Here is a 72089-nt window from a genome sequence, read left to right as displayed (position 1 = left end):
TATATAATATTATATTATATATAATATATCAATTATATGAATATGGAGCTGGCTGTCCAGATCCACCGTCCAAACCCTGGACGTCTGGATAGTGTAGATTTCAATCATCCGTCATAAGCATCCCACTGTTCAATGGTGGGGACGGTGTGGGTCATCACAAAAATCAAGGCGGGTCCACACGTATGGCCCACATTGGCTTCGGATCAAACTGATACTTGTGTTTTCCTTCAATCAAGCCCGTCCAAACGGACTGCCATGTGGGCCCACTCGGTGGACAACATGGATGAAATACTTACTTCATGGCGGGCCATACACACATACACACCATCCAACAAGAGAGAGAGAGAGAGAGATAATCCATACATCAAGTGGGTCCCATAACAAGTGAGCCCTCAAATTGAATTTAATGGTGGATCACCCACCTTAGATCTCTTCTTTTGAGCTCCTATGGCTTCCTTTGCTCCTTGGCTTCGATCCTAACAGAAGATGATGGAGAATGAAGGGTTGAGATGGGAGATGAGAGGATTAGGAAGTGGGCCACACACAAAACTCTCTTAGGGAGGTTGGGAGAGCTTGGACGTGGGATTTTTTTGGGTTGCTTGGGAGATGGGTTTGAGAAATGAGAGAGAGTGGTTTGTAAGGAGAGAGAGGGATGGGTGATGGAGTGATGGATGGGAAAGAGGGATGGGTTGTGTAAGAGATTGTTGACTTTTGGGGTTATTGTGTAAGAAAGGTATGGGTTGTGATGGGTTGAGTGATAGGTTGAGAGATGTGTTGAGTGATGGGTGTACTTGACTTGTACTTAACCCTTGATGGGATTGATGTAACATTTGGGTAGAGATTCTCTTGGGTTTTGCAACACACGGCGTTTTTCTTGAATTGAACGGGGGCCCACATCTCTTGGCCTGGGTATCGCCTCGGCACGAGAGATGCGACATCAGAACCACGACGACGGCGTGGTCACTAGGGTATAAGTCTCGGGTTAAGTCGACTCAGATTAATAGGGTGCAACTCAGGGTTGCTCCTAAATGTCGATTATAAGTCGTGGGTCACCGGAATTCGATAGGGAGGATCACGGGGATCTTTGCAATGGTACGGACTAAAATACGGGTCTTACAAGAAATATCACTTATAGTTTTCACTTTCATAGAATCGCAAATATTAGAATAAACTAATTCTGAAACATTTATTTTTATGGGAGAATTTTTATGAAATAAAACTCTATGTTGTTTTCCAATCAAGTAATGAATGCAACTATTTAAAGGTGAACATTTTATGTCGGAAATGATTTACTTCTTGGTAAGGATTTGTAGGCCCTTCTTACTCATGTTACATAGCTACTAGTGCCATATATCAATAGAGGAATCATTATCTGTAGTGTTCACCTCCACCCTACACATTTGTGCTTGCGTCTTGTATAAAGTGCAACACCTCCTATCTCTTACTACCACAAGAGACCCTTTTATAAGCTTCCATTATCCATCATCAAAATAATTGTTATAGCCTTCTTTGTCCAATCTTACTACAGAAAAAGGCAAAGATTGTATACATGTCTCACATCCTTGAGAACCAACATGCAACCAATGTTGGTCTTAACATGAATATCACCCATTCTCATGAGTTTTGAAGAGCCACTATTACCCATCCTCACAACACCAAAGTCCCACGGACTTGTAAGATGTGAAAAAGTCCTTGCAAGGAGTAGCTTGATATGAAGCACTGGTATCAATGACCTAATCTGTATCTTGACAAGTGAAATTGAGACATGCCTATTCACAGCCCAAGAAAATAATAATATCACCGTTTGAGACAACTAAAGTTATGTCATTCTTTTCTTACTCTTTCTTCCATTTTTCTTTCTTCTCCTCTTTAGGTTTTTGACACTCATTTTAATAGTGGCCTAATTTGCCGTAATTATAACAATTAACATTCTTGACTTGGATTTTCCTCTTGACTTCTCACGATAGTGAGGCTTTCTGCTTTTGCTTCTTCTAATTTTCTATGACAAGTGCTTTTGATTGAGTGGAACCTAAGGATTTTCTTCTTATTTCCTCACTCGACAAGCTTTTCATTACTTGATTCATGGTAACAACTCTATTTAGAGAGGAGTTACTTAGAGATACCACTAAGGTCTCCCAATTATTGAGCAAATAACTGAGAAGTAACAAACCTTCAACTCGTGATCTAGCATAATATTCATATAAGATAGATGATTCAAAATACTTTGAATTTCATTTAAATACTCCGTAATTAAGCTTCATTCTTTATGCCTCAAATTCACAAGCTTCCTAATTAAGAGAGTCATGTTGTTTGCAGTCTTTCTCTCATTTAACCCTTTCAATTTCTTTCAAAGTGATTGTGTCAAATTTTCCATAGACACATGATGAAAGACACTATCATCCAACTATTGTTGAATAAACCCAACATCTGTCTTGATCTAGTTTCTTGCACTCATCATTGCTTATATCTTTTGGTTTTCCCCCAACACTTTTAACAAGTGCATACAAGTCCTTGTAATATAATAAATCTTCCATCTTGACTTTCTAAATCATCTAATTATTTCCAATCAAACTAACCATTATTCGACTTGCACTTGCCTCCATGATTCACACACGAAATAATTAGAACCAACCCAGATCTCTAATACCACTTGTTGGGATATCACACACCTTTCCATTCTATGTACAAATCAATGGGATAAATAGTATAAAAGATTTAAAGGATGATAATCACTTCCAACACAACTAAGCAAATCATCAAACATGTAGAGTTCAAGAGAAGCAAAAAAATTTTACATGAAACACCCTCCGATGTGAAGGATAAAACCACGATACCTAATCCAGCACAAATATATTATAATAAAAATAATGAAAGTATAATCATTGAGAGATCAACCTCTCTTTGATATCTAAATACATCACCCAAAGGTGGATTACAAGCAACAATGAAAGAAATGAATTTCTCACTAACTAGGGATTGTAGAAAACCCCAACACGACTTTTAGAGAAGACAATAGAAGAAACCAACATTGTGGATGGACCTTCATGAATTCAGATGCAAAGATTTCAGTGGTAGAAGGCTCTTGATTTTTTTTCTTCTACTACAAAACCCCATTTTTTCTTCTTTTAGTTTGCTTGGCCAAAAGACCAAAATACCCTCCCACATGTGGCAAAAGAAATTACTTAAGGCCGGAAGCTGATTGCGTACTGAGTAACTTAGTACCATTAGCGTATTGAGTAAACTCTGTGGGGTCCACCGTTATTTATTTATTTTATCCACTCCGTTCATACATGTTAACAGATAATTTTGGAGCTTGAGCCAAAAATGGAAGCATATCCAAATCTTAAGGGGACCACACCACACAGGAAACAACGTGATTGAACTTCTACCATTGAAAAATTCTTTTTGGCTATAGAAGTTTTGGATCAAGATGATGTTTGTGTTTCTCTTCATCCATGTCTTTGTGATCTTATGAATAGGTTGGATGACATATAAACATTACTGTTGCCTTAGGAAGGTTTCAATGGTGGAAATCATTATTCCACACTGTTTATTGTGGAATGGTCCACTTGAGCTTTGGATTTACTTCAATTTTGGGATCAACTGCTAAAATTAACAGGAAAAATGGATGGACGGTGTGGATAAACCAGATACATTCGTACTGAGTAACTCAGTACGCAATCCGATTTCCTTAAGGCCACGCATGTGGGTCCCACTTCCACATGAAGAGGGACCCCAACACTTTTTCTTTTTTTTTTTTTTGTAAAAAGAAAATCATAGATAGTCACCATTATAATATCTTTTGCCATATAAGAATATTTATGCATGTCTTTGTGTAGGATATTTATGCACGCCTTTGTGTAGGGTGCCAAGTGAAAGCTATAAGAGCAGGATTGGATCAGTAACATAAGACTTGTAAAAGTAGGTAGAATGAAGCATTTTTTAGCGGATCTGATGTCAATCCCGTTGAATTTTGCAAATCCATCCTGCAATTTCCAGCTCCTTCAGGTCCCAACATGTCTTCGATTTTTATTCTAAATCGACGTGAGGCAGAATCTTTTTGAAAATCAAAGTCACCAAAGAAAACACTAGGTGGAAACAGCTAGTGGCTTCTTTAGAATAAAAATTTCACCTACCAGAGCTACTCAAATCCTTTCTCCTTAAGATATTCAACATAAAGAAAGTATTCAGCTGTCTTTGACCGCTTTCACTTCAAAAGAGTCCTATGTTTCTTCTATTTCTGAATATTTCCTTTTGTCCCTAATCTTAGTGGGGCCCATGCCAGAATATGGAGAAAGAGACACCTTCTGGAGAAAAATGATCCAGTGGTCTAAGAGAAAAATGCATGCTTGAAAGAAAAATAAAATACAATAGAGAAATGATCCAGTGCTCTCAGAGCAGTTATACTGCTCCTACCCAACAGTGATAAGCCCTGTGAACTCCAGAGAGATAAAGAGGTCATTCACATAAGACCTAACTCCAACTACTTATGAGTCTAAAAAACTGTGATTGCTCTATTAATCAAGAGCTGAAACTGTGTGCAAAATTGACTCTACTGACTCTAAAACAGAAATAGTTTTGCCCATTAAAATGAACATCACATAGGAGTGTTTTGTGATTCATAATTATGATGACTAGTAGATATGATGAAGCACGATCATATAAATATTGCATCAATATGTATCCAAAATTGATGATTACATTGCCAAGAATATGTTTGCTTTGAACAAAACATTACAATTCATTTATACGCTACCACACAAAAAGAAGCAGAGAAATTTACATGAAAAATACAACTTCTATAGATCCTCAGACATGCCTAATGTTGTTGTATAGTGCAGCAAATCTTCTTTCAATTGAATTTGTGCTGTAGTAGTCATTCATTCAGCCTCAAGAATGACCTTGGCATGATCAGGAACACCAGCCAATTCCAATTCCAAAGAAGCAACAACTTCCCTGTTCCTCGCTTGTTCTGTCCTTTCGAGATCAGCAATCCAGGCATTCCTTTCAAGCTCTTCTTTAACTTGGTGAATGTTCAACTCCTCTTCTTCTCTTTGAACCTTGAGCAGCATAATATCTTTCTCCTTAAGGGTAATTTGGTTGTCAATGATCGTCTTATTTTTGTCGGAAGCTTTCAACCTTTTGTGAAGAGAATGGTTAGCAGCGTCACAATTAGAAAGGATGTCATCTGTTCGAGAAAGCTTTTAATTAAGCAACATGTGTACCTCTCGGGGCCGAGGGCGGGCCGCTTCTATCGGACCGGTTTGTAAGTCGAGTCGATGTTGAGGTGATGAGTGATGACTAAAGGGTTGATGCCCGGCATGTCTTCATGAGACCATGGAAAGACATCGGCATATTGCCGCAGTAGTGCTATCATCTTGTCCTTCAATGGCGGTGTCAAGGACGAGCCAATTCGAACAGTTTTTGAGATATCAAACTTGTCCAGTGGCACCTGGATAAGGTCTTCTACTGGCTGGCCTCGTTCGAAAGATTCGTCACGAGGGTATAGAGACTCGATCATTGCTACCTCTGATGGACCTTTCAGAGCTGTCTCATAGCATCGTTGAGCGTCGTGCTGATCCCCTTTGACGATTCCAACTCCTGACTCAGTCGAGAATTTCATGGAGAGATGGTACGTTAAAACTATAGCTTGGAGAAGGCATAGCAAGGGTCGGCCAATGATAGTGTTGTAGACTGAAAGTTGGTCGACTATGAGAAAGTCAATCATGACTGTTGCCTAGTTGAGTGCGTCCCCGGTAGTGAGGGGAAGTTAAATAGTTCCCTCGAAGAGGATATTTCTGCCCGAGAAACTGATCTAGGGAGTTCGTACTGGTTGTAACATGGACCATTCGATACTCATCTTGTCGATGCCTGGGTGAAGTACATCGGCAGATGACCCTGTGTCAACGAGGACCCTAAAAACTTTGCAGTTTGCGATAGTGACGGTGACGACCAAGGCATCGTCGTGTGGATGCTAGATGCCTCGGGCATCCTCTTCCATGAACATTACGCTGTATCTTTCCAGTTTCCTCTCCTTTGGGGTCGATCTAGGATCATGACCTCGGACTCGGGCTGACAAATGCTCCTCGCATGGATTTTTCAAGCATTGTTTGAGTCGCCTCCACCTTTGTGACCTCCAACGATGGTTCGGATTTCCTCCATTGGTCGGTTATCATTTGGGCGTTCTATCAACCCCTTGATGCACGTGCTCACCAAGATGACCTTCTCGGATGAGCCTTTCAATTTCCTGCTTCAGGTTGTAGTAGTCACTCGTATTGTGTTTATTTTGAACAAGAAACAAATGCATTTGATTTGGGAAATTATCTTATTTAAATATAATAGAGAGAGTGTATAAAGAACAATCATCGTATTATTAATATTGAGTTCATCTACATCCTCAAGTGTCTCTTGATTCTGAGATATATTATCTAAAATACAAAATTTGACAAGTTTTGAATATTTAATCTGAATTCCAAATCCGGTAGCATTTCGACTTGTAATTTGATCATACACTCTATTTCATCTTTGCTCACAGCTTTCTTCTGATTTCTATCTTTTGATCTTTTCTTTCTTTATTTTTTTATGCCTCAACAAATGCCCCCTTGATCCTTTCTTTATTCAAAGAATCAGGATCAATCACTCATCCTTTAGTTCCTGCAATCGTTTGTGCACACTCGCGTAAAGGGCGCTCGAGCACCATACTCAAGCCCTATCCTCTATAAATACTGGTAGCCTTTACTCATTTCCCACTTTCCATTTTTTCTAGCGAAGCTCTGCCCCTTCGCTGCTCCTTGCGCAATCGACTTCATTTGTGCAATCCTGTGCAACAGACCCTCTGTTCGCGCAAGGCACCAAGGCGTTGCACTACTCCGCACAACTAACTTCATTTGTGCGACCCCACGTAAAGGACTTCTTGCATAATTTTCAAACTTAGATTTTTTCAGACATTTATTTCAGAACTTCAACCTTTCACCATGGCCCGTACTAAGAGGACTTTCCGTCTTATTGAGCCTTCCACAGCACAACCCTGTCACCAGGATTTGCCAAATCCTTCATCTACCTATGCCACTAAATCATCACCATCTCCTGACCAACCATCCAAAAGTGCTTCAAGACTACCAACAAGCATCATGCTTATATAAAGGAGCCTGTACTCCCCACTTTCAATTTTGCAGACCGGATCGCCACACTGCCTTCTCCCATCCATAGGGCTATATCTCTGGGTGAGATTGAATGGCCGCCAAGACATGGCCAATATTTCAACTGGTATGAATGGCTGAAGACAACGACTCATTTGCCGACAATGAGTCAGAAACTGCTAATGAGAGAAGACACTCCTCCACCATCCAGATCAAAGGAGACTTGCTGCAACAAGGCTAAGGAGTTTCAGGAGATGATCAAAGAGCATAATAAAAGGAGACTTCAGAACTCCTGGGAAGGAATCCAAGTCATTGAGGGTATTATGAAATTTAATAACCCTCATAGACAGGGTATGAGGATAATCCCTCTAAGCCTTCACCGCCATTAGTCCATCCTGAATTGTGAGCCTTCAGACTAAATGGACAGGGAAAAATTAGCCTACACAGAATCCTGGTCATCAAGGGAACCAAGAATCCTGGAAGGGGTCTTGCTAGCGAAGAAGCCCAAACAGCAAATTGGCGACGTTCATCTGATGATCTTCCTTACTTCCTCTCATGGTCCTTACGCCCTATTTCTGACCCATTTCTATGAAACACTCCAACAACATTTCAGGGATCGAAAATTGCTTTGGGACAGTGAAAAGTTCAGAACCAGAGGCCTCTTAACATCTCGTGATTACTACTCTAACTGGGCGACAACAATTTTGGCCAAACATTTCAAAGCATTAATCAAGATTGACCTATATAATGCAATAGAGGTCACTTCTCAGCATTTCTACAGGGAGACCTCCGTCTTGAAAGGCTTCCTTAATTATTGGTGTCCCACAACCAACTTCCATCTTCCAGTAGGTGAGATGAGCATTAGCCTCTGGGATCTTCATCTAATTGCTGGTCTTCCACTGATCGAAAAATTTTACGACAAATTCGTACCCACGAATGCAGAATTGGCGTTCATTTCTTTACCTGGCCGAGTGGCCTTGATTTCGAAAACAACCATAGAACTTTTTAAAGAGATGTCTAAGTTTCTCAACATTCACAAGATCTCACCACTACAATGGCTTGCCCATTTCACTAAGGCCCTTCGGTAATCTTCTTCTTCATAAGCCAATTGTTTTCGTTGCATCTTCATTTCCATACTTCTCACTATATGTTATCTTTCTCTCCCTTTTCTTAGATTCAATGGTTGCCATTCTCAAGAGCTGACAAATCTCCACAAGAAAATAATAGAGCATCCAAAGTATAGCCTCGTTGGAGAACTTGCAGCTTTCCTCATTTATTGGCTGAGCATAGTGGTTCTTCCCAGTTCAAAATGGGCAGATGTTATTCTCCCTACAATTTTTATTGTTGCTAGTGCCATGGCAGAAGGCCACAAACATTCTCTTGCCCCACTAGTCTTATGCTTAATTTATAAGGCTCTCAGAGAAATAACGTCTCATGTAAAGAATCCTGTTGTCGGTACTTCTTCCATTTATACTCCCTAGCACTATATCACGGGCTAGCTAGGTGTCTACTTTCCATGGATTTTTTATGCTCCAGAGAAGGCATACGTTCACCCTTCATGTCTCCCACTACGGTTCTTTCAAAAGAGGGCTATGACTAGAAGATCATACGACTGGGTTGTCAACACCATCTTGGACACTGATAAAATTGATTTTTCTAGTTTTACTTGTATCGCTACACAGAGGATATAGATAAGGTAGACACCGGATCACTTACTTCAGGAGAGCATTTTTCCTTTCAATTCGATCCTGCAGCCTCCCATTAAGAGAGGGAGTTGAGTTTTGGAGGGAACCTTATTATCCAAGCCGGTTCGCTCGCCAGTTTGTTTTTTATCAAGACGTGCCAGAAGACTGCGGATTAGTAACAAGGAGAATGCACAGCTATGGAACTGGCCCATATAACTGGGCGATGATATGGAGGTAGCTACTGGGCAGTCGAGTTAGATCTACTTTCATAATTTCGGGTAGTAATCATATCACTCGCGCTTCGTACAGTCATATGAGGTGGTGGGTGCATCAATCATATCTTGTTAATAAATGCTTACCTATGACTGAGCCAATCTGGATTTCGCCGCTAAAGCTTAAAGGTCACAGACTTGAAGAAGGAATAGGCTTTATGCCAGAGACAAGCCATGCCCCCTTTCTCGATCACCTCTGCAGGAAGATATCTGTGGATGACCCTGTTGAAGCATAAAAAGATAGACTCCTACTGTGCGCAAAAGCATTGTGCACTACAACAGGTCGGTTGTGCAGTGGAATCCGCACAAAGGTGGTCACACAGTGGAATCCACACAAAGGTGGTCATACAATGGAATCCGTACAAAGGAGACCACACACTCGGGTGCGCACAGAGATGTCCGTCAAAGGGGTCCGCAAAGAGGGGATTGGTGCACAATGAACACGTGGCATGTTCGCACATGTGAAAGAGTTATAAATACCCCATGACCCCTATAAAGGGGTCATTAGTACCATATTCAAGAGGAGAGGAAGGAGAGAAGCAAACCTTGAATGAAAAGAGGTAGAGGTCGCATCTGGTGTGTGAAGCAAGTGTTGTACGATGCACAACACTGTCTGTGCACAATGAATTCCAATGCACAATAGCTTCAGTGCGCAATGGGCTCAGTGCATAATGGGCTCCAACGCACAGTGCTGCCAGCGCACAGTGATGTTTCTTCAATAAAGTGATATATGCATGGTTTCTCCAACAATCAAAGATTAATAAAAAGCTTTAGATTTGATCAAAGGAGTGAACAAGACATATGTCACATTTTCTTTGTATTATGGCTCTAGAAATATTCTATTTTGGAATCAAAGGAGAGAAAGGATGTAAAAGAATTCAGAATGAATAAATATTGTGTTATCTTCTTCATATTCTTTTGTTGATTATTAAGTGAATGGAATCTTCCAAATCAAATGCATTTGTTTCTTGTCGAAATAAAATGGCGACTCTGCCAGGGACTATTGTATTCACTTAATATTAACTTAAGAATTGTGCAGAGGACAATCACTACTATTTGGCATCTTTAAGGCGCCAAAATGGCGACTCTCACTAGGAACATCCTACCTTTCATCTCCAAAATAAAATATAACTTAATTTAAGTATTGACTTGTGATGTGAGAGGATTCAGGAGGAGAAATTACAACTAATCAATGGCAATCATTCAGAAGAATACAGTCTTCTACTTCACTGTGACAGGATTCGTCATCGAATATGCCGATAAGCAAGCCGAATGTCGCAAAAGAAGAGCAATGTCAGTCAAGCATACAAAACCATGAGCAGTTGTTGCAGTCATAACCATTTTGCGGTAGTGCAGGAAGAAAGAGATGACTAGATCGTTGTTACTCGCAATAGAACAAGGACCCAAAACATCACTGCCACATGAACAAGTGCACCACTAGGAAGACCTAGGGGACCGATAACATGAAATATAGTCAAGAAACATCCCGAACATGCTCCACCAGCAATCTACCCTCAGCAATCTACCCTAGGCAAGTTGTCATTCCTTCAGCGATACACGATTTTCCTGCCCTACCTATTAAGGACTCCCGGTGCATAAAAGAACAGAAGGGCAAGGCTTTACTGACGAGTTCGCCAGGATCCACGTCACCAATCTCCATATCCCCCCAATCAACTGGCCACCCCAAAAATACACAGAGATCAGACGAGTCTCCTCTTTCAGCAACCCCTATAACATCAATACATTCTCATTCGACCTCCACTACCGCCTCTTCAGGGAATGTAGAGGCTACTATTTATATGGCTGGGACAAATCGAGGGTCTTCCCCAACTACAGAGGATTGTATAGCTAAAATGGTAGAGGCACAGAAAGCACTAATGGAAGAATGTAGAAACTTTTGGGAGGCCTTAGGGACTCTTGCGCATAACAAGAATGAACAAGAATAGCACCCCGAAGGGTCACAGCCGCCGAGGACTGGGTCACACAGATTTGCCCCCACGATGAGAGTAGTGACACAGGAAGAAGTACGACAAGTTGTCGAAGAAGCAGTCAGGTCAGAAAGAGAACGTGAGGGTATAGGAAGATTCAAATATCGAACGTTGTACCCGAGAGAAGTAGAAGATATCTCGTTCCCGAACAATTTCAAGCATCCTGATTTTTAAAAATTCAACGAGGATGGACCACCGGAAGAACATCTGATGCACTGTATTACCAGCATGGGGAATTTCTCCATAGTGCCTCAGTATTGCCTCCGGTTATTCAGGCCTTCTCTGATGAATAAAGCGTTCAGGTGGTATTCTAGCTTAGCACCTAGGTCAATAAGAACATAGGAACAGATACAAGACGCATTCATGTCAAATTTTTTCTCATCAGAACGTGATGTCAGTATCACAACACTAACTTCGGTACGACAGAGAGAGGGAGAGCTAGTGAAAAAATTTATAGACAGATGGAAGACCTTGGGGGCTTCTTATAAATAATTGCTAGAAGAGAAAGAACAGGTGAAAATGTGCCTGAATTCTATTGAAACGAGAGTGGCATTTGGTCTCACCAGTGCTGACATCAGGACCTTCCACGACTTGGCTACAAAAGCGCATGCCCTAGAACTTGTCACGCCCCAAACTCGGAAACCGGGCTCACAAAATTTTCGATCGCCGAATCCGGTGCCGACAGCCTCCGTAGTACCCCATTCTCAGCTCCCAGCGTCCATATGCCAGATTCCGATCCTGGGATCCTACAAGGAGGATTTTCAAATGTACATTTAACTTATAAGAAGCATAACCACAAGTTTACCCAAATCACAAAGGCAACATTATCATCACATATCCACTAATATAAACAGTTGAATACAGTGCTGAAAGGGAAGTACATATGTCAAAAATCAAAGCTCCACAAGCCCGCTGCACGCTCCAAGCTCAATGCTGCTGCAACCTAACGCCACCTGCACGCATCTATCGTGCATAAGCTTATAGAAAGCTTAGTGGGTGATGAAAGTGTGTGCACAAGGTAAATGCCAAGTACGCAATATCAAAGTAATTAGAGTAAGCGGAAGTACTGATAAGTCCATGACTCATACAATATCAGGGTACACAATGCAAGTCAGTTGTGCAAATGAGGAGTTAAAGCTAGCCAAATATTAGATGCCGAGGATACAATGCCATAAATCATACAATATCAAAATAAACGAAAATATACTGACAAGTCTATGAGTGTCATCAGCCGTACCAAGGCTATGCGATGCAAGGCATGAGTACTAATGGCCATATCAATGCAGAAACATGGCAACCCAAAATGCTAAGTACTGCAAATGCAATGTAATATGCGGTGCGAATGAAATGACCAAGCTGGAGTGAAGTCGGGATGATAGTACGTAGTATCGCAGGCTATGGGGTCCATCACAAGGGACTTCTATCCAAACCAGTCCCATACCTAAATTTGGATAGTCAGACTCAATGTGGTAGACTCCTGATCTCAGGTTAGTCACGCGCCCAACCGAAATCCTGGCCATGCGAAGGTACACAACAATTAGTTGCGCACCACCAACCCGAGTGGATAGTGAATGAAACAAATGCATGAGTATGCAACTCCTGCTCAATAAGTCCACATATCAGTACGGTTCCTCTCTGGGAAATCACCGGGGTCTATTACACTCTAAACCATATTGCCGCCCCATCGGGCGCAATAAGGTGAGTGGAAGAGACCTCACTATCCGCCTGCCAATATCGGGCCCGGCTCGTCGATAGCGGACCCATTCCTCGAGCTAGTCAGACTCAGCCTAGCATTGCCCCCTCCTCTCGGGCAGGTAAGGCCACACCACCTTCCAACCGACCACGACACAGTGGGAGACGCGGCCTAACGGTATACGGCCCTCATGTGCTCATACATCCACTCGATCTAGACGTTGGAGCAACCTCTGGAACCAAGAGGGTTTAGGGACTTTCACCCAGGGATATCTATAGCACCCCATGTAGAACAGATTTTCGGTGTCCCATCTGGCCATCCACGAAATACCTGTGGAGGCTACGGCCCTGTAGTCGCTAGGGCGTACAGTAATCACAACACACAATGCAAGATGCATGAGTCATACAATCCAGTCATACATCAATCCTGCGCATACCGTGTACTCATGTGAGACAATCTCCGCCTATCAGGGAGTCTCATAACAAAATGCCAATGACATATGCAATGGTCAACCACATCTCATAACAAACATGCAGATGATGCGTATGGGCATGTATCGTGATGCTATGCTGTTACATACTCATAATCGGCATCATCAACTGGCATCAATAATCAACCTTGACAATGTGGACATTTAACCATCATTGCCTCCAAGGAATGGCCCACATAGAGCCAAATATATAATGGGCCCACGACCTCATACAAAGGTCTAATATACAACACAATGAGCATTACTCAAAGGCCACATATACACAATAGGTGGGCTTTGCTCATGGGCCTCAAATACATGACACGTGGGCCCTGCATATGAGTCTCGAATACATCAAATAGGCCATGCACCATGGGCCTAGTACACATCACAATGGGCCTTGCCCATAGGCCACGAATACATCCCAATGGGCCTTGCCCATAGGCCTTAAATACATCACAATGGGCCTTATCACATATACCTCATATTCACATTAGGCCTTGAACACGGGCAGAATACACATCACAATAGGCCTCAACTATGGGTCACGTATATATTATATAGGTCTCGACAATTGGCCTCAACATTCGAAATCGGCCTTGACAATCGGAATTGACACTCGGAATCGGCCTCATATACATCAAATGGGCCACGACAATCGGAAATTGGTAAATCAGCCACATCAATTGAAATCGGTAATCAGTCAAGACAATCGGGATCGATCGATAATCATAATCGAAAAATCGGTCACGTCAATCAGAATCGGCAATCGGCCACTATAATCGGGATCAATCGATAATCATAATCGGCAAATCGGTCACGTCAATCAGAATCGGCAATCGGGATCGATCGATAATCATAATCGGCAAATCGGTCACGACAATCGGGATACATCGATTATCAGAATCAACAAATCAGTCACGTCAATCGGAATCGGCAATCGGCCATGATAATCGGGATCGATCGATAATCAGAATCGGCAAATCGGTCACGTCAATCAGAATCGGCAATCAGCCACGATAATCGGGATCGATCGATAACCAGAATCGACAAATCGGTCACGACAATTGGGATAGATCGATTATCAGAATCAGCAAATCGGTCACGTCAATTGGAATCGGCAATCGGCCATGATAATCAGGATCGATCGATAATCAGAATCGGTAAATCGATCACATCAATCGGAATCGGCAATCGGCCACGATAATCGGGATCGATCGATAATCAGAATCGGCAAATCGGTCACGTCAACCAGAATCGGCAATCAGTCATGACAATCGAAATCAATCGATAACCAGAATCGGTAAATCGGTCACGTAAACCAGAATCGGCAATCGGAATCGATCGATAATCAGAATCGGTAAATCAGTCATATCAACCAGAATCGGCAATCAGTCATGACAATCGAAATCGATCGTTAATCAGAATCGGTAAATCGGTAAGAATGGGCTTAATAAGGCCTAAGGGAAGGTCACAATGAGGACATCTAACCATCATTGCCCATCAATGTAGACATCTAACCAACATTGCTCCTAAGAAGTGGCCCACATAGGGCCAAACATATAGTGGGCCCATGGTCTCACATAAGGGCCTAATACACATCACAATAGGCCGCATCCATAGGTCAGAAATACATCGTAATGGGCCTTGGTACATGGGCCAAAAATGCATCACATCAGACATTGCCCATAAGCCTCGAATACATCAAACAGGCCTCACCCATGGGCCTTGAATACATCACAACGGGCCTCGCCCATGGGCCTCGAATACACCACAACAGGCCTTGCCTATAGGCCTCGAATACATCAACAGGCCTCGCCCATGGCCTTCAAATACATAATAGGTGGGCTTGATAAAACACATGCCTCTGGTGGGCCAGGAAACTGATGGACGGCAAGGATAAAACAATTATCATACTGATCCAAAACTTCTGTACTCCCAAGAGGGTTTCAAGGGTAGCTGTTCAATTCACCACTATTTTTCTACTATGTGGTCCACCTAATAGCTGGACGGAGTGGATCACAATTGCATCACGGTGCGCCCCACATAGCCTGTCGGATGGACGGCTGATACGAAATACATTCAATCAAGGCAGGCCTCATGGATGGCCACAATTACATCAAGGTGGGCCTCATCACATGGGCCGCACAAAAATCATTTCAACAATTGTAGGTGTGACATGTGTATCACCGCACACTATCATTTTATGGGCACATGGCCCACTAATGATATTCAGTACTGTCCAAACATTGTCTATGTAAATCAGCACCATCTAAATATTGTCCAGCACCATCCAACGCTATCTGGACGGTGTGGATGAAATACATACAACATGGTGCGGTCCACAGCACCGCCCAAAGATGGTCCAGCACATCAGCACCGTCCAAGCATTGTCCACGTAAGTCTGCACTGTCTAAGCATTGTTCAGCATGGTCAGCACCTGTCCATGCATAGTGTAGTGTGGATGAAATATATAGATCACGGTGAGATCTCACACGTGTAGCAAGTGGGGTCCACAGCTGGACTGTGTGGATAAAAACACATATCATAGTGAAGTCCACGGCACCGTCCAGCAACGCCCAGCACTTTCCAGCTGGATGGTGCAGGCAAAGCACGTATATTAAGGTGTACCCCACGTGTGACAGATGAATGGTGCTGGATCAAAGCATATAGCATGGTGGCCCCACTCGTAAGGAAGGTGTGGATGAAATGGATGGACGGTTGGATAACATACGTGCTGCATGTGGGTCCCATAGGCCCTGATGACGTCATGACAGCAGCTATATTGCTGCTGTCAGCGCATACCATCAAATACGTTATAAACAAGGTGGGTTCCACGTAGGGCCCACCATATTTCTAATATATTATATTATATAATTACTATTATTATTATATCATTATTATATTTATTTATTTTTATTTTACATGGACCAGCGTCCAGCTAGTCACCGTCCAGAGATTGGACGGTGATGGTGTAATACACAGAGATGGGTCCCACTCGTCCAAGGTGTTGAACAGCAAGGATTCCACATGGTGGGGCCAGAGATGTATGATTGGCGTGGATACGAAGTGTAAGGTGGGCCCCACCAGCAAATGAATGAACGGTTTGAACAAAATAATGCACCAGGGTGGGGTCTACCGTCCTAGTCAATGAGGGCTGAATGAAGCCATACACCTTGGTGGCTACTGAAAGCTCTGCCCGTCCAGTTAAATGAATGGACGGTGTGGGAATAACATAGGCATCGTGGTGGGGTCCACACATGTGGCCCACCAAATATATAACATATTATATTATAATATATAGATATATATATATATATATATATATATATATATATAAAGGGGGGTCTCTAGAAAACTTGCTGACGTCTCAGCATCAGACGCTGCAGCTGCGTGTGGCGCTCTAGCCAATCCACTCCCAGGCTGGTGGGTCCTACGTGCTGATGCAGCACATCAAGATGGTGGGCCCCACGTTGGATCAAGCTGCTATTTGTGTTTTCCTTTGTTCAGGGCTGCTGGACCATCCAACTAACCACTGGATGGTCTGGATCAAATATTAGGTGGGCCATGGGTCATCACAAGGGAGAGGGATCGAGAGAGAGATAGAGAGAGAGAGATGTGATGGAAGGGAGGGACCCGCCACTATGGGCCCTCCTTATATAATACATACATCAAGATGGGTCTCACATATGTGGGCCCTCAAATCATAAAATCAATAAATAAAAGTACTCACCTTTGATCTCTTCTTCCTTCTTCCGCCAAAGCATGATATGGCTCCATAGGAACAATTTCAACGGTTGAGATGAAACTTGAATGGTAGAGATGAGATGTAGGAAGGTGGGCCACCCTAGCTCTCCTCTCCCATGGAAAATTTTTTGGACGTTGGGTTGCTTGGAGTCTTTTTTTTTTTTTTGGAAAAAGGAGAAAATGAGAGAGATAAAAGAGATGAGAGAGGGATTGTGAGTGATGGGTGATGGGTGAGTGATGTGTACTTGACATGTAAGGGATGGGTAGCTTTGACTTTGGGGTTGCTTAGGGATGGGGTGTGAAGTGATGTGTACTTGACCCTTGATTGATTGATTGATGTGACATTGGGTACAGATTCTCTTGGAATTACAAATGTGCGGCGTTTTCCTCTAATTAAACGCAGGCCCACAACTCCTGGCTTAGGTATCGGGTCGGTGCACGAGTCGCGACATTGGAATCGCGTCGACGACGCGGTCACAATGGTACACGTCTCGAATTAAACCGACTCAGATTTACAGGATACGACTTAGGGTTGTGCATAAACGTCAATCATAGGTCGTGGGTTGCCGAAATTCGTCGGAAAGGATCGCGGGAGTCGATGGAACAGTATGAACTAGGATACAGGTCTTATAGAACTGATGACTCAAAAAATACTAGCGTTCAATTGTGAATTGGTTAGAAGAGGACCCCATAAGTTTATCACAAATGTGGTTGAACACAAAAAGAGAAGCCAGAACCGGAGAGAAGTAAGGGGCAAAGGAACAAAAAGGAAAGAAGAGTCGAATCACCCAAGAGGAAGGTTTTACGACAAAAAACCCCGATCATTGAATTCTCACGAGGTTTTGCATTTAAAAAGGAGGACGTACTCCCTATGATGAATCAGTTACTAAAAGTTAGAACAATTGAACTGCCCCTGTCAAAGCATCTTGAAGAAGCATCTAAAATGAAGGAAAGAGACTTCTGTCACTATCACCGCATATTAGGGCATCCTACAAAAAAATGTTATACACTGAAGTGTATCATACAAAGGATTATAAACAAGGGTGAGATAATAATTGGGAAAGAGAAAGAAAGAGATAGAAGAGCGACAGTAAATGTACTCACCATACGAGAAGACTATCAGGGAAGGACAAGGGTGGATAATCAGAAAATAAGGGGAAAAGTCGCAATGACTACCCTGCGATCAGGGAAGAAGATGATCAACCCACCAAATTCGAAAAGTGAAAAGTCAAAGAAAGAAGCAGTTAAGAATCACACCAACAGCAACAAGAGTGGTGAGAAAGAAAAGGGAAAGGAGACAAGGAAAGTGACTTATGACATTATAAGCCACTTGAAAGGCATTCCAGCTCAGTTGAACGTCTATGATGCTCTGAAATTGTCAGAAAATTCCTGACAAAACCTGATTAAAGCCTTATCTAATGAAGATATAAGGGGAGTGTTGCTGACTGAGATGGAAAATGAGAAATGAGAAGATTGTATGCCAATTATCTCCTTCTCCGATGACGACCTGGTTTGTGATGGGGAACATAATCGGCCATTGATGATAGTAGGTCATATTCATGGTAAGCAAGTAAAGTGAATAATGCTCGATAATGGGTCTACTGTAAACCTATTACCATTAACGATGCTGAATGAATTGGGTTATTGACGCTCAAATCTACACCCTATTGGAATGATGATACAAGGCTTTAATCAAGACAGATAGTGTGCACTTGGTAAGATTACAATAACGTTGGAAATAGGAGAGTTAACTATGAATGTTGTTTGCCACATTATAAATGCAGTGATGACATATAATCTTCTTCTAGGAAGACCATGGATGCATCAATATGGAATCATACCTCTACCTTACACCATCACTTCAAATACTGCAAAAACAAGGTGCAACACAAAGTGCTAGCTGATGCAAGACTGTATACAAAAGCTGAAGCCTTCTTCGCAGATGCCAATTATTATGATGAATTTGACAATAGAGAAGAGAAGAGAAATTGTGAGAATAAGGCCCCGGAAAATATTTGCATGGAAATAGTGAAGGAAAAAGAAATAGAATCGTCTGTAATAGAAAAAGGTGAAAAAGAAGTTTTGTTTTGTGCCAAAGCATCTGTGATAGCCGGGACAACCACCGTTAACATTATTGTCACTAGAACAATTGGAAATTCTGTAGTCTAATTACATGGTGCCACTCCTGTATGCTGAAAGGAGTAAACCATTTCCTCTCATCTCGAAAAGATTTCACGTGAGGCCCAGTACAAAATACCCAGAACTGATTGAATTCTATGCCCCCTCAGAAGTAAAAACAGAAAAAACAGTCGACAGTGATATGAGGCATGAAAAATTAACACCCAAAGAGCTTAAGAGATATAGTCCGGCAAGTAGGAAAATCATGAAGAATATGGGTTTTGATTACGAAGAACCAATTGGCTTAAATTACGAAAAGGGAATTCAGATCCCGATCGGAGTTAATCAGTAAAAGCGAGAAAAGCTTCGAGAACTGGGGGCAAAAGCTTCAATAAATATGATAACAGTCAGCCAGACAGAAGAAATAGACCCTGAAATAATCAGAAAGCTTGAGACAGCTCCGAAGCAGATAGAAGAGGAGGGGCAGCCGACGATTGACAGTTTGCAAGAGATAAATTTGAGAATAGAAGAATCGCAGAATACATTTATAAGTGTCAGTTTCCCAGAAGAAGAAGCCAATCAGTATATTAGTCTTTTAAAAGAGAACAAAGATGTCTTCACTTGGACATATGCAGAAATGCCGGGCTTAAAGCCGTTAAGGGCAATGCATCGGTTGAATATCTTTAAAGATAGAAGGCCGATCAAGCAAACACAAAGGCGGTTCCATCCAGATCTAGTTCCCAGGATAGAAGAAGAAATAAGCAAACTAATAAAGGTCGGATTCATCAGAGAAGTCAAATACCCCAAATGGATATCGAATATAGTCCCAGTAAAGAAGAAAAATGGGCAGAATTGGGTTTACGTTGACTTTAGAGATTTAAATGAAGCATGCCCAAAAGATGATTTTCCATTACCGATCACCGAACTGCTAGTTGATAGTACCACGCAATATGCTGTCATGTCCTTCATGGATGGATACGCTAGTTACAATCAAATAAGAATGGCACCTGAAGACGAGTAGGCAACAACTTTCAGAACTTCCTTGGGAATATATTGTTATAAAGTTATGCCATTTGGTCTCAAGAATGCGGGTGTAACGTACTAAAGGGCAATGCAAAATATATTTCAAGACATGATGCATAAGCATGTTGAGTATTATGTAGACGATCTGGTGGTCAGGTCAAACCATCACGAGGAACATCGCGAGCATTTGGCTTTGGTTTTCCGCTGGGTCAGAAAGAAGCAATTAAAGATGAACCCAGCCATATGTGCATTCAGAGTATCATCAGGGAAATTCCTTGGTTTCGTTGTAAGACACAGGGGAATCGAGATCGATCCAGAAAAATTTAAGGCTATTCGAGATATGTCGCCCCCGGAAACGTTGAAGGAACTGAAAAGCTTGCAAGGTAAACTAGCATATATTCACCGCTTTATCTCAAACCTAGTAGGAAGTGTCAGCCGTTTTCTCATTTGATGAAGAAAGGAACAGAATTCATATGGGACAAGCCCTGCCAGAATGCCTTCAGCTCAATAAAAGAATTGTTAAAATAGCCTCCAGTGTTAACGGCCCCAGTGAAAGGAAGACCTCTTATCTTGTACATATCGACAGCCAAAAATTCATTAGGAGCCTTGTTGGCACAAGTTAACGAAAATAGGAAGGAAGCAGCACTCTATTATCTAAGCCAAACTTTAATAGGTGCAAAATGCAATTATACGCCGATTGAAAAAGTATGTTTGGCATTGATATTCATAGTCTAGAAGCTAAGACATTATTGTCTATCCCATGACATAACATTGATATCTAAAGCAGACCCCATCAAGTTTTTAATGAAAAGACTGATGTTAACAAGAAGACTAGCGAAGTGGATGTTACAATTATCAGAATATGCGATTACATATGAGCCGGCAAAAGCAGTAAAAGGGCAGGCAGTGGCATATTTTCTGGCAGCCCATCCTATAATAGATAGCGAAGCCATTTTTAATGAGTTTCCCAAAGAGCAAGTCATGATGACTGAATCACCAAATTCATGGAAAATGTTTTTCGACGGTGCAACATAAGTGACAGGAGCAGGTGCTAGAATGATATTTCCCCCCCCCCAAGGCAACTTATTGCCTTATTCCTTCACGTTGGGCACTGCATGTTGGGCACTGCATGCACAAATAACGAAGCTGAATATAATGCCCTTATCATTAGAATGGAAATAGTTAGTGAGCTGAAGATAAAGACACTACGGATTTATGGGGATTCCAAGCTGGTCATAAATCAATTGACGATCGAGTTTGAAACAAGAAAACAAGAACTTCTGCCATACTAGTTGGAGCAATTCCTGTATGTTGAAATCAAGCATGTACAATGGTGCGAGAATGCAAAGGCAGATGCTTTAGGTAGTTTAGCAGCAGCACTATCTTGTCCAGATTAAAGCCCCCTACAAGTGACAATTGAAGAAAGAAGATTTTTGCCTTTAGCGGAAATCATTAATGAAGCCATTGAAGCACTCCCTATATCGTGTTTAGAGGTGACAATAGACGATTGGCGTCAGCCTTTTGTTGATTATCTCAAGTACGATATCCTGCCCGAAGATCCAGAGGTGAAGCTGTAGATTAAGCAAAGATCAAAAAGATTCATTATGTGTAATGAGGCATTATATAGAAGATCTTATAATGAAATACTGTTGTGATGCCTGAGCGAAGAGGAAGCAGGTCAAGTGTTGCAAGAGGCACATTCTGGGGAGTGTGGGGCGCATCAGGCTGGGTGAAATTTATTCCACCGAGTGCACCGGATGGGATATTACTGGCCAACAATGTTTAAAGATGTCATAGACTACGTGAAGCAATGCCATGAGTGTCAGATTCATGGGGATATTATACATATATCCCCTGAAGATCTTCATCAGATGGTTACTTCTTAGCCTTTCGCAGCATGGGGACTCGATGTCATTGGCCCCATAAATCCACTGTCGTCTAAAGGAAAATAGTATATATTGGCAGCAACAGACTATTTCTCCAAGTAGACAAAAGCAATCGCACTGCGAAACGTTAAAGAGAAAGATGTCGTCAGTTTCATCCGATACGCAATAATCTATCGTCATGGCATCCCGATGAAAATCATCACTGACAATGGCACTCCTTTCAAGAATAGGGGCATGGAGAAGCTATGTCTCAAGTTTAGTATTCATCATTCTTTTACCCTACTATCCACCAGCCCTTGGGTTAGCAGAGGTGTTCAATAAAATGATTGTCAAAATATTAAAGAAAACAGTGACCAAGAACAAGCGTGATTGGGATGAAAAGTTGCAAGAAGCTTTATGGGCCTGCAGGACCACCCATCGGACGACAACGCAAGCTACCCCGTACTCGTTGGTTTATGGTGTAGAGGCTATCGTGCTGATCAAAATGCAAGTCGCCTCACTTAGAATAGCAGTGCACCAGTCGATTGCAGATGATGAAAATGCAAGAATAAGATCGATAGAATTGGATCTGCTCGATGAAAAAAGATTTGTGGCTCAGCAACGATTGTAGTTATATCAGGCCAGGATTTTCGCTGCCTTTGATAAAAAAGTTAAACACCGATCCTTTAAGAAAGGGGACATGGTTCTGATGTTGAAAAGACCGATAGTGGTTACCTAAAGGACAGGGGGCAAGTTCGATGCTAAATGGGATGGGTAACTAAAGTCTATTCTAATGGGGCATATAGAGTAACAGATCAAGACGGACGAGGCATCAGTATACCGGTCAATGCTTGCTTCGTTAAGAAATATCATCCCTAACAGCGGAAAAGATTTTGATATAGAAGATTATCAGAATAATACTTCTACATCAAAAGGGGGCAATTGTAGATGAAATGGTGAAATAGCCTTTAAAGACGGAGCCGTGTATTCTTCCTTCATGAAAGATGAATAAAAGTCAAATTCTTAAGCATATTAAGAGTAAACATCAACGACTATTGCTGAAGTTGCAACCATCGCTGTCATCATTGGTCACCTATTAAAATTGTTATTATCACCAAGTTGATTGGATATAGAGACAGATATTATCAGAATATTATTGGCAATAGCTAGTAACGGCGATATATCAATTATTGATTCACCATTCATGGCAGTGGAACAACATATATGGCCAAGCACATGCAGATTCTTATGACAGCGATGGTGGCTCATTTAAACAAGCCTATCCAAGCCTTATATGGCCAACTATGCATAAGACCTATATATTATTCGGGACAGCAGTGTAGTGCCAGCAGCCCTGAAAAGCCCATATAGTCACATCACATGCATACCCATGCGTACAGCGGATGGAGTCAGTGACTAAAAGCCTCAAAAGGCCAGAAGTCCTCAATAGCCAGTCATGCATGAGACCAATGCCGTCTGTAAGATCTCTGATAGCGTCATAGACGAGGATGAAAATACCCCCTGTGAATGGGTCCGAACTTACAAACGAAGAAAAATGGGGAATAGAATAAGACCCCCTAGGTCCTTGGCTTGATTTCAGTATTAACTCATGAGGACAGGGTCTCAATAAAAAAACACCCCCTCATTGATGGACTGGTAAACCTGGACTTGATACTTAAGGTAGCCTTGTGTACCCCATGAACTCTAGAGAGTTGCTATGGCCAACCCTACGCGTAAATCTTATTGAGTTCACGGCCCCAATAGCTTCACTGGACCCCTCTGATGGACCGCGGTTTGTGAACTCCCCGGCCGCGATAGATCCACAGAACTCAAAAGAGTTAGACCATTCGTGTAAGACCTGACTCCAACTACTTATGAGTCTAAAAAACTATGATTGCTTTACTACTCAAGAGCTTAAACTGTGTGGAAAACTAACTCTACTAACTTTAAAACAAAATAGTTTCGCTCATTGAAATGAATATCACATAGGAATGCTTTATGACTTATGAATATAAACTGTAGATATAATGAAGCATGAATATGAAAATATTGCATTAACATATATCCCAAAATCAATGATTGTATTGTCAAGAATATGTTTGCTTCAAACAAAAGACCACAACCGATCTACACATCGTACCCCTTCTGTTTCATCTTTCGCTTAAGGAAATGCCATAAGGGTAGATGTTTGGGATGGAAATAGGCCTTCTCCAAGTCACCATAAGTCCAAGGGAAGTATACGTTGAGCCATCCTGAGAAATAATTCCATAGGGTGAAAGAAGATGAGGCTGCAATCGTTGGGCTTGAGCAATGTGACGCAGCATGTCCAAAAGCTTTATATAGTGAACATAACATAGGGGGAGCCAGAGAGTTTTTTTTTCCTGCCTTCCGCCATAGCACCTACTGCTACAAATAAGGTTAGTCGAACAGAGTCTGAGCATTTTGAACTGGGAAGGTTGACCAAGCTTAACCAATAAGCTAAGAAAGCAGCTAGTTCAGTCTCAGCAGTGAATTTGGCTGGACCCTTTATCTTTTTGCGAGTGGCTTCCAATTCGGCGCAATGACTGCCAAGGAACCTAAGAAACCAAAAATGTGAAATGAGGATATATACATGTATAAAGAGATATATCTAAAAGAGAAAAGGAATGTTAAAATGTTTATAGTAGGTATCAGGAGAAATGCACAAGCCATTGAAGGGGCAATATCTTGTGAACATTAGGGAAGTAAGACATCTCGCGGAAAAGTTCAATCGTAGATGCTAAAATTTTAGGCACTCTATTAGGGGCAACATAAGCAAACTCTTCATTTGTAGGAACATACTCATCCAGAAAAGATCCAGAGATAGGCAAACCTGCCATCCTATGTAGATCCCACAGAGTGATGCTCACTTCACCAACCAAGAGATGAAAAGAATTTGTGGTAGAAGACCAGTATTTTAGGAAGCCTTTATAAATCATGGTATCCTCGTGAAAGAATTCTGAAATGGCTTCTATAGCCGAGTGTATTTTCGTTGTGACAAGAACATCTTCATATTTCTTCAGGATTGCTTTAGTCCATGCACTATAATATGGACGATCAGTCCAAAGACCCCATGTCCTAAATTCATCCTTTCCCCACAAGGAGTCGCGGTCACGAAAGCGTTGTTGAACTATCTTGAAGTAATGGGTAGGGTATATGGCATGAGGATTGTAACATGGCATGAGGAAGCGCATGTATGATATCTGCCCAGTCTTCTGGATTAGGCATTTCTCGGTGAGATAGCCCTTGAGGATTTTTGGCTCTTTGATGACCCAGTTTGACACATATAGGAGTCGGTTTTGTGTCATGTAGTCTGACGGCTCACTCTGGATTATTAACAGATGACGCTGGAGATGCAAGGGGATGATGATAGTCTCATCCCTGGAGGGATTTTAGAATTTGATGGCGTCAGCATTAGACTTAATCGTATCCCAAGCATTCTGGAAGCGTCTCTTGTTGTGCTCCCAGATTTCTCTTGGAAGACCTCATCTTTACTCTTTTCTCTTGCTTTCTTCAAAATTGCAAGCTTCGGCAGGGGCCATACGAGTGTCGTCTGACCAGAGATTGGCGGCGAATTTTAGCCAGCCTTCCTAATTTGACTCTTGGCCTTCGGTAGGGGGTCCCTCTATTTCTCTCATCAAGACAGCCATGCGAATGTGGTCAAACAGACGTTAGATACGGTCAACAAAATTAATGATAGAAGGAGCGGGTTCCTTAAAGAAGGAAGAATAGCCATGGGCAGATCTAGCCTTCTTCCAAATGTGAGTCTCAGGCAGCTGAGGGTTTGATGGTCCAGTAGCATTTAGGGAAGGGTGAGATCTTTTGGAGCTAGCCACTGGAGATCTGTGAAATTTACAAATACAGGGAAGTCAGTGAACAAATTAAATGGGGGAAAGAAGTTTGAAATGTGCATAGAATTCTAAGTCCCAAGAGTTGAAAGAGTAAAGTAGGTCATACTGTGCGCATTATAATTGTGCGCAGGGAGAAACAAGTTTTGATTGGGCATAAGTTTTCATTGTGTGCAATTTCATTGTGTGCAAATGCATTGTGTGTGATGTCACTGTGCGCAAGATTGATGTGTGCAGGAAATTGACGAAGTCCTAAAAGTGGCATACCAAGCACAAGTGCTAATTGTGCAAAAATGTTGTGCACAACTTTCTGTTGTACGCAAGAGATTGTTGTGCATAGGAAGGCTTAGCGTGCAAAAAGACTTGGATGAACGAAGGGTACAGCGAAGTGAAGAAACAAGCATTGACTCTGTATTTATAGATTCGCGTGATCCGTATGCACAACTCATTGTGCGCAAAATTGTAAAAAATGCATAATGAAGAAAAGGGAGTAAATAAGTTAGAATATTCATGTCACGCCCCAAACTCTAAAATCGGGCTCACAAAATTTATGATCACTGAATTCGGTGCCAAAAGCCTCTGTAACACCCCATTCTCAGCTCCCAGTGCCTATACGCCAATTTCCGATGCTGAGATCCTACAAGGAGGATTGTCAATATGAATTTGTCTCGTAAGAAGCATAACATGAGTATACCCAAATCACAAGAACAACATCATCACCACATATCTACTAATATAATCATTTGAGTACAATGATGAAAGGGAAAATACATGCATATAATAAAAATCTTCACAAGGCTCGCTTGCACGCTCCTGCTCCTGCTCAGCTACGACTATGTCCTAGTGTCACCAGCACACATCTATCGTGCATAAGCTTATAGAAAGCTTAGAGGGTGGTGCAAGTGTGTGAGCAGTATGTGTGTACTCAGAATGTAATATCAGAGTACACAGAAATACCGGTAAGTCCACGAACCATACAATATCAGAGTAAGCAGAAGTACTGACAAGTCCTGTAAAAATATCATCAACTTAATCCAGGATATGCAACGAAAAGACATAACAAGCCAATGTCATATACTGAGAAAGTAATGTAGGTCAGTCATGCAATGTGGAGACATAATGAGTCAAATATCAGATACCATATGCAATTCTGAAGAACTACGAATACCATCAGCCTCATCTAAGTCATATGAATGCAAACATATAGCAAACCAAAATGTCATATGTCGAGGATGTAATGCAATATGTAATATGTGGTGCGAATGAAATGACCAAGCTGTAATGTAAAGTTGGGATGATAGTACGTGATATCGCAGGCTATGGGGCCTATCACAAATGACTTTTATCCAAACCAGTCCCATACCTAAATTTGGATAGATAGACTCAATGTGGTAAGCTCCTAATCTTAGGTTCGTCACGCGCCCCAACCGAAATCCTAGTCATTACGAAAGTACACATAATAATTAGTTACGCACCACCAGCCCAAGTGGATAGTGAATGAATAAGTTTAATGCTAAGGATATAACTCCTGCCAATCAGTCCACAAATCAGCACTGTACATCTATGGTATCATCACAGGAGTCTAGTACACTCTATATGCAATCGCCGCCCACTGACACGTGACCATGCAAGTGGAAGAGACCTCACCATCTGCCTGGCCAGTAGTCAGTCAATATCTACCCGGCACGTCGATGGCAGACTCAATCATGAGCTGGTCAAACTCAACCTAGCTATGCCCCCTTCTCTCGGGCTGGTAAGGCCACATCCCCTCCCAATCAACCACGACACAGTGGGAGATGCGGCCTACTGGTATTCGGCACTTGGGCGCTCATGCATCCACTCAATCTCGACATTGGGGTGTCTCCTAGCCACGGAGGTTTAGGAACTTTCACCCACGGATATCCAAAGTGCCCAGATGCTCGAACCAAATTTTCGGTGTCCCATCTAGCCATTCACGACATGCCTGTGGAGGCTACAGCCCTGATGTCGCTAGGACATATAATAATCACAACACACAATGTAAGATGCATGAGTCATACAATCCAGTCATGCACAATCAGAATCGGGATCGGCCTTAACATTCTGACTCGGCCTCGACAATTGGAATCGAAATCGGTAATCGGAATCGGCCTCGATAATTGGCCTCAACAATTAGAATCGAAATCGGCCTCGACAATCTAACTCGACCTCAACAATCAGAATCGGCGTCGATAATCTGACTCGGCCTCGACAATCGGCCTCAACAATTGGAATCAGAATCGGCCTCGACAATATGACTCGGCCTCGACAATTGGCCTCAAAAATCGAAATCAGAATCGACAATCGGAATCAGCCTCGACAATCTGACTCAGCCTTGACAATTGATCTCAACAATCGGAATCGGAATCGACAATTGGAATTAGCCTCGATAATCTGACTCGGCCTCGACAATCGGCCTCAATAATCGAAATCGGGATCGGCCTCGGCAATCGAAATCGGCCTCGACAATTGGCCTCAATAATTGGAATTGATAATTGGCATATAAACAAGGCAGAGTCCATAGATGGACAGCCGATCAACCATAATATAAAGATCGGCCCTCGGCCGTGGTTATATCAAGTCCGATAGCATGGAGCCATCCGTCTATGGTGAATGGGGCCCACTGATAGGGTTAACCCACAAGAGAATGATGAGAATGAGACTATCAAGGCCTAAAGGAAGGTCAAAATGTGGACATTCAACCATCATTGCCTATCAATGTGGTCATTTAACCAACATTGCTCCCAAGGAGTGGCCCACATGGAGCCATACGTATAATGGGCCCATGGCCTCACACAAGGGTCTAATCTACATCGCCATAGGTCACATCATATGGGTCTAATATATATCGCAATGGATTGCTCACACGGGCCTAACATACATCAAGTCAGGCCACACCAATGGGCCTCATATACATCAAGTGGGTCACATCAATGGTCCATACCAATGGGCCTCATATACATCAAGTGGACCGTATTAATGGGCCGCACCAATGGGCCATAAATGCATCACATTTAGCCTCATATATGGGCTGCAAATACATCTCAATGGGCCTCATAACTGGAACCTAATTACATTTCATCGGGCATCATCAAATGGGCCACATACACATCAAGGTAGGCCCCATGATCTGGACGGTCTGGGGGACCCAGATGGCTAGACGGTTTGGATACAACATGTACCTCAAGGTAGGCCACACGTCCAAGAGGCGGACGATGGAGATATACATTACATGCATCAATGATAGGCCCCACATGGCACCGTCCAACGATGGATGGTGTAATCATAGAATACATATATCAAGGTGGGCCACATTGCATAAGATGGATGGTGTGGATAACAAATACATCAAGGTGGATCACACGACACCATCTAAACATTGTCTATGTAAATCAGCACTGCCCAAACATTGGACAACATATTCCAACACAATCTGTACTGCGTGGATGAAAGAAATACCTCATGGTGGTGTCCACGATCTAGATGGGACCCACAGAACCTGCTGACTTCAGTACAGTGGGCCCACCGTCCTGAAATTGGATGGACGGCTGGGATAAAACACTTATATCATAGTGGGGTCCATTGTAAGGACGGTGCAGATAAAAACCAAGTATCACGGTGGCATCCACCGTTCAAATAGCTGGATGGTATGGATGTAAGGTAAATCCATCACGGTCGGTCCCGTTGTCCATAGTTGGATGGTATGAAATACAAAACATACATCGTGCATGGGACCACAGAACCTGCTGACCGTACAGCAGGAGGTGGTCCCCACCGTTTGAAAATATTGGACGGTATATATGGAATCAATGCGTCAAGTGGGTCCCACAGATAAATGATGTGGATAAGACCCATACATCATTAATGGATCCACGTCAGCACTGGATGGCGTGGATCAAAATACATCGCAGTGGTCCCACGTCCAAATGCTGGACTAGACAAACGACGTAGATATAGAATATATACATCCATGGTGAGCCCCAGGCAAAACGGATGGAGTAGGTAAAACACTTTCACCACGGTGGATCCCGTGTGGTGGGCCATCACACTATCACACGTGTCACGCGTGTGTACAACACATAGTACAAGGTGAAGTCCTACGTCAGTTTGGATGGTCGGTATAGATAAAACACATATTACGTGGTGGGGCCTACACAGCACTTTCCAAATAGTCCAGCACCGTCCAGACTATCTGGACAGTGTGGATAATACCGTACATCAAGGTGGGTCCCACGTGGGGCCCATCACAATATAATAAAATATTTTATATATATATATATATATATATATATATATATATATATATATATATTTATGGTGCGCCCCACCCAGACCGTCCAGATGGACGGCTGGGGAAAGCACACACCCCACGGTGGCCCACCATTAAAACAGTTCATGTGGGTCCACGTGGTGTGGCCCACACATGATATATATATATATATATATTATTATATATTTTTATATATATATATATATATATATATATATATATATATATGTATATATACATATATCTGTGTGTGTGCTATAGTGTATATGTATTATATATATATATATATATATATATATATATATATATATATATATATATATGTATTTATATATATTATTTTATTTTTTATTTTTCTTCTTTGAGCAGCAATAGATGGACGCTGGACGTAATACATATAATATAATTCATACAGCAATGTGGCCCACCGTCTAAGCCATGGACGATGAGGATCCACACATGTATCATGGTGAGGTCCACCGGAGATTTGAATCTATTCATTGGATGGACGGTGTGGATACACACGTCCATCAAGTGGGTCCCACAGCTGCTATGCAACATTGATAAAATACATATATCACGGTGTGCTGCCCCGGATAGATGGTTGGATATGATGTGGATAAGACACATGCATCATATGTGGGCCCCACGATGGTACAGATATAACACATATCATGGTAGGTCCTTATAGCAGGACGGCACAGATACATCGTGCATCAAGGTGGGGTCCACGGCAGCATGGCCCACCAACTTTGGATCAGGCTGATATTTGTATTTTTCCTTCATCAGATCTATCCCAAAAATGGGCAGCAACATGGTGGGCCTCAAGATCGGATGGTGAGGATAATACATCACGGTGGGCCATGAAATCAAGGAAAAAGTGAGGGAGAGAGAGAGAGATCGTGAGAAGGGGAGGGACCCCACCACTATGGGCCGTCCTTATACAATGCATACATCAAGATGGGTCCCACCATAACTGGGCCCTTAAATCACAAAATTAAAACATAAGATCACCTACCTTTAATCTCTTCTTCCTTCCACCAATGCGATCTAGAGCTCCAAGGGGTGCAATTCAACGGTCGAGATGGACTTTGGATGGTGGGGATGAGAGGTAGGAAGGTGGTAAGGAGTGGCCCACACTTGACTCTCTCATAGGAGGCTTGGACGTTATCTCTCCTTTGGTGCTTGGGATGGAGTGAGAAATGAAAGAGAGGATGGGTTGTTGTAAGGGAGATGGGATGGAGGGTATGGTTTCTTTTGACTTTTGGTAAGAAGGGAATGGTTAGGTATGGGTGTTGTTGACTTAGTGAAGAGAGAGGTATGGGTGAGTGATGGCTTGTGATGGGATGTACTTGACTAATGATTGATGTGATTAATGGGACATGTCGTAGAGATTCTCTCGAAATTTGTAATGCGCGGTATTTTTCTCGAACTGAACGCGGGCCCACATCTCCTGTCCAAAGTATCGCTTCAGCGCGCTAGACGTGGCATTAGAACCGCGGTGATGGCGCGATCGCACTGGTACAAGTTTTGGGTTGAGCCGACCCCGATATGCAGGACTTGGCTTAAGATCACGTGCAATCACTGATAACAGATCGCAGGTCACCAAAATTCGACCGGAAGGACCCCGGAGGTCTACGAAACGATACTGGCTAGGATATGGGTCTTACAATTGAAAGATTGATCCTGCATTTTATCATATTATAGGTAAAAACTCAAAAATATAGGATCAAGGGGGCATCTATTGAAGCATAAAAAGAGATAGACTCCTGTTGTACACAAAAGCATTGTGCACTACAACAGGTCGGTCGTGCAGTGAAATCTGCACAAAGGTGGTCACGCAGTGGAATCCATACAAAGGAGACCGCACACTCAGGTGCGCACAGAGATGTCCGCCAAAGGGGTCCACATAGAGGGGATTGGCGCACAATGAACTTGTGGCATGTTCGCACGTGTGAAAGACCTATAAATACCCCATGACCCCTCTAAAGGGATCATTAGCACCAGTTTTAAGAGAAGAGGAAGGAGAGAAGTAGACCTTGAACAAAAAGAGGTAGAGTTCACATTTGGTGTGCGGAGTAAGTGTTGTGCGGCACACAACACTGTTTGCGCACAATGAATTCCAACGCATAATGAGCTTTAACATGCAATGGGCTCCAGCATACAGTCATACAGTGCTCCAGCGCACATTGCTTCCAGTGCACAATGATGTTTCTTCAATAAAGTAATATATGTATGGTTTCTCCAACAATCAAGGATTAATTAAAAGCTTTAGATTTGATCAAAGGAGTGATCAAGACATATGTCACATTTACTTTGTATTATGACTTTAGAAATATTTTATTTTGGAATCAAAGGAGAGAGGATGTAAAAGAATTTGAAATGAATAAATATTGTTATTATCTTCTTCATCTTCTTTTGTTAATTATTAAGTGAATGGAATCTCCCAAATCAAATGCAATTGTTTCTGTCGAAATAGACTCGATTTGCGAGCGAAAACCCATTAATACCCTAGAAGGATGGATAGCTCATGGGGTTGTTATGGACTTTATGAAAGTCCCACAGGATCGTTATGAAAGAGTAGTTGAAGAGGTAATGGAAATTCCTTCTCCTGCTTAAGGGAATGTTGTTGCATCTCAAGATAATTTGGTTCTTGCTCCGTCTCCTCAACCCGTTCATCCTACTCCATCTTCTCCGATGACGAGGTCTCGAACGCGCTCTCAGGCTTCTCTTCCTCCTCCTTAAGGAGTTGTTGCCTCGGCCTCTCCAATCCCAATCGATAAAGACCCTCGACCAGGAATCAGTAAAATTTCCCCTTCTAAAGGAAAATAGGTCGTAATTGAAGAAGTAGAGGAAGAAAGCTCAGCCTCATTGTCTGGAGATACGGCTTCTATTGAATATGACACTGAGGAAGATGACGAAGAAGCTGATGATGATGATGGTGATGATTTTGAAGAAGGAGAAGTTAATATTGATGATGAAGATGATGTTGATATTGTTATGGAATGTGTTCCTGCTGATAAAGGGCATCCCTCATCGATTCCTCAAAATGTCGAAACTGAAGGTCCTTCTACTGCTGATATTCCTACAAAAATTTCAACCATAGAAGAGGAAGATGAGGAACCTTTGGATTATGGTGAATATGGATATTCACCAGGTAAAATTTTCCTGCAATTTTATCATTTAATCTTCTACTTACTATTACTACTTTATCATTATTGTTATTTTCTTTATTTCAAGTGCTCATGTTATCAATACTAGGATGGATGATACTTCCCCTATAGATCTTCCTCTGGTTGCACCAATAGTCTCACCGAGGGTCTCTTTGACTCCTTTGGTGGCACCAAGGATGGTGGCTCGTGGAATTGTCTTTTCGGTAGAGCCAACCAATTTGCCAATTCCGAAGACCATAGACTCAAGTACTGAGGCCAGAGCGCCTTCTTTTGCTGAGATGATAGGATCTGGTCCTTTCTCTGCCAGGGGGATGCAATCTCCTATTGCTCAAGTCCTGGCGGAAGGTATATTCCTTTCCATATTTATACTCTTATATTGCTTGCCTTGTGATTCTTACTATAACTCTTTCCTTTTTATTATATGATAGGAAATCTGCCTCAAAGCAACACAGCTAGCTCTAGCTCCGTCGCTACTGTATCGGATATATTATCTTTTGAGAAGGTTCCTGCATATAAACTGATGTTGATGAGGAATTCTATGTCGACAGTTGTCGAGATGTTTAAAGATCTCGATCAATGGTCAGATCTAGCGGTTGCTATGAATGTCTTAGACAGTGCTGCGAGAATGGCCAAAGTCAATGTCTCTCATGTGCGTGATGCTCTCTCCAGATTTCATAATTCAATAATTGCTTTGAAGTCAGTCGAGAATATAGTTGTTCCTCTGGAAATTCTGGAGTATGGAAGACAACTAGCATCTTCTAAAGAGAAAGCTTCCCAGATTACCTCTGTCATTTCTCGACATGATCAAGAATAGTTATCTCTTCAAGAGCAATTTAAGGCTTCTACTGATAACAAGAAAACTATTCAGCGTCGAATTGCTCTTCTAAAGCAAGAGATTATCCAGCTGCAGACACAGGATTGGGAGGAGGATCTGAACGTAAAAAATATACAGGAAAAGATGCAATCCAGTCTTCATTCTGCTGATGTCGAGCGATCTGAATTGGCCAAAAATGAAGAAATAATTTCCTCGTTGGAGAGAAAGTTAGTTGGCATTCCAGATCATACTAGAATCATTTCTGAAGCTAAATCGGAACATGTTGCTGCTCAAGTTCATCTCAAGGAAAATTTGCAAAAATACTTAGCAGTACTAGGCATGACAGAAGAGTTGTAAAAACTTTATCCTGTTTTGTTTTGTCATCATATGTGCTTTTTTGAATTGCAAGATATATAAATACAATATGACGTTTTTTAAGACGATTCTCTTTTGAATTTTCTTTATTTTCTTTTTACAGTTTATTCCATACATGTATGTCCATGCAATTATCATGCAATTATCTGATTGATGCATTATGTTTTATTTATATTTTATTGTGATTATCAGTAAGGGATTCCCTATATGATTTTGTTTTGGTTGGTGGAACTAAGTTTCAATTTTAGTCAAATAGTCATACAGTTTAAGCTCTTGAGTAGTGGAGCAACACAATTTATGCTCTTAAGTAATGGAGCAACGCAATTTTTTAGACTCTTGAGTAGTGAAGTCGGGTCTCACGTGATTGGTCTCTGTAACTCTTATGAGTTCATTGAACTTTTCACAACCTGGTGAGTTCACAGACCGTGATCCATTGGAGGGGCCCAGTGAAGCTACCGGGGCCATGAACTTGGTTGGATTTATGCACAGGGTTGGCCGCAATAACTCTCTAGAGTTCACAGAGCTCACAAGGCTACCTTTGGGGTACCAAATCCAAGGCCGTCAGTCCATCAATGAGTAGGTTAAAACCTTTCCTCATGAGTTACTACTGAAATCAAGCTAGGAATCTGGGGGGTCTTATGCATGGTTGGCCTATCTATGGACAATGGCCAAAGAGCGCACACTATAGCCCTCATTTTCTTCATCTGCAAGGTTAGACCTATTCATGAGAGGGCAGTTTCATCCATGCCCCGTGATGCTGTCGAAAAGCTATACAGACGGCATTGGTCTCACGTGTGACTGGCCGTTAAGGACTTTGTGGCCTTTTAAGGCTTTCAGTCACTGGCTCCATCCGTTGCCCGCATAGGTATGCATATGATGGCCTAGACAGGCTTTTTAGGGCCACTAGCTTCTCACTGCTGCCCAAATAATAATGGCAATAGGCCTTATGCGTAGTTGGCCGTATAGGCTTGGCTAGGCTGCCTTAAATAGTAAGTTGCCATCGCTGTAGCTGCCATTGTTGTCATGCTAATAATAAATGTCTTGAATAATACATCACCACTACTGATAATGTCTTTAACGATATTCGTGCTATGCTCATAATAGTATATCGGCTTGGTGATGATACCAATTTCAGCAAGGTTTAGTGAAGCTTGTTTGATGATGACAACGATGGTTACTCTCTCTTTTTTTAATCACTGATATGTAATCTTAATATGCTTGGAATTCCTTCTTTATTCAATTATTTGAAGAAGAATACATGACTTCACTTGTTCTTTTATTTCGAATAAGAAACAAATGCATTTGATTTGGGAAATTATCTTATTTAAACATAATGGAGAGTGTAAAAAGAACAATCATCGTATTATTAATATTGAGTTCATCTACATCCTCGAGTGTCCCTTGATTCTGAGATAGATAATCTAAAATACAGAATTTGACAAGTTTTGAATATTGAATCGAATGCCAAATCCGGCAGCATTTCGACTTGTAATTTGATCATCTCTTTAAGAGGAATATTGTGCGGGTTTGATCATCTGATTTTCCTCTCTTGAGCTCATATCTTTGTGTAAAATGAGAACTGGAGACTGTGAAAACCAAGATCAACAATTCTGGTAGCATGTCTGCTCTTAATCATTACTGGCCGCGCAACAGCACTGTTGCATGGACCCACGCAACTGATATGGTTTATGCGGCCCCGTGCAAACCCTTGCATCCTTCTCTTCTGATACCTTCAGTCTTCTCTGGAGCTCTGACCTTCTTCAAAATCCTAACCACCCCAAATGAGAGGGGGAGTGGGGTATTTATATACCTCCATACATGTGAACCCTTGATCTTTGTGCCATGGGGCTCACCTTGTATCAGATCTAACCATTCATGTAAAACAACACATACACCCCTTTGCATGGCTCGTGCAACTGATATGGTTGTTTATGCGGACCCGCGCAATCATATGATCATACACTCTATTTCATCTTTGCTCACATCTATCTTCTAATTTCTGTCTTTTGATATTTTCTTTCTTTAATTTTTTATGCCTTAACAGTGTCCATGATCGTGATGGAAATGACAATACTTGTTCCTATTTCATCGATCAGGATTACCTCGCAGTTTGTTCGGCCAATTGACGAAGTTCTCACCCTTTATTTCCATCAGGACTTGCTCCTGAGGTTTATTGAGCGGGTATACATCGTGAACTTGTTGTCGGGTCGTTTACCTGACCTGCATTCGTCCTGAGGCCGATCGTCTTTCCGTTTCTTGTTGGCCGAGTTAGTTTCCTTCTTCGATTCTTTTGCCGAGGCATTTCTGTTTTGGGCTGCCTCTCGCAAAATCTTAGATTCTTCGGCATCGGCGTATTTCTGCAACTAGTTCATAAACTCAGCCAACGTAGATGGGGGGTTCTTGTCCAAGGAGAAGAGAAAGGGCTTATCTCTTAGCCCTTACATGATGGCATTTAGGGCCATTTTATCCGAGTGCTTCTAGACCTGTAAGGCTTCAAGATTGAAGCGTTTGATGTATTCCTTGAGGAGTTCCCCTTCTTTCTAAACTATGTTCAGATGTGCCGACGCTTTAAGCTTCTTCTTTCCCCTGATGAAGTTCGTGACGAACACATCACTGAACTCGGCAAACGAACTGATGGACTTTGGCTTTAGTTGTTTGAACCAAATCCTGGCAACGTCGGAGAAGGTAAGTGAAAAAGTTCGGCACATGACTGCGTCCGAGGCATCATGTAATTCCATGTAGATCCGAAAGGATTCTACATACTCAGTTGGGTCGGTCTTTCCGGTGTAGAGCGCGATCTGCGGCAGGCGGAACCTTTCTGGTAATCAAGCTCGCAGTACGTCAGCCACGAATGGGGATTCTGCCTCTTCTTTTTCGAAAGGGTTAACTGAATGATTTTACTTCATATCTGCTATCTGTTTCTGCAGGTTTTGGATCTCAATCTTCCAAGGATCTTCACTCTTCGCGGTTCCCTAGGCCGGGGGTTGCTTGTGTCTCCTTCGATCTATCTCATGGCGAAGGTTGGAAGCAGGCAAGGGGACAGTCTCCGAAACATGATTCGGGGCTGGCTTAACCGGGTCTTAACATTGGCTCGACTGAGGAATTGCTCGTAGGGCAGAAGGTTGTGGGTTAGACTGGCAGATGCCACTCGACCGCCCTTCCCTCCAATTAGGTTCCTGCGCTTGCCAAGACTACATCTACTCCAACATCTGCCTCATGTAATCCAGGTCAGACCTGATGTCTTTTCCCCAGGCATCGCACCGGCCATTTCCCCAGCCCTGTTGAGTACACCTAGTTGAACCGAAGGTTGCTTGGCGGGCTAGAGAGCCCTAGCAAGTCTCCGGTCACGCTAGCTGGTCCACGGGTCGTGGGGCTTGACCGGCCGCTGGTAGAGTTACAATCGGAGTCACCTCAGAAGGGGTTTGAACTTTCTTTTTCCCTCTCACCAAGGCAGGTTCTGTAGTGTTCTAAAACGACTTACATTGTCGCTTCCCACAGACGGCGCCAAACTGTTGATACAATTTCTGGCTCACCCCCTTTACTGCTTGGGTACCTACATAGGAAGAGGACAGAGGAGACCTTGGCTTGCACTGGGGACACTCTGATGTCAACGTCAAGCCTGGATTCTGGGTCTAATTGATAAGAGGTTAGGGTGAGAGTATGTATGTACCTTTCACCTTGAGGCGCTTCCCATTTATAGGGGAGACATGTTCCCGTGGTTTCGGGATCCTTCCCTAATTCATAAGGGATTGGCTGTTATCTGTAACGATCCCGAGATCTTAGATCTCCTAGATTTTGGGATCAAGAATCATCTTCTAAAGATCTCGGAAGGCGAATCTTTGAAGCCGAGCCGAAAGCTTGAGGCTCAGCCTTGGGTCGGATGTAGCGCTTCGTCATATGTCGATTATTCTCATAGCCTTGGCTGATCCAAGTGGCTTGTGTTGGTCGGTATATGCATTGACTGCTTAAGCTCGACCAATAATGGCCGAGCCTCATCGGCTGGGGCACCGCTATTCTTGAATTGACTTAGTTGTTGTTCAAGGATTGCCCTGTGGACAACCTAGACGTTTAGTCGGACCAAGATCGAGTCATGATGTGACTAGCCAACCAATGATCTAGATTGGCATAATGCAGCCACTATGGGGCTCTAAGTGTCCTCAGGGTTGTATCAGTCTCCTCGGAGGCCTCGCCTCTCGGCTCGCTAGACATGTGGGCCTTAGTCAGGCTCAGTGCCTTAGGGACTGGGCCATGTCAATAGAATTGGTCCATTCCATATATAAGCCAACTTATCGACTTGTCACATTTTCCCCCCAACAAGTGTGTATGTACCTTTCACCTTGAGGCGCTTCCCATTTACAAGGGAGATATGATCCCGTGGTTTCAGGATCCTTCCCTAGTTCATAGGGGATTGGCTGTTATCTATAATGATTATGAGATCTTAGATCTCTTAGATTTTTGGGATCGAGAATCATCTTCTGAAGATCTTGTAAAGCAAATCTTTGAAGCCGACCCGAAAGCTTGAGGCTCGGCCCTGGGTCGGATGTAGCGCTTGGTCATACGTCGATTGTTCTCACAGCGCCGGCTTATCCAAGTGGCTTGTGCCAGTCGGTATATGCATCGACTGCTTCAGGCTCGACCAATAATGGCCAAGCCTTGCTCAGTTGGGGCGTCGTTGTTCTTTAATCGACTTAGTTGCTGATCAGGGACTGTCCTATGGCCGACCTAGACGTTCGGTCAGACCAGGATCGAGTCACGATGTGACTAGTCGACCCATGATCTGGGTCGGCATAATGCCACCATTGTGGGGCTCTGAGTGTCCTCAGGGATATATCAGTATCCTTCGATGCCTCGCCTCTTGGCTCACCGAACATGTGGGCCTCATCATGCTCGGTGCCTTAGGGACCGGGCCATGTCAATAGAATTGGTCCATTCCATAAGCCGACTATCGACTTCTCACATTTTTCCTCCAACAAGTCTAATCAATTAATCCATCTATTCATCAATCAATTAATCAACCCATCAATCACTCATGTCTCTCTCTTCCCATTAGTCAAACAAGCACATGCCTCCCATCACTCACCTATACACTTGCCCATGCTAAGCCACTCCCCTCTCCCTTTCCCTCTTCCCATTTTACCCATTTTTTCATAATTCACTCTCTATCAAAAAATGTTCTACCACATAAATCCTTCTTATTTTCCAGAATTTTCCTAGCAAATGAAAGTGAGAAGAAAACAAAGAAAAGAGATTAGAAAGAGAAAAGATTAGAGAAAAATAGAGAGAGATTAGAGAGAAGAGAGGAGGGTGCTTGAGAGAAAGAAGTATTTTAAGAGGGATTAAAAAGGATTAGTGCTCAGGGGAAGGTTGGAGGATTTTAGGGGAAGAGCTTTACCATCTGAGCTGTCTGATCGATGATTCAGCCCAATTTGACCGTCCATCCATCATTGTAATTATAAAGGGGGACAAACTCTCCACTTTCCTTTCTTTCATTTTTCATTGGCTCACAAGGGTGGGACCCACTTTGTGTATGTGATAGTTGTGTGTAGGGCCCCATAGTGACTTGGCGCATCCAATAGCCGATCCTTTTCTTCCTCCTTTCTTCTTCTTTCTCTTCCTTAATTTTATGGACAATTGTGGGGCCCATAAGTGGGCTACACCAGGAGTCAGCATGCCCCGCACACTTTCACACACTACAAAATATCAACTCTAGAACAAAACTAGATTTTAGTTCTGGAACGGCTTAAGCCGTTTCAGATTTAGAACCGTACCACAACAAAAATAAAATAAAATAAAATAATATTCCTACGAAGCCAAACAGTGTACGGCCATTGTCTGATTAAAAACTCCCCTTCCATACCCTATTCTCTCCCTCTATCCTTTTTTCTTCTCATTTGGTTAGAAATCGATATCCTCTCTAATTTTTCTTCTCATTTCTTCCGGCCAAGGTCCGCCAGCCTCCTACCTAGCCCCTTTCAAAACCCCCATCTCCTTCCAAAACCTCAAACTCATCCCTGTCAAAACCCCTATCATCGTCCACACCAAGCCCCTTTGAAAACCCTAAACCCCTATAGATCGAAACCCATCAATTTTTCATATGAAACCTTCTGATCTGGCAATGCTCCCCTCCGACACCATCGATCTTCGTCATCTTCTTTGTTTACCGATCGATCTACAAAGGTAAACCATATGGGCTTATGCAGTGCACAAACGATCTGCCGAGGAGATATTGCGGTGCGTGTTTATAAGATGTTGTGGGTCGGATTCCTACGTGCTGTAATGGAAAACAAGGTGGGAGAGTTGTTGGACCAAGTTACAATTTGAGGTATGAGACGTACAAGTTCTATGAGGACTTGGGCACAACACCGGCTCCTCTATTAACTAACACAACTACCACTGTTAAGTTTTCAGATCTTCTTTTCTTGATTTTTGTCCATCTTTTTGGTTTATCGAAGACGAGACAAAAGGCAAAGATTGTAGGTTTGATCTTATTGCTAGATCAGAACATATTTAAGACTGGACTCACCTAAGGGATGGCTTGTGTGCAAGCTATTTGTTTTGTGTTTTTAAAATGGACCGAGCAATGTTGACATGTTTGATGTTGAACTGAGTTTGTAAAAACATGAACTTTTTAAATTTTTCTAAGGATAGTATGTAATGACCCGAAAAATTTTGTGCCAAGACCCGAGTACTACCTCTATTTTCCTTAGAAGCTATTTGTGGGGTAATTAGCGCTAAACTCGATTGCTTGTGAAATTAACATCAATCACTTTAAATTTGATCTGCAGGACTCAAAACCTGTAGAATAGTTAGTGCTATGTTATTCTGAAATCTGGGATTCAACGCTAAATCTAGTTGCTCTTGGGAATTTTTGGAAGCTTTGGATCGGACCTGGACCGCGTCGAAAGTCCGATAGCGATGATCTTAGACATTTATGGTCACCATGTTGGAGTTGACCATCACCTCAAAAATTAAGTCCAGATGATGTCTTGGGTCGATTTGATTGAGTCCGGAGTGAAGAGTGTGAGAACGGTGAGAAATTAATTATGCTTTTATGAAATCTGAGTCGTGTCGCTTGCGCGATGATTTTAAGCAATCTGACCGTTGGATTCTGACCCAATTTCACCCTCGGATCAAGGAAGATGGCCCAGGCAGGTCATTATGCTTGTGGACCTGATTGAGTTTCGGTGACCGTTGAATTGAGTGTGGTTCGCCAGGGCTAATCTGTAAAGCCGGTCTGTACGAAAACTCAGCCTGACCTAGATCCATGGTCAGTGAGCTTAAGTCCGATCGCACGTGGAAAAAAGACTGCCAGAAGTGCTTCGTTGGATCGAGAGAGGCCTGATTTGGTTATAACCTAAGTATACCTTGGCCCTGGGGCTATTTTCATCAATGTTAGGCCTATATAAAGACCTTAAAACCCTCACTCTCTTTTCCATACGAATTTCCTAACCCTAGCTAAGAAAGAGAGAGGAAAAGAGAGAGAAAGTGAGAGAGAAGTTGGTGAATCATCTTAGATTCTTTCCTGTTACTCTACATCCTTAAACCACCACTTTTGAATCGTTATTCCGGCGATTCTAAGTTCATTCTTGGGTAAGTTAACCTAACCCTAATCTATTTTAGAGCTTAGAATAGTCTATGTGTTGTTGTAGCTCATTTCTATTCTTGTTTTAGGTTATCTTGTCGCCGTTGACGAAGACATATCGTCTGAATCAGTTTGGTGTTCTTTTTCTGGTTTAAGGTGCGGACTTTATTCGTATAGGTTATGGTTTTCAAGGCTTTCAATGTCAGTTAATGGTTTATTCTTGTTATGGATGTAATTTCACATGCCAAATGCTATGTTTATTTTGCGTTCCTGATATGCATGTGTTATATTGAGATTTGTGTATTCTATGTATATGTAGGAAGTACCGTATACGTATAAAATATGAACATGTGTTTGCCATGATTATTTGTCGTGTATTTGTGCTAGATGTATGTGTGTCAACTCCTTGGCAAAAGGAATTGTCCAAATGCGTGTATTTCAACGTGCGTCATGTATGTTGAACTTTGTAGTCTAAGTGTTTGTAAAAATGTCTGAATGATCTAAAGTACAATATATTATCTTATTTGCGGGCGTTGAGAAGCGATTCTCAACTCTCCTATTGATGTGTATAATTTCCTACATGCAAGTTATATTCTTTGTTGTTTAATTTCAAGTATCACTTATGTTGAAATCCTTGCTAAGTTGATATTCTACAAATGCTCACATACTACATGATGTGAATTGTCGTTCCATTACTATTCTAAATTGTTGATATGAATATCTGTCGTAGTGGAATGTGTTTGGGACAAAGAAATAGTCCAGGAAATCAGTAATCGGCCTTGAGTTCGTGGCTGAGGTTGCTTTCGTCACGAAGGACGTGATTTGACGAACCCGAGTCGTATTAGAGTTGTCGGCAGTGGTTTGGCCACACGGAGTGTTTGCGCACTCTATGTCATTCGACCCAACGTGTGCTCGTGCTAGTCGAGTTCGTCAAGTAACCCGATTGTCCGATGTATGTTCACCATGTATAGACACTATTGTTTGAATCTAGGGTACCAAACTTACCGATGAAATTTCATTAAATGTTGTACCTTGATCCGCTAAGACTCATGAGCCAGACATGGTGGTATGGGATACCGTGGTTGAGCTGTCGGCCTACGCTGGGGTGACGAGCCTCCCCGTAGTGACCAATGAGCAACCAAACTCGTGAGCCGATTATGGTGGTATGGGACACTATATTCGTGCTGTCGGCCTACATTGATTGGTGACGAGCCCTTTATAGTGACCTCGAGCATACCTGGATACCGCATTGAGGTGACGAGCCTTATTGTAGTAACGAAGGTATGACAGGCGTGCATTGATTGGTGACGAGCCCTTTGCATCGACCTAAAACTATATGATCGTATGAGATGATCTAAGACTGACGACCCTAGAATGGATCATTGTGTGGAAAGTGATATGAGGAAGGTACCTTAGCTTCCCAATCCGGCTGTATGAAAAGGACTAATAACAACTTGGTAATCATGTTCATACACCGCATTGCATGTGCCTAGAAGAGGTGGAGCACTTGAGGACGGTTGTCATGCGTAACGTAAGATGAAGACGCTGAGGGTGTACAGGCGAGGGCATGCATCATTCTACATACATCCTTACACTAACAAGAGTAATTAGAACATGTTTGATTGTTCTGTTTTATCATTACTGCTTGATTGAATTGATAATATGTTAACCTTTGCTGTATTGTTCCACTGAGTTGATCACTCACTCCCACGTTCTGGGGCGATGCTTAAACACCAACCAGACTCTGTCTTAGATGCAGATGTTGATGCGACCCCTGAGGCAAAGCAGGAGTTCGAGGATGATAAGGCCACATTTTCTTTTATGCAGTTTTCAGGCGGGTTCTTATGAGCCATGTCCTGATACGCGGGAATTCTGGATTTTCTTTTGGGAATAGATAATGTCATTTAATGCTTGTATTTTTGATAGCAACACTTGTAATATAACCTGGTATGTATACGTATTTCGGGGACTTACACATGTACACTTATATTTCTTTAAGTCTTCCGCTTGCGTCTTTCACTTATCCCTGAATTATGTTTGCAGTTTGGCTTAATCTATCCCATGTTTTATGTACTCATATAAACAACATACATCCATCATTAAATATGTTACATAAGTGATGTTTTGAAACTCGAGAGCTGAGTTATGCTCGACCCCTGAATTTCAGGGCGTTACATAGTAACAAGAGTGGATTAGGTGTTACTTGGGTAACACACCTTAGTGGTGTTACCCTTACCATGGAGCCCACTTTGATGATGTGTTGTATATCCACACTGTCCATACATTTTTCCAGACCATTTAAGGATACTTTTTCTTTTTTTTTTTTTAGTTATAAAATGGTATATATCTAGAATTATTAGCTGATGCTTCTTCCATGTGGATTTTTTTGGGTATATTTTTCCTTTAGTTTTTTACTTTTTTAGTTTTATGATAGTTTGTTCTATCAGTTCTTGATCTAGATTAGTTGATTTCATAAACACATTTACATCTGCTAGATTGAGTTCCTCACTTTTGTGACTTTTTTCTTTCACATTCTTGATAACCCATGTTTGATCTGTATGTTGGGACCTCTTTGATTGATATGTATGTAAAATGTGGTTAGATTAATGATGCACACATACTGTTCGATAAAATGCTTATGAGAGATGCTTCCGAGATAAATGGGGTTCTTCTAGAAGTGTTTTCTCTTCGGCCCTTGCCAATGTAGTTCTTTGGGTTGGGCTGCAGCTCTTGTAATTTTTGTGCTTCCTCTTTCTTTATCTTTTTTGTTGTTTGTTGTTCTTTTTCTTTCGGCTTTGCCATTTGTAATAAAGTTGTCATCTTTCAAAAAATAAATAAAATCTGCAATTCCTTCATTGGATTTTGTTGCATCAAACAACTCTCAATTGCCTCATGAAGACATTATGATATTATATTCTAGTATTGTAATGATTCATCCATTTCAATCATTTAATTCTTTCTCAATTTTGACTGTTTTACATATTGTTATAGAAACTAAAAAGGGGAGTGGTGGAGGCCTATCCTTCTTAGATGGCTCTGATCAAAATGAAGAACAAAAACTAGGTGTAGCAGAAAACATTGATGGTGAAGAACATGTTGATGGTGATAATGGACAGCCTGTTGAGGAAAATGTCGAAGTAGACTACTCGAATCTTACTGGGAGACAGAAGAAACTGTTTGAATTGACATTGAAGATGGAAACTCTCTTCCAACCCATAAAATTAGTAGTATCATTATGTGAAGTTAACATGACTCGTGTCATTTCCTTTTACCTTAAAATAGTAGTATCACTATGTGAAGTTTAATATGACTATTTCTCGCCATGGTTCTCTACTTGCAGAATGAGGCAAGAAAGACCAACCAAATTACAATGCTGGCAGATAAAAATGAATAGAAGCTCCTCCTAAGTCAAGAGGTGTTTCCAAATAGAAATGGATTGAAGAGAAGAAAAAGAAAATTCGAAAACTGCTTGATGCAAATGGGTTGGATATGAGTAAGGCATACATGCTTGATACATAGGAGACAGCATGGTCAAAATATAAAAAATGGGATAAGGATCCTGCCCCGTTTGGCTGGGATGGTGAGCTTAAATCGCAGTGCTCTTTTTTTTTCTTTTTTTTGGTACTTGTTTGGTTTTATTAGCCGACTCCAAACAGCTGGGACAAAGCTATGATGACGACAATTTTTTATTGTTGTTGTTGTTGAAAGGTCAAGAAACTTGCCTCCCTTATGTTCACAAATCATCTTTCTTCCTAGCTACAGTGATGTGAGCACGTTACCAGTTTAGGAGCTTGAAATATATTGCTAGGAGATCCATTGAAAAAAGTGTATTGTTAAAAGATGATAATTAGCCATTTGCTAAATATTATCCCATGGCACTTTTCTGAATTTTGTTCTTCCTAGAAATCTTTACATGCCTTTTTTAGCATTAATCTGCAATATCTTCCTGCAAGCTTATGCTATTTTTTTTTTCTTCAATGCATGTGATGTAGGGGAACTGATATGAGCAGTCCACATGGCATACATGTTGGCCTGTTAGACCGTCTTGTCATTATACGGAGAGAAACTTATGGTCCGGCTGACATGATACAGGTTCATGCTCAATTACTTCTCTGTTTCTTTAAAAATGCATAATCTACTCTTTGTAGACTTGAATCATTTGATTTGGAGATAATTCTAGATCTCTGCTTCTTTTTCTTCCAGTATGGGATCGTATACCAGCTTGGCATTGCCAATAAAAGCACCAGCATTGCCGTCTATTTGCTGTCTTGGATCTATGTGGTTGTGGCTGTTGCTATTTATCTGGTAATCATGCATGCTCATGACAAGTACGCTGCGAAGGAGCACATTTACTACCGGGTAGTTAAATTGTTCGTCATCTACCTCAGGACACTGGTGGTCATCATATTGCTGAGATTCACCAGGTGATGATGTGGTTATTTCAAACACACGGCTTTATGACATTTTTTTCAAGCAGAGATGCTCCTTGGTGTTGCTGGCCAAATGGGTACTCAAAACTTCAATATGGCTGATTTTCATTCTCTGGATTGCTTTGATTTTTCTCTATCCTAGGACTGATTTTTTTTTTCCCTTTTTTTTTATCTTTTTTAAGAAAGGAGAACTATCCTAGTTCACTATAGGAATCCTATTTATGCTGTCCTACTTTTGCATGTAACTGTAATAAAATATGATGTTTCTATTGTTGATGGAAAATACTCCACTAATCATAAACTGAACATTCTTTCTGTGGCCATGTCTCCACTGAAAATGTAGGCTGTTGGCACTTGGAACTTTTCTCCAATAGTCACTTACAGAACAACCAGTTCACTGGATCGGTTATCTTCCTGGCTAATCTCCCACTGTCTGAATTGTATGTCTCAAACTCAAGTGTGTTCCTGGCAAGTCTTTAAACATGTTTTATTTTTGTGCTGCACACTGAAGCATTTGCTGATCATTGATTTGCACTGTGCAGCAGGCCTATTTGTGTAATGTCAGCTGTTTCATTTACTTTGGGTTGGTATCTGTAGAGTCTATATAGGGATTTGGGCTGCACAATTAAGCACAGGCCAATTATCAATCAAGTACAGCAGGCAAATCTGTAATGTCATCTGTTGTGGTTGCTTTGAGTGGGCTCCAAGGTGCAATCCAATTAGCATATGCTGCATTTCAGCATCTCTTTATATTGGTTCTCTAATTCGGCTATCTTTTCTATTGATATCTTCAAGGCAAAATTTTCCACTAAAAACATCTCACTATTGTATTTTGGGGTTATTTTTTCACTGTATCCATATTGTCCTGGCATTTTTCACTATTGTATTTAGAAAAGATAAATTTCTTATATGCTTCTAACTTTGAGATTGAAGGTTACAGAGTAATGTAGAATGTGGCTGTCCCATTCAACAACTGTGAAAAAGGTGATGAGAAGGCCACCAAGAAGATTGAGAGGGACAAATTCTTTGACTGGATTTCCCTCGAAGCTGTTTTCAGATGCAAGTAAGGCTTCATCTCTCTCTCTCTCTCTCTCTCTCTCTCTCTCTCTCTCTCTCTCTCTCTCTCTCTCTCTCTCTCCATACATGCTTTTGGTTGATTTTTATGTCAATATCTTCCATGAAGTATATATTTTTTTTTGGTTGGTCACAATAAAACCTTGGGATGCTTCAAACATCAAGCTTCATGGGTGAAGGTTCTCATGGTCAGGTACATGAAGTGCACAGTTATTCTTACCTGAATGCTGATTTGGTGCTCTGTTTTTGGTAAGGTGACTTGTTTTGTTATTCATTGACATTTGTTCATCGACACTAATAGATTGCCTAATAGCAACTATGTTAAGGAGAAAATTTTCTGGTAAATGAAAAAGGTACTGGATGACAATCATAAATTGTACTCTGAACTCTAGCCTCAGAAGCAAAGAAACCAAACTGGATAGAAAAATGGAAAGCGGAAACAGATCAAATTGAATTACAAAATAATACGTGGTAGAATTCCATTCAAGTTCGTCAGGAATATAAAAACACTGCCCTTGTTGATGGCACATGCTAGACATACAACGTTAATCATATCAAAGTCCATTGTTCCATACATTGGGTTTTCAGTTTTGGATCTCGGTAAGCAGTTCTTGATTCAAGCTTATAGCGTTTATGAAAACTTTTCTATGGCTGAGTATATTTGGGCTGACGTAGCCAGAGTATATTTGGGCTGACATAGCCTGAGTATATTCGTATCCTGGGATGTAAATCTATTGGTGCATCTGTCATGAATATATTTGGGCTGACATAACCTGAGTTCTTGCTTATCTTTGTGCTTGCAGTTGGTTGATTTCGTTTTGGGCTTCTAAGAATTCTACTACACCTTGCTTATCTAAAGCATATAATTGTGCCACGCATTGTTTCTTATAAGTCCTATTGTTGTTATGGACTATGGAATAGTTACTGGGCTGCTGTTAGTTTGGATTATCGAAATCCATCAGTTCTTTAGTGACATAGCACACAAGCTTTGAATATTGCTGCTTTGAGAATTGCAATGGCAAGGCCAGGTTGCAGAAGCTCTCGTGTGAGAGAGGGTCTTCTTCAGTGCAATCATCATTGTAACAGAATCTTAGTGTGGTCAAGGTAAAAGACACTGATTGCATTTATAGTTTCCTGATTTTGATTTAAATCATTCACAAACATACCATATGAACTAATGGTTAGATGTATCTGATGGTGCTGGTGCTATTTACATTTCAGGTATTATTCTTATCGGAGAGATTGGAGGGACCGCAGAAGAGGATGCTGCAGCCGTAATCAAGGTATTGAAGATCGGTATAGATTCAATTAAGTATAAGGCCAATCACTTCAATGATATGGATTTTTCATGATAATGAATGTTTGGCAAATAAAAAATAATAGAAATGCATTTACCCAAGCTTTAGTTTTAGTGCTTCTGCATCAAATGTTCATGATTAAGCAAGCATTAGTCCCCAAAAGGTTCCATAGTGCATCATTCCATGTTTTGCAGAGTGGTAAGCAAAATCCATGGACGGAAGTATCCTTTTTTTTTCGTGTTAGATGAAAATATATAAGTTGAGTTGTTTAAGAGAAAAGACAATCAGAGACATGATTAGACAAATTAGTGCTTATTTGAATGGGCACACATTTTTACATCTTTATAAAAAATTGTTGTTTAGCTTTGATGCTATTATTAGAGTTATGCTGAGCTGACATTCACATTCACACGGGCACATGTGACAACCTGGCATATGCGGGGCATCTCAGCGGTTCATCACTGTAGATGATTTGACCCACGAATAAGGACAATTAACTCATCAGGGGGGCCAAAAGAGTATTTTAAATGTGGTATGTTGGGGACTTCTTTGAGGTCGTCCATTTTTCATACTTGTAACCTACATGATTAGTTGGGTGGCTCATTCTAAATCAAGCCTTTATGAGGTGGGTTACACCTGATTCATGCTTGGATGACCCACACAGGTGCCTGGTTGCTTTGGTGAAGGTGCATATTGGCTTACCAAGTCACATTTGTTATTCTGAAACATTGTTTGAGCTTGCGCAGCATTTCTGCAATGATTTCTCTTCTTTGGGGATCTCATCATGATTTTGGTGCTCTCTAGTGTCTGCCCTCATATTGTTACTAGCCAACTTATTTTCTGCTACATTCATCCATTGATATATTTACAGTAAGAGACTAATTGGCATTTCTATTGTCAATCAAGCAGGAAAGTGGAACTCAGAAGCCTATTGTTGCATTTACTGCTGGTCTTACTGCATCGCTCGCCTCATGGGTCATGCTGGAGGTATGTCCCACACAACTCAGCAAGAATTGTCTGACAACTCCATTACATTGGTTCATTTCATTTTAGCTATGCATACAATTGTTGTGTTTGAATGTTCTTTTAGTAGGAAATTTTAAAAAATAAAAAAGAAAGAAAAAAGAAAGAAAAAAAAAAGAAAAAAAAGAAAAAGAAAGAAAGAAAGAAAGAAGGAAAACAAAACGAAAGAAAAGATAAAGAAATAAGGAAAAAAAAAAAACCATAAAATGAAAGAGTTTTCCTAGTATTCATAGTGAGGAAATCCAACATTGAAGTAAAGATTGCAATTTGGGGCCTAATGGGATAGAGACAATTAGCACCTCTAGATAGAGACAAATATGGTATTAGGTGGTATGGAATTGCATTTGGTCCCATGCAAATTCCATCCAGATATATGGAATTGCAATAGATTATGTGGTGCATCAAATGCTTCTATAGAATGTTAAATGCCTCTTTAATCAAATGAACCATATATATGTTTTGTTTTGATATAGGTTGAATTGAAAGATGGTCTTGTTTTGTTTCAGGAATATAAGCATATTTGTTAGAAGTCCACTTCTCTTGTTGTAGATAAGAACCTGCTGAATCAGGTATAATTGTGTGCTTACCTACAATCTTGGTTAATTTATATTTTTATTGCCTCATAAGGAGTTGAAGTCTTTGGATGAAGACAGCTGGAAGTTTGTCAGGCCCCGCTCCAAAATCCATCTTGTTTCAAGACCTGGTAATCCTTAATCTGAATGTTTGCTTTATTGGTCATTATTGATTGTGAGGAATTGTCAGAATCGTGTTTCTTAGTTTCTTAGATTTGTCTTAGCAACATAATTGAAAATTCCACAGTTATTAGTGAGGACAAACTCAATAGCTATCAATGCAAACATTATCTCTATGCTCATTAGATCCATAAATTTCAGGCCTTGCTCAAATATCGACTTGTATGCTAATTGCCTCATAAGTTCTCTTTTCATCCCAGATTTTGAAGAGATCTCTAAGTTTGAATAAGCATCAAAATTGTAGAATTGAACATTTTCATGGGCTTTTATTTATTTATTTATGGGTGTAAAACCTGGCTTTTCAACAGCAATTTGCATAAATCTTTTCAATGATCATGTTTGAATGATTCACTAAAATAATTGTCCTTCCAGGCAGTACTTCGTTAATGTGGATGATACTGTTGCTCAAAAGGTGGTTACTTCATGGTTCTTTTTTTATCTCTCTATGATTGTAGATCCATTTACATTTTTGTCTTTTTTAGTCTTGATGCACATGGTGTTTCAAAAGGTTGTGATGTTAACAATTATAATCAATTTACTTATTTTCATTTCCTTGTTTCATAGATTGTTGTTCACAAGAGTAGCCGAAGAGGGACACACTTTCGACGTGCCAGGCCTCGCCAAAAGGTGTTGTTTATCCCAACATGCATGTAGTTGGAAACCCCGAAACATCATATAAACGTTACTCACTTCGCCAAAAGGTGTATTTTGAGTCAGATGAAGTGCATGCATGTATCGTAACATGTGGTGGGGAGACACAATGTTATACCCAATGGGTATAACATGTTATTCATATTCATCTCACTGTACAGTTGTATCCTGTAGCTTCGCTCAATTTCACTCTCATTGGATGCGCTCCTGGATTATAATGACAAGGATATTGAGGAATCAACATTTGAGGTTTGCATTTTTCTTTTTTCTTTTTTTCTTCTTTTTTTTTTTATATAAAGAAAAAAAAAACCGAAGTTATGGATGAAAAAGATGTGCAGTGCTTGGTTTCTGACAAAGCCAAGTGATTCAGCTTAGAACTGAGTCAATGAAGTGGCTGGCCTATCCACATGGCATGACACCTTTCCCTTTCTCAATATTAGCATTACTGGGTCCTAGATCTGAATGGTTGGGATTGAACTGTTGGGACAGGTATCTCAAAAGGGCAAGATAGGAATAACATTGATTTCCCACTGGATGGTCGCCTTCTCTGCATCTAAGGTGAATGATGATGCAGCTCAAAGAGCTATCGACGTCATGTTGGGATGGTGAGTCATGGAAACCCTCACATTTATGATTAGTGTCAGATAACAACATGAGCATCTGCATCACTGTATGTGAGAAGACCTGCCCAAAGAGAGCATTAGCACAACATTGGTTTCTTTCATCATTTTATGTATAATTCAAAGAGCCTTTAGACAATGTACAATGGTATAGGAAAAAAGTTGGTTTTGTTTGGTGATCTTTTCCTGCTGTTGCCATCTGACTGTATGTTTTTCAATTTTGATTTTAGCAGATGCAATGGGGCTTGGAAAGATTGTAATGACGATTGCATTAATACTTGGAAAACCAGTTAGGGAGAGTCCAGATGACCAACAAGTTGAAGAACAAAATCAGGATTTTGACAACAAGAAAACAAAGAATGGTCAGAAAGATCCTCAAACCAAAAGCCTGCCCATAGTTAAAGGAGGAACTCTTGTTGTCTGTCCAATGGCATTGTTAGGCCAGTGGAAGGTAAGATTTCATTTCATTCCATAAAGTGTTTACCTCTAATCCTGTAGTTAAAGTTGGCATTCTTTTAATGATGCAATTGAATGAAAATTTAAAATAGTGCATTGTTGTCTGTCCAATGGCATTGTTAGGCCAGTGGAAGGTAAGATTTCATTTTTTCCAATTGTTGAACACACTTCAGTCAACAGCGCATACAAACATAGCCTTGTTGCCTAATTTTTTTATCATTTTAGCTGGTGGGTCTTAAATAAATTGCAATAGCCATTAAAATGCCTGTTTTGCAATGGTTACAGAATAATCTGGAAGACCTCTACAGCCTTTTGTGCTTCTTACACGTCGAGCTATGGTGCAACTGGGCCTGGTATGTGCATGAAACAACACTACCAACTTAAGAGTATGTTTGAACTTCTCGCAAACCAAAACAACATAAATGTAAAAGAAGAAGATAAAAGATAAATAAATACAAAAAAATTTGGCCATGTCTCTTTAATTGACATAGCAGGTGGTTTTAATGTGACACGTTCCATTTGTTTGGCAGGCATTGGATAAGATCAGATTTCTTTCGCTTACGGATAAGGATATTTTGGGTGAAGGCGATACTGCAAAGCTTGAGATCCTGGTTAGTGATGGCTCATTGTTTAGTATACTAATTATTTTGGGTGAAGGTGATATTGGAAATGACAAAGAACAATGATGTTTCCTAATATTTATAATGAAGAAGTAGAGCTATGTGTTTTTCAATTCCAACTTGAAAGTGATTTATAGGCCCTCAATATAAGTAAGCTGTGGAGAAGGATTTTACAATTTGGTTGCTTCCACTTTATTAGACCAATTCGTGCATTCAAGTTGCTGGTGCATCACATCGCACCATAAGAATGATGTTTGATATTAACATTCTGAGAAGTGGGTTAGTTTCTCTTTTTAACATTTTAGTTTGCTGTATTTGTCGTATAATGCAGATGAAATTGGACAAGGAGAAGAACATTCTTTCTATTCGTGACCGAGGTATCGGGATGACAAAGGAAGATCTGATCAAGAACCTAGGAAACATAGCAAAATCTGGAACGTCAGGTATTTCTTTTTATCATCATTAATGTAGAAAACATTTGCTCCGTTACTGATTTTCAGCATTTTCATTCTTTTCTTGTTGAAAAACAGAAACGTAGATTTCCATTTCATTTTTAATTTGAATATCCGTTGCGGCATTACTCAAAATGGCTCCACATTCCCAATAGATGAATTACCCACCTGATTTCCTGAGTAATCATATGTTGAAAAGATTCTAGATTCTAAGCTAAATGATTGTGCTGAAATCAAAGCTTTCACCTAGGTTTAGTATGGATACATTTATAACTCTTATGGAATCCGATAAGTGGTAATGATTCCTCAAATTTGGATTGTGAAATGCATACATACGCAATTTTATCCACTAGAAAACACAAACCAAATAGCCTAAGTTACTTTCATGTGAAGTTCCCTTATATGATTAAGCATTGGTTACCAAGAGCCTAAGTTTTTCTAAATAAGAAATAGGCGCACCCACATGCTTGCATGTGGACCACCTCTCATGTGAGAAGTGGTAACATGTATGTGAAGATCAAACAATAGACACATTTGATAATTCTCATTCATTGTTGTCTTTTATTCTATTCCTTATATTTTCTTTCTTTCAAGGTGGCAAAAATTGATTCAAAAGTCTTAATGAGAGCTGCAATGAGAGAGGATTGAGATTGGTTAAGGTCATCCTAAGGAATGGCGGGACCTTGTGTTTTCTCTAGGAGTGGAGTATGTCATGGAAGATTTTTTATTTATTTATATTGTATTCATGCAATTGTACTTGATTGTTGTAAATATATATAATTTTTATTATAAAGTTGCACCATATTTGTTCAATATTAACTTTTAGTTGTATATAATATTCTATGGTTTTTAAATATAAAAACAAATGTACAGCTTTTATTGGCCATTTGTAAATAATGAAAAATACTGTTTGAAAAAGGTGGTCCTGTTGGCAACATTAAGAACGGCTTAAAACCGTTCCTACAATTTTGTTCCTAAATTTTGAAACGGTACTTGATACGGTATTGAACCGTTTCAGATTCTTTGCGAAGCCTCTTTTAGGAACGGTTTTAACCGTTCCTAAACGACGTTTTTGTTCTAGTGACTGTGTAGTCCAACTTGTTGATTACATCTAGGGAAATGTAAAAGATTATATTAATCCAAGGCTTGCCGGGCCCACCATATGATGGCCACATAGACTAAGTGGATTGCCCACATGTGAGCCCCCACTTGAATGCAACAAAAAGTGGGAAAGATGGCTTGCTGGACATGAGAAGCCCTTTTGGGCCTTATAGAGTTACCCCACTCGTGGGCCCCACCATGATGTATATGTTGAATCTAGACCGTCTATCAATTTTGCTAGATCATTTCAGGTAATGGACCCAAATTTGAGCCAGATCCAGACTTCAAGTGGGCCACACCATAGAAAATAGTGGTGATAATGACACCCATTGTTGAAACTCTCTAAGGCCCACCGTGATGTGTGTATACCACGAAACCAGCCCACTCAGGACTCTTTGGGTCCAAGGTGAGCTGGCTAACCCAATGGACGGATTGGATTTTCCAGTGGAGCCACATAGTTGGGGAAAACAAAAAGAACAGGAAAAAAAATATATATTTGCATGCATGCTGGAAGTGGCCGAAACCCTCTTTTTTGCCAGGGATGGGTCCCACTCGTGGGAACCACCTTGATGTATATCTATAATCCACACCCCCGATTTGTTAGGACACGACATTATATGGCTTGGTCCCAAATCTCAGCCACATCAAGGATTTGGGTAGGCCACACCATAGAAGACAACGGTGATAGTGGCAACCACTGTTGAAACTTTTCAGGCTGTTCCTGGAAAGTTGACTCGCCCGACAAGATGAATGTTGAAACTTTTCAGGCTGTTCCTGGAAAGTTGACTCGCCCGACAAGATGAATGAAGTGGATCATCCCATTGTGGGCCCTTTCAACTGTATAAAAAAAATAATAAATAAAATTAAAATAAAAATCATGACACGTGCATGGGCATTTCTGCCCAGCGACGTGTGGATGGCGGGAGGCGTCCATGGGGCATGGATTGGGCCCCACTCGTGGAAATCATAATGATGTAAGTGTTTAATCCACACGGTCCATCTTCTTTGCATGAGCGCATTAGGTCCAGGGCCTAAAAATGAGGCAGATCCGGAACTCAGGTGGAGCGGGGACAGTGACGTTCGCCCACTGAAACCTTCAGAGGGGCGCTGCCCCATTGCAGCAAAGGCAGGCCCCACTCGTGGGACTAACCATGCTGTAAGTGCTTCATCCATACTGTCCATCAGTTTTTCCAGATCATGTCAGGTTTGGGGCCAAAATGAAGGAGATCTGAGTCTTAGGTGACCCACACCATGGGACGAAGTGGGGCAGCATCCTTGACGCTGCCTCCTTTGGCAGTTGGAGGTGGCCCAACTTGTGGGGCCACCTCGATGCTTGTGTTTCATCTCACCGTCCACCCGTTTCACCAGATTATTTTAGGGCAGGGCCCCAAAGATGAGGGGATCCTGATCTCGGGTGGACCAATCCACTGGGAACACAAATATCAGCTATGGGACCGAACCTGGCGCAGGTCCGGATACTGGAAGACCACATCACATTGAGCAATGGGTTCACCATGATGTGTACTTGCCACCCAACCTGTGGCACAGGTTTGGAGGGAGGAGGAAACACAAATATCAGCTTAATCCAGGGTATTTTGGGGCCACGCGTGGGACCCATGCACACTGTGCATGAGCACGCTGCCCAACAAGGGGCCACCTCGCGGGGCCACACTGGTGTGAGGCGGATCTAGATCTCAGGTGGGCCACAGCTCAGGGAAACAGTAGGACAATGACGTCCACCGTTGAGACCTTCCTAGGGGCACCATGATGTTTGTTTGTTGTCTATGCTGCTCATTCGACAACGAAATCACCATGATGTACCTATTTTATCCATACCGTTAGTATGTTTAGGTTATGAGCCCATAAATGAGGCCAATCAGACTCAAGCAGGCCCCACTAGAGGAAATAGTGGAAATTGAGTGCTTACTATTGTCTGTGGGTCATGTTGTACACCCCTTCATTTTTTCTTAGTTTGATATCTGTATGTTTAACACATGCATTGCATGCGCACACACGCACTCTGTAAGCTTCATAGAAAGTTTGCGCATGTTGTTTACGTGCAGGTTATGTTAGACCCCAGCAACATTGAGACAGAGCATGTGCTTAATCTTTTGGACTTCTGTTATATCATGTATTTTCCTTCCAGCACTGTACTTGAACTGATATTACAGTGGAAATGTGATGATGTTTTTAATTTCAGTACACTTATTGTTATGCTCATGTACAAAATAAATAAATAAAATCACCCTAAAAATCCTCATTGTGGGATCCCAGGATTAGAACCTGGTAAATGGGAGCTAAGAGCTGAGAATGGAGTACTACAGAGGCAATCACTGCCAAATTCAGAGCTCGAAAATTATGTGAGCCCATTCACCAAGTTTAGGGCATGACAGAGGTCCCGAGCTACTAGAAAACAAACCGTCCAAAGTAGCGGGCTCATTGGTGTGCTTGAACGAAGTTCGATCGATCGACTGAACATAGCCAAAAAAGTCCAGCAAGCAATTGGCTTAAATGATTTAGTTCGAACGCTCGAGGCACGAGCTCGATCGATTGAGGAATCTTTGATTCTTCTCGATTGATCGATCGAACATAGCCAAAACAGTCCAACGAGTTCATTGGACCATTTTCAGCATAGCTCAATTGATCGAGGGCAAGGATCAATCACTCGAGGCTAACCGTTAGAGATCTATTGAAGCTTTTTATGTTATATATTGCGTTCTGATCTTTGGGCAAATTTATGAGTTTTTGGCGCAATAAAAGACTAGGTGATTTCATATCCATATCCCTCACCCTAAACCTATAAACCAATAAGTTCCAACTCATCTTTCTTGAGATTAACACTCTAACGAGGATTCCGATCTCCACCTTGAAGTTAAGCTTGAACTCCACTTTCTAAAGATTAGACCCAACCTTCTTCGTATACCATTTGTTTAAATCATCTATAAGACTCATCAAGGTGAATCCCCTGGGATTACCTTTCATTAACTGTAGGAGATTTCACCAACCTCTCATCACCTTAGTTGTCACGCCCCAAACTCGAGAACCGGGCTCACAAATTTTTGGTCGCCGAATCCTATGCCGACAGCCTCCGTAGTACCCCATTCTTAGCTCTCAACTCTCATGCGCTAGGTTCCAATCCTGGGATCCTATAAGGAGGATTTTCAGGGTGATTTTTTTTTGTAAAGGAACATAACCACAAGTGTACCCAAGTCACAAAACATCATTGCCACATATCCACTAATATAATATTTGAGTACAGTGTTGAAAGGGAAATACATCATATAACAAATTCCAAAAGATCGGGCACATACTTCTTCCTCAATGTTGTTGCAGTCTAGCATAACTTACACGTAACGAACGTGCATAAGCTTACTATGAAGCTTAGAGAGTGCGTGCGTGTGTGCATAATGAATGTGCCAAGCATACAAATGTCAGAGTAAGCGAAAATGATGGAAGGCTTAACTGGCAAGTCCAAAAATGATGTTAGTCATACCAAGGCTATGCAATGCAAGGCCTACATGGTCGAATGTCATATGCTAGTGATGCAACGCAAGCATACCAATCCTCAACTAGTCCACGTATCAGTACGGTTTATAAATGGAAACATCACCGGGGTCTAGTACACTCCAACACTGGCTGCCGCCCCATCGCGCACATGACTGAGTGGAAGAAACCTCACTATCCGCCTTGCCAGTGGTATGCCAACGCCCACCCGGCTCGTCGATAGCGAAATCATTTACGAGCTAGTCAAACTCAACCTAGCTTACAACTCCCTACCCTCAGGCGGATAAGGTCACATCTCTTTTTAACCGACCACGACACAGTAGGAGAAGAGGCCTACTGGTATTCGGTACTCGGGCGCTCATGTTATCCACTCGGTCTCGACGTTGAAGCATCCTACTAGTACCACAAGGGTTTATGAATTTTCACCTAAGGACATCCATAGCGCCCTAATGCTAGAACAAATATTTTTGGTATCCAATCTGGCCATCCACAATATGCCTGTGGAGGCCATAAACCTAATGTAACTAGGGCATAAAGTCATTGTAACATACAAGATGCAAAATGCATCAGTCATACCATCCATTTCATACATTAAATCTATGCGTACAACGTGATCATGCGGGGCAGCCCTATCTCATATGGAGTACCCTAAGTATTTCAGCCTAATGGCATATGCTATGATCAATCACCACCCACAACATGTATACAAATGATGTGTATGGGCATATGTCTGGACATGATGTCATTATACTAAGCATGTTCTTAGTGTATCTTACCAGGCCAAGTACGCTAGCATGTTATTAGACATATCAGACAATAATCGACCTTAATCGACACATCATATACAAAGAGCGAGAACTAAGTGACATGCCCCACTAGAAATATAGAAAATCTGTGTTATGGCCCACGTTAGACTAACATCAACTCCTCATATAGCCTACAAGGCATGAATAGAATATATATAACAAGGTTAGGTCCACTGGGAGTGACTCGGATGGACACCCACATGCACAACACATGTGTCACTAGGCTACCAATCCATTTGGGCACATGGCCCACTAATGATTCCCAAAATAATCAAATTATCAATGGCATAACTATAATTACTTTCGTAGGATGATCTGCACCGTCTAATCATTGCTAATGTAAAATTGACGGTTACAGATCATTGGTTAGTCACTAGAATGTGATCATACGCTCATGGCTCATCTGAGTCTTGGGACTTCATCAGTTTAGGCAAAGTATATGCTTAAATGGATTTAATAAAACCATAGTTTCAACATTCATACACCAGTAAATTTAAGGATTTGAATTCAAGATGCCAACCATAACCAAAGACATAAGGGATCTCGATTCCAAGGATTCCCAAGTCCGAGGGATCCCAAAACTAGGGATTCTCAAGTCCAAGGAATCTCAAAACCAAGAAATCCCAAAGTCCAAGAGGTTTCTAGCCCCATATTACCCTATGGTGCGACACACCTAAGATCTGAATTAACCTGAGTTTTGGGCCCATGACCTAACATGGTCAGATAAGACAGATGAATGGAGTGGATATGATACATACATCATATAGGGTCCCATGTATGAGGGTGGCCCAAGGAGGCTTCCTCCCTCACGTCACTAGGCAATAATGCCCAATGACACTTTCTTTTTTCTCTATTTCTCTTTTTTTATGCATTATCAGTGCAGGCCCCACATGAATTTTCTACTCCACTCACCGCGTAGTCCATCTCGAGCGAGTCTAATGGGCTCTAATTTGGGTTAATTTGGACGAATAGAGACTCCACAGTGGACCTTGGAAGATTTCAACAGCAATGGTTCGTTTTCCTCATTATGGCCCACATGAGACCCGAATCTGTCTCATCTTTTGTCCCATGGCTAAAAATGATCTTGAAAAGTTAGTGGATGATGTGGATTCAATATAAACATCAGAACAGGGTCCCACTTGTGAGACCCAAAATTTAGCCAAGAATGAGTTATTGCCCACGTGCATGGCATTCATATATTTTTCATATTATTATTATATTCGTTGTATGTTTTGCATATACTATTAATGTAGACCCCAAGTGGATAATCTAATCCGTTCACCGTCTTGGTCACCTCGAATGAGGTCAAATAGACTATGACTATTACTAGTTTGGATTATCAGGGACTTCAAAGTGGGCTCTAGAAGGTTTCGATAGATGGGCATTGTTCTCCTTAGTACGGCCCACTTGAGACTCAGATATGCCTCAAATTTTGGCCCATGGCCTGAAATTATCTGAAGTAGATGGTGGATGGTGTGGATTAAACAAACTCATCATGGTGGGGTCCATGTGCGAGGGCAACTTGTAACGCCCCGAATCTTCAGGACCTGAGTATATGACCCTTGTCCTAAAAACCTGAGTGTTAACCTTAAAGGATGGTCAGATATAATATTTTTCTTTTACCAGAGTAAGCAGATGAGCGTAGAGTGGACAAATCAGCATAGAGGAAAATTTTATTTACATTTGAGGTATACAAGAGCTTACCCATAATGACTTATACAAACCGACGTCTCAGAATTTAAACAAGTACAAGATTGGCATGATTCAATACATGAAGAATAACAAAAAACATATAAATATAAGCCGCAAGATCACGCAGCTCCTCCAAGCAAATACAGTCATGCATCCCTGGCGATCGTACCCTACTCCTCATCAAGTCTGAACATGCATATCACTTAAGCCACCTGTACTACCAGTACGGTTGTATATTTGAAGGATGAGTGGCCAACTCAGTGTGAATTTCCCTCAAGATTACACGCCGCCGCATTAGGTAATAGTATAAAACATCCGGACAACCAAAACAGAGTAAGTGCAATCTTATTAGGTGCATGGATGTATGAATGCAATCATCGATCCGGGTAAACCATCTGGACGTGCATTTGGGTTCGTCACCCAAGGATGTGACTGGTCATCAGCACAACACTCAACGTAATCGCATGGGCATGAAGATCCAAGTCATCATCATAAATCGAATGACTGGTCATTAGCGCAACACTCAGCGTAATCGTATGGGCATGAAGATCCAAGTCATCATCATAAATTGAATGACTGATCATTAGCGCAACACTCAGCATAATCGCATGGGCATAATGATCCAAGTCATCGTAAATATGCCATGTATGTATGATTAGCCAAGTCATTATTAGTCCATTTACAACCAGCAGATTTAATAAGCTCAAAGGTCACTACGGGGAGCTCAAAGCCCAGCGTAGGCCGACAGCCAGGGCTTAGGTCCCTGTAACGCCCTGAAAATCAGGGGTCGAGTAAAAGTCCAACTCCCGAGTTCCAACGCATCACTTATGCAACGTATTTAATGATGATTAAATGTTGTCTGTATTAGTGCATAAAACATGAATAAGAATAAGCCAAATTAGCAAAACATAATTCAGGGACAGTTGTAATACGCAAGCGGAAGACTGAAACGAATATGTATAATTTTATAAACCAGTATAAGTCCCCAAAATATGTATGCATTGTCAGGTCAATAATTACATGTATTGTTTCAAATTATAAAATGTCAAAAATGTAATAATCCTCTACAAATGTAACCTTGAAGCCCCGCCGATCAGAGCAGTCTATGTAAACCCGCCTGAATACTACATATATGAGAAGACATCCTCATTGTCTACGAAGTCTGCCTCTGCCTCATCAGTCGAGTCTCCATCTGCAATTAAGACAGAGTCTGGTTAATGTGTACAACACCGTCCCGAAACGTGGGAGTGAGTGATCAACTCAGTGGAACAATAAAACAGAGGTTAACATGTTCTCAATTCAGTCAAGCAGTAATGATAAACAATACAATCAAACATCCCTAAATACTTTGATTAATGCAAGGATGGTATGAATAAATGATGCATGCCCTCGCCTGCACTCCCTCTGCGATCTTCCTCTAACGGTCTTGTATGTCAGTCACTTCCTCAGTGCTCTGCACAACGCCAAACGGCACATGCAGTGCGGTGCATAAACGTGATTACCAAGTTCTTATTAGTCCTTTTCATACAACAGGATTAGAAAGCTAAGGTACCTCCCTTATATCAATTCCCAAATGGTGATCCATTCTAGGGTCGTCAATCCTAGTAAATCTCATACGATGTTACGGTTCTAGGTCACTGCAAAGGGCTCGTCACCTTATCAGTGCAAGCCTAGTATGTACTCTCGTTGCTACATAAGGGCACGTCACCTCTATGCGGTCTTAGAGTACGCTCGAGGTCACCACAAAGGGCTCGTCACCTTATCAGTATAGGCCGACAGCTCGAATACAGTGTCCCATACCACTGTATTCGGCTCACGAGGCTGTGTTGCTCACTGGACACTACGGGGAGCCTCGTCACCCCAGCGTAGGCCGACAGCTCGAACATGGTATCCCATACCACCATGCTCGGATCATGAGTCTTAGCGGATCGAGGTACCAAGGTTAAAGGGGTTTTCACTGGTGAGTTTGGTACCTTAGATTCAAGCAGTAGCGTTCATATATGGTGAACATACATCGGGTCAATCGGGTTACTTGACGAGCTCGACTAGTACGAGTGCAAGTTGAGTTGACCGACATGAAGTGCATAAGCACTCCGTGTGGCTTAACCACTGCCGACATCGCAAGTACGACTCTAATTCATCGATCACGTCCTATGTGGTGAAAAAGCCTCAGCCACCTATTCAGTGCCTATTACCGATTGCCTGGACTATTCCGTAGTCTCAAACACATTCAATTATAACAGATAATCATACAAGATAATCAGAACAGTAATGGATCAATAATTCCAATCATACAAGCATGTGAGCATTTGATGGATTTCAACTTAAACATGAATTCACACATATGCAGTCCCTAAATAAAACAAACAAAGAATATAAGTTACATGGAGGAAATCATACACATCGTTAAGGTAGTTGAGAATCTCTCCTCAACACCCATATAAAGTACAATTTATTACACATTTAGACATCTAACAAATACAAACACACTATCTACCTATGATACTACTAAGCTCTTAAACATTAAAACACAGACATTCTAAGACAGCAACAAAGCAAACTATTGGGCAACGACATGGATGACTAGACATCTGAGTCTGGCGACGGAGGAGGGGCACCCTTATCCTGCAGGCAGCACAGGTTAGCCTTCAAGGTGCGAGTCACCTTCTTAAACTTGTGCTTCACAAGGGCCCGAACATTGATAATCTCCTGTCACAAGGCAGCCTGGCCCTCCTCAAGTCGAGCTAAGCGGGCTTCCCTAGCAGCCCGATCAGGGTCATGCCCCGCTGCCGTCGGAGGGGAGCTCTCATCCGTGTCCTGAGCCTCCACTTCTTCTTCCTGTTCTTCTTCTATCTCTTCTCTGCTTTCCTCCTCACTTTCATACTCTTCACTAGCCATCTCATCCTCACTCTCATCGAGTCGGCCTTGTCGCTGTCGTGGCACGGTTTCCATCTGATTGAGAGTAGTCTCGTTGATGTAATGGGTCGGCACCGGCACTTCTACCCCAAGTCTATAGCCAAACTCACGTGCAATCTTGCATATGAGTCGGCTGAATGGGAGCGAATCCGATGCTCTAATGGAGTGTGTGGTAAGAACTATTGTCACAGAACGTGCGTAGGCACGCACAACTTCTCTCCCTGCCCCACTTGGTACAGAAAATCTACCATCAGATAGGTACACTCATTGCGGTTGCTCCACTTAGGGTACACGTTGTACGTGAAGATGTGGTGAAGCAGGCGGAAGTCATTAGTCATATTGGTTGCTAGGAGACTGTTGTTCGGATTCCAACGGGCCAGTTGTCCATAAAGGAATCGCATGCGGTGATCCCTTTCACGTGCACTCTTCAAATTCTTCTCGCTTGCATGCACTTCGCCAAGCGGCATCTTCATAAGCTGAGCTATCAACCCAGCATCAATTGTGGCCTCCCGATCTCTATCTACCGGGATCTTGAACTGCAAGGGCTCCAACGTAGGCTCTCGAATGTGGGCGTAGAAGGCTCGGACTGCGCCCACATTTGCGCGGTACTCACCCTCGAATACAGGACCCTACCCGGCCTCGACCAGGCGGTCCATCACCAAATACTGCCCAAAGAGTTTCTCATCCACATGAGCTTCAAAGAGGAACCTGTGACCTTGAAATCTACCATGAGACATATCCTTCAGGAGGATCCTTTCGAGGGGAGCCTGGGGATCAAGCTCCCGCTTGGTCTGTATCTCCCGATTGACATTAGCACTGGTAGCGGCGCCTCTAGGCCTCCTTAAACGAGTAGGGCGACTAGGCCCGGCCTCATCCGTAGGAGTCCTCTTCTTCCCCATGAGAGAAAAAAGCATGAAAATCGAGAAAATGGCCGTAATAAGCTCGAATAAGGCCATGGAAAGGGAAGAAATTAGGGAAATGGGATGGTTGAATGGGTTCCCACTACTTGTTGAAGCATACAATGACATTTGTGTATTCAAAATGAGAAGGAATGAAGAAAATAGAAGAGGAATTGTTAGGCTTTGGAATGTTGAGCTACAAAGAGGATTTGTAAGCTCAACAAATGGGAAAAATAAGAAGATGGAAGGTGGGTTTCGATGTAAAGGGTGGAGGGGTATGTGTGTTGAAGGAAAATGATGAAATGGGTGGATGAAGGAGAGATTTGAGAGAGATACCAAAGCTTTTGAAGAAAAAGGAAAGCTTGGAGGGGTAGATTATGAAGGGGAGGTGTGTTTGGAGTATTTAAAATCAACCCAACAAACGTCAGTGGGCCACACAACACTCTAGGAGTGTCGGCCCGAACCGGCCCGCCAGCCGGCGAGGTCCTCGCCGGTCTCTGGACATTCCGGCGATGCCTCGCCGGTGGGGCGAGGTCCTCCTGCCCCCTGGACCCTAAAAACACTGGAAATGTTCTGTTTGGCCCCCGACTCCATTTTGAGTCATTTCGGGTCATTTCGAGTAATTTTTGATGTAACCACATATTTTCTCAATTGTTGAAGGCTATGATTGGGTAAATCATGGTTTAAACCCGTCGACTGACGGTCTAGAAGTGGTCCGGGGTCGTCTCAAGTGATCACGGATGTGTATGAACCCGATCTTAGCGATCGTTTTCGGTAAATTTTGCCAATTGGCGAAACTGGGAAACCTAAGTTTGTCTCTACATTTTTCTCACACCCACCTAGGTCTAAATGCGTCAGTGTACGTCGTGTGACCATAACCCAAGTCCGGTTTGATACAAATTATGCTCTGATACCAACTTGTAACACCCTGAAAATCGAGGGTCGAGTAGAAGTCCAACTCCCGAGTTCCAACGCATCACTTATGCAACATATTTAATGATGATTAAACGATGTCTGTATTAGTGCATAAAACATGAATAAGATTAAGCTAAATCTGCAAAACATAATCCAGGTATAGTTGTAATACGCAAGCGAAAGACTGAAACGAATATGTATAACTTTATAAACCAGTATAAGTCCCCAAAGTATGTATGCATTACCAGGTCAATAATTACATGTGTTGTTTCAAATTACAAAATGTCAAAAATGTAATAGTCCTCTATAAATGTAACCCTGAAGCCCCGCTGATCAGAGCGGTCTATGTAAACCCGCCTGAATACTACATATATGAGAAGGCATCCTCATCGTCTACGAAGTCTGCCTCTACCTCATCAGTCGGGTCTCCATCTGCAACTAAGACAGAGTCCGATTGGTGTGTACAACACCGTCCCGAAATGTGGGAGTGAGTGATCAACTCAGTGGAACAATAAAGCAAAGGTTAATATGTTCTCAATTCAGTCAAGCAGTAATGATAAACAATACTATCAAACATCCCTAAGTACTCTGATTAATGCAAGGATGGTATGAATAAATGATGCATACCCTCGCCTGCACTCCCTCTGCGATCTTCATCTAACGGTCGCACATGTCAGTCACTTCCTCAGTGCTCTGCCCAACGCTAAACGGCACATGCAGTGTGGTGCATGAATGTGATTACCAAGTTCTTATTAGTCCTTTTCATACAGCAGGATTGGGAAGTTAAGGTACCTCTCTTATATCAATTCCCAAACAGTGATCCATTCTAGGGTCGTCAATCCTAGTAAATCTCATATGATGTTACGGTTCTAGGTCACTACAAAGGGCTTGTCACCTTATTAGTGCAGGCCTAGTATGTACTCTCATTGCTATGTAAGGGCTCGTCGCCTCTACGCAGTCTTAGAGTACACTCGAGGTCACTATAAAGGGCTCGTCACCTTATTAGTGCAGGCTAACAGCTCGAATATAGTATCCCATACCACCGTAATCAGCTCACGAGGCTGTATTGCTCACTGGACACTACGGAGAGCCTCGTCACCCCAGCGTAGGCCGACAGCTCGACCATGGTGTCACATACCACCATGCTCGGCTCATGAGTCTTAGCGGATCGAGGTAACAAGGTTAAAGGGATTTTCACTAGTGAGTTTGATACCTTAGATTCAAGCAGTAGCGTCCATACATGGTGAACATACATCAGGTCAATCGGGTTACTTGACGAGCTCAACTAGTACGAACACACATTGAGTTGTCCGACATGAAGTGCGTAAGCACTCCTTGTGGCCTAACCACTGCCGACATCCCAAGTACGGCTCAGATTCATCGATCACGTCCTATGTGGTGAAAAAACCTCAACCACCTATTCAGTGCCTGTTACCGATTGCCTGGACTATTCCGTAGTCCCAAACACATTCAATTATAATAGATAATCATACAAGATAATCAAAACAGTAATGGATCAACAATTCCAATCATACAAGCATGTGAACATTTGATGAATTTCAACTTAAACATGAATTCACACATATGCATTCCCTAAATAAAACAGACAAAGAATATAAGTTACATGGAGGAAATCATACACATCGTTAAGGTAGTTGAGAATCTCTCCTCAACGCCCATATAAAGTACAATTTATTACACATTTGTTCATTCAGACATTTCTACAAACACTTAGACTACATATTCCAACATACATGATGTATGTTGGTGATAGCACGTCTTAGGGCAAATCCTTTCGCCAAGGAGTTGTTACACATACAACTAGCATAAATACACGACAATTAATCATGGCAAACACACGTTCAAATTCCATACGTGTACGACCCTTTCTACAAATATATGGAATACACTAAACTCCATATAGTTCATATATATCTGAAACGCGAAACAAACATCGCATTTGGCATGTGAAATAGCACCCACATCAGTAATAAACCATTAACCGACATTGAAAGCCTTGAAAACCATAACCTATACGTTTATAGTCCGTACCTTACGCCGGTAAACGCGTAACGGATTCGTTTTAGACAGTCAGCCTTTGTCAACGGTGGATTGACAACCTATAGCATGAATTAGGTAAGCTATTTCATAACTTACACTATCTGAAACCCTAAAACAGGTTGGGGTTAAGTTTGCTTACCTAAGAATGGAATCGAAATCGCCAGTATAGCGACACAGGAATGGTAGTTGAGTGCGTGGAATAGCGGGATCGAATCCCAGGAAGAATCTCCAACTCTCACTCTCACTTTCTCTCTTTTTCCTTCTCTTTTCTCTCCTCTCTCCCCTAGAGTTTCTCAAATTCGTATGAGGTGAGAGAGAGAGGGTTTAAGGTCCTTATATAGGCCCAGGACTGATGGAAATGGCCCAGGGCCAAGGTATACTTAGGTTATATCCAAAAGGCGTCTGTTTCAGCCCAACGTAGCAATTCTGGTGGCCCCTTTTCCACGTGCGGTCGGACTTAAGCTCCCTAACCATGGATCTAGGTCAGGCTGAGTTTTCGTTCCGATCAGGTTTACAGATCGACCGTGGCGGACCAGTTCCAGTTCAACGGTCATGGTCACTCGATCAGGGCCACAAGTACATGGCCATGTATGGGACATTTTCCCTGATCTGAGGGTGTATTTGTGTCATATTCTGATGGTCTGAATCCTTATATTTGGCCCACAAGCGACACGACTCAGATTACTTAAATTCGAATTTTATTTCTAAATATTTTCACGTTTCTCACACACTTCGGTCCGGGCTCAAGTTGTGCATTTTAAAACATAATTAAGACTTGATATCCGAGGCGGTTGTCCAGTCTAGTAATGCGGTCATAACTATATAGTTTTGTGGTCATCGGACTTTTGACGTACGGTCCAGGTCCGATACAAAGTTTTGGTGTGCTCCCGAGAGTAACTGGGTTTTGATATGGATTCTAGATTTCAAGGTAACGTAGCGTCAATGATACTATACGGTTTGGGTCTTGCAGATCATATTTAAAGCGATTAGTGCTAATTTTACAAGTATTCTAGTTTAGCACTCGCTAATACTAACCTAATTTCTAAAGGTTTTGGTCCTGGGTGATTTCTGCCTAAGGTGGTACTCGGGTCCTTGTATGAATTTTTCCGAGACGTTACAGTCCCATACCACCATCCCCGGCTCATGAGATTACCATCTTGGGATGTTTAATGGAAACCCGTCAACTAGTGGCCAATCATATTACAATATATGGGGCTTACCATCGCATGGTTGTACAATATAAAACATCGAACCCATGTAGGGAAAATATCAAAATAGAACCATGTAGGGCGAGTATCAAAATATGCCACATAGGGTGAATATTAAAACCATATGATAAAGATCATCTTTAAAATCCATTGGACACAACAACCCTGGACGGTAGGCCCACATCAATGATCCATCTAGACCACCACTCAATAACCACTAGATCGAAGATCCATTGCAATCACCGTCAATCGAGTTGCATCCCAAGTATGGGTGTACATTTATAGGTGGGGTTTCCCACTAATGTACCAGTTTAAGTTCCATAAGCAATCCACAAATAATTCATGAACAAATATACAGGATGAACATTAAGCAGGCAATATAACAATTCAATTTTCACCAGCTAACACATGTGATTATAAGAGAGAGATATCAATTGTAAATTTAAATAAAAACTATAACTTAAGCTAATGGAAAGATGGAAAGCTTAAGGGGAAGAATCATCACCTTATACTTTGAATCGCCTTCTAGTCTCGCTAAGTGCTTACGCCCTTAAAATTGTATCCTACCACAAATCATGAACTTGTACAATTAGATCCAAGTTCTAATCACTAACTAGGGTTTGGATTTCTTTTAGGGTTTTAATATGGAATTAGGGCTTCATCCTGGGGTTTTAGTTCTAGGAGTTGAACTAGGGTGTAGGTGTAGCTTAAACACAATGCAATGATATGGTTGGTTACAGTTTTAACGTTAATGATATGACTAATATTTGTGACCATGGTAATACTAAGCATTACAATGTAACAGTGTAATTTATTTTTAATGATAATATTCTTAGGTGATGGATACTACACTAACATCGTTAATGGTAACTTGCTTATAATGACTAGCATTAGCGCAAACAGTGTGTTGATGTAGAGCTAGGTTTCCATCCTAGAGTTTAGCCTTAGACTTAGGTTCTAGGATCTACATTGTAGTTGGTGTACAATAATTACAATGTTAATTTAATGATTAGAAAAATGATTATTAACCTTAATGTTATAATTAATGTTAGCTAACATGGTGATAATAATTATTATGATAATAATAAATACTATGATCTATTATTAAGGCGACACCTATTATAGTACTAAATCAATCGATTTACTTTAGGAGGGGAGGCTGACTTATATCTTAGTTGAGATTAGGAAATCTATTAACCAACTAAACTACAAACCGGAATTTCAATGAGAGGTAGAAGAACGCACCTAGTCAACTCGGTTGAGTCAACTCGACTCACCATTGCTCACTTCTCTCTTCTTCTTTCTACTCCCTTTCCTTCTATGAATGACAAGTCTATCAGCCGAGCACCCGCCCTGGTCTTGGGTCATCAGCTGGGTCAACTCAGCTAAGTATTGCAGCGCCTCAGTGAGTCGAGCACACTCAACTCGGCAGCAAGTGCAACTTGCACTCGCCCACTCACCCTCTCTCTCTCACAAATCTCCTTCTCCTTCTTTCCTTCCTTCTTCTCTCCTTTCTTCCTCTACTCCCTGCTCTCCTTCTCACTCACGTCCATTATCTGGACTCAGCAGGACTCAACTCAGTCCATGACTCGCTTGAGTCATGCTAATGCAGCAAACAGCAGCCAGACGCACTGCCTTCCTTCCTTTTCTTCTCATCTTCCTTTCTTTTCTTCTCTTTTCTTTCTTTCTTCCTTCATCAGATCTATCCAACAAGTCTGTTGGACTAGACAATGTATGGACTCGACCAGACTGCACCCAACTTGGTCTAAACTTGGTCCAATTCATCGGCCGTCAGGCCCAGCTCGGTGTAGCAGCATGGTCTCCCCTCTCTTTTCTCTCTCGTCTTTCTCTCTTTTCTTTCCTTCCGTTTCCTAGTGTCCAGTAAAGCTGGAGCAGACTCAGCTCGGCAGTGAGTCGGATTAGCACTGACAGTGGGTGTGGTGTAGTACAACCCGAGTCGAGCTCACCCCTCGCTCTCCGCTTCTCTCTCTCTCTATCCTTCCATTTCTTTCTTTCTTCTTCTTCTTCCTTTCTGACATGTCTAACAAGCTCAGGACTCGGTTTAACTGAGTCCGAGCGAGCCAGCAACTTGGTGAAGACAATCATGGTCGTTAATGGCGGATTTGGACACGATACTTCTACCTCTAATCTGCCTCCTTCAGATGATTCGTATGGGTCCTAGAAAGCTCCCAGACAAGCCTTTTTGAAGCTTGAGGAAGGTTTGTTTGGTGGTTTTGAAGGAATGAAGAAAACGACCATTTTCGAGTTGAGGCAAGGGAGTGGAAGAGAGACCCGTTGCAACTCCCATCTCTTGGACTTAAATCGGTCCCTGAACTCCCTCAGGGCCGTCGAATGAGACTGGAAGGCCGAAATTGAATCCCGCTATCCGGTTTTCTAGAAAACAGTTGGCGAAAGGGAGGTTTTGGGCGCCGATTTCCCATAGAGAACCCTAACTCACGTGAACGGTAAATGGGTGGTTGAGATTGCCCTATTTGGGACGGTCGAGATGAGCCCTTGCTAGCTCACGCAGATTGCCAAGCTGGCGCACGGAAAGCAGTTTTCATTTTTGGAAACAAGTGTTAGTAAGGGCTGTTTGTGTCAAGAACCGTGTGCACGGACATGTGTTTTTACGTGCGAGAGAGGTTGGGTTTTGATCAGGACCTTGATGTGCACAAGATGGACGGTTCGGATCATGGAATCGGGTCCACCCTTATGGGCCATGATCATAGACACGGACGGTTGTCCGTCCGCTATTGAAAACCAGAGGGAGAGAGAGAGAGACTTTCTATTTTAAGAGAAAGCTCAGTCAAAGGAGCTTTGAATACTTCTGCTAGTACGGTGCACAGCGAGTGCATCCCCTGTGGTGCACATGCGATGTAGGTGTGGGATCCACCGTGATGTTTGTGGAAAATCTACTCCGTCCATTCCATTTGGAAGTCCCCAAGCAGGGCCCGGGATCAAAGACCAGGCTGATGAATGTCCAAGTGGGGCCCACAACTTGATTTGGGTCTCGTTTATGGATTTCCCGTTGATCAGTTGGTCAGATCAGTTCGAAATTGAACATCAACGGTTAAAGGGGTTCAAGGGTCCATTTAAGGCTTTCATCATGTATTATTAACCAATGCTAATATTAATATGAATTTACTTGTAATTAAAATAATTAAAAACTCATACATATATATATATATATAAATATATATATATATAATTTCTAATATTAACATGCTACTATATACATGCTACTAGTCATATATTTATTAATATAAAATTCCTAATATACAATATCATATCACACATATGTATGGATGGAAAATTGTACAATATCTCTTTTAAAATCACATTGTTAAATGATATACTATCTTATTAAGATATCTAATAATTTTTGCATACATGTTTAATACTACGCTAACATTTATAATTCAATTATATATTGTAAAATTATTATCCACTATGTTTAGTTAATGTAATATTATTTTCATAATATCTTATATGCATGCGTATCACTCTATTACAA

The 72089-nt window shown here is 41.6% G+C and overlaps 3 protein-coding genes across 11 annotated transcripts; all 3 read left to right on the top strand.

Annotated features, from left to right (window-relative positions):
- Positions 1–32652: 32652 nt before the first annotated feature.
- Positions 32653–34232, top strand: LOC131244517 (uncharacterized). Its single transcript, XM_058244072.1, has 3 exons — positions 32653–33310; positions 33438–33671; positions 33755–34232. The coding sequence occupies exons 1-3, from the start codon at positions 33154–33156 to the stop codon at positions 34138–34140; spliced, it is 777 nt and encodes a 258-aa protein (XP_058100055.1). The 5' UTR covers positions 32653–33153; the 3' UTR covers positions 34141–34232.
- Positions 34233–40300: 6068 nt separating this feature from the next.
- On the top strand, positions 40301–52512 carry LOC131243159 (uncharacterized). Of its 9 annotated transcripts, XM_058242298.1 has the most exons (15): positions 40301–40837; positions 45089–45677; positions 46090–46189; positions 46301–46604; positions 46902–46967; positions 47070–47235; positions 47468–47590; positions 48823–48884; positions 49809–49886; positions 50550–50625; positions 50816–50852; positions 51047–51086; positions 51239–51301; positions 51500–51574; positions 51815–52512. In XM_058242298.1, exons 7-15 carry the CDS (start codon positions 47479–47481, stop codon positions 51932–51934), a joined length of 663 nt encoding a protein of 220 aa, XP_058098281.1. In that variant the 5' UTR covers positions 40301–40837; positions 45089–45677; positions 46090–46189; positions 46301–46604; positions 46902–46967; positions 47070–47235; positions 47468–47478; the 3' UTR covers positions 51935–52512. The 9 variants fall into 9 exon arrangements, with proteins under 9 accessions (XP_058098281.1, XP_058098286.1, XP_058098285.1 ...); XM_058242301.1 differs by lacking the exon at positions 40301–40837 and having other exon boundaries at positions 44754–45677; positions 50559–50625; XM_058242303.1 differs by lacking the exons at positions 40301–40837; positions 50816–50852 and having other exon boundaries at positions 44695–45677; positions 50559–50625; positions 51239–51320.
- Positions 52505–53743, top strand: LOC131243160 (endoplasmin homolog). Its single transcript, XM_058242308.1, has 3 exons — positions 52505–52535; positions 52932–53012; positions 53353–53743. Exons 1-3 carry the CDS (start codon positions 52512–52514, stop codon positions 53485–53487), a joined length of 240 nt encoding a protein of 79 aa, XP_058098291.1. The 5' UTR covers positions 52505–52511; the 3' UTR covers positions 53488–53743.
- The last annotated feature ends 18346 nt before the right edge of the window (positions 53744–72089 follow it).

Source organism: Magnolia sinica, chromosome 4, assembly GCF_029962835.1.
Source record: "Magnolia sinica isolate HGM2019 chromosome 4, MsV1, whole genome shotgun sequence".
Taxonomy (NCBI): Eukaryota; Viridiplantae; Streptophyta; class Magnoliopsida; order Magnoliales; family Magnoliaceae; genus Magnolia; species Magnolia sinica.
Note: the sequence above shows the minus strand (reverse complement) of the source record. Positions and strands in the feature narration are given on the sequence as shown.

Coding starts and splice junctions, on each gene's coding strand:
- LOC131244517 (XM_058244072.1), top strand. CDS start 33,154: ATGGAATGTGTTCCTGCTGATAAAGGGCATCCCTCATCGATTCCTCAA. Junction 33,311..33,437: donor TGAATATGGATATTCACCAG/GTAAAATTTTCC, acceptor CTTCCCCTATAG/ATCTTCCTCTGGTTGCACCA. Junction 33,672..33,754: donor TGCTCAAGTCCTGGCGGAAG/GTATATTCCTTT, acceptor ATTATATGATAG/GAAATCTGCCTCAAAGCAAC.
- LOC131243159 (XM_058242298.1), top strand. CDS start 47,479: ATGTGGCTGTCCCATTCAACAACTGTGAAAAAGGTGATGAGAAGGCCA. Junction 48,885..49,808: donor ATGCTGCAGCCGTAATCAAG/GTATTGAAGATC, acceptor TCAATCAAGCAG/GAAAGTGGAACTCAGAAGCC. Junction 50,853..51,046: donor ACTTGTATGCTAATTGCCTC/ATAAGTTCTCTT, acceptor TTGTCCTTCCAG/GCAGTACTTCGTTAATGTGG.
- LOC131243160 (XM_058242308.1), top strand. CDS start 52,512: ATGGCATTGTTAGGCCAGTGGAAG. Junction 52,536..52,931: donor CATTGTTAGGCCAGTGGAAG/GTAAGATTTCAT, acceptor TTTGTTTGGCAG/GCATTGGATAAGATCAGATT. Junction 53,013..53,352: donor CTGCAAAGCTTGAGATCCTG/GTTAGTGATGGC, acceptor CGTATAATGCAG/ATGAAATTGGACAAGGAGAA.